The sequence below is a fragment of the Nansenia antarctica genome (assembly GCF_963989245.1).
Source record: "Nansenia antarctica genome assembly, chromosome: 3".
Classification (NCBI taxonomy): Eukaryota; Metazoa; Chordata; class Actinopteri; order Argentiniformes; family Microstomatidae; genus Nansenia; species Nansenia antarctica.
The window spans coordinates 42,778,114-42,846,576 of record NC_137688.1 but is presented as its reverse complement, the minus strand read 5'-3'; the positions used below and the strand labels follow the sequence as shown (position 1 = coordinate 42,846,576).

Genomic DNA, 68,463 nt, shown 5'->3' with positions numbered 1-68,463 from the left:
CCACAGGTAGGATACTGGATAGACTTCCTGCATTTTGCTTTGATCAAGCCATTTCAGATAAGTGCTCTCGAAGAAAGGAGAGAAAGAAATTAGGCTTTTTGATATTATTGGGAAATGGCCTATGTGTTTGGACGGAGCCAAATGTTTGGGCCATGGAATGTTCTGGGGTTCTGGGGGGGGAACCCGAGGGGCCTGGGCGGACGTGACCACTCAGTCCCTCTTTGCGATTGTTCATGTTATTTTTCTGTTTATTTAATTCTGTAGGTTTGAATGTCTTATATTTTATTGACAATGTCAGCTCCTTAACTGTTTAATTTAAGGATAGGTTAGATGACAAAGTCATTTTGGTCGTTTTAAGTAACGCAAATATATTTATGGTATGTTGTTGCATTATGACTTTCTTTGGTTGATCATGATATTAAAGCTTGATTTGGTTTTGATGTACTGTATTTGATTTTCAGGGGTAGGTTTACGATATGTTTTCTTTGATTTAGTACATAAGATTCCCTCTCTCATTCATAACAATTCTCAAGTTAAGTCAAAGTTTAGGCGGTTGTGAAATGTCATTTTTCCAAACTTCAGCTGAGCTCAATTCAGCATTGATACATATGAACAGCCGTTGAATGTTATCCTTTCAACACAGGTCATTCATCTACTGGTTTCAAGCATCTTTGTGTGCATTTTCATTCTATAAAATGTTTAAATTAATTTGTTCATGTAACTACATATTTTGGAGTCAATATGCCAAGCCTAACATTGGGTCTTTCAATTGCTTTGATAATATAAACGTGATATGTAAATGGACCAAATGCTGTACTGATGTACTGAACGATGCATAGTCGATTATTATTCTGCAATAATTCTTACATTTTGATGTAAACTGAAGTAGTAGTGCTAGCATTGATATTATGGGTTTGTGTAATTCGTTTGATTTTAAAAGTTGTCATAGCTTGTACTTCAATGGAATGTTTGTTATTTAAACAAGTTACATTTATCTTTTTGGCAAGCTCGCTTTTTAGCACAGTTTAGCTCTTTAACTTGGATTTCATGCATAACTAAGGGGGAATATTGAGTTTTTGAAATAGTGATGTCAGTGTGATTTCAAAAACTTCAATATCCATGTTGTAACAGTGTATTAAAACTGCATATGCCTGAATACACTGTACACCTACTGAAACTCATAAAATGCAACTGATGCAATAATAGGGTGCGATGTGCAATTATTTATTTATTTATTTTCTTGTGCATTTGATACACGGAAAGTATGTACCATATTTAAAAACTAATTTTGCCCATTTATTTAGTTTCTTTCTGTGCTGCTGCAGTTGCAAATGGTAGGAAAACATGCTTTTTTTTCAGTTTTCGCTCCTGTATATTTTGCTGTTTGGGAACTGTAACAGAGCTTGGTATATATTTTCAGTTGAATTATTTGCAATGTGCAGATCTATATTAGTTTTAAGTAATTCAATTAATTCGTTTTACTTTTAAAATTGTTGGTAAGTATGAAAATAAATAAAGTTTTCTTTCTTCCTGTGACCCTCTTGTTGTCTTATGTCATCTTGTGCAGGTTATATAGCCAATTACCAACCCATTCCTCTTAAGTCTATCATAGGCAAGTCAAAATCACATAAGATCAAATCAAATCAAAGTATATTCCTCATATACACAGGATACAGCGGGATGTAAAAAGGATTATACATTCTAATAAATCATAGAAAAACTGAAACGCTAACAAAACTATGGAATGAAGACCAGGTATTAACACCCCGTTTCTCCAAAGACATGCAAGAATAGAAAGCCTTGGTAAAATCAGTTTGAGTACTTCAACAGGGATATTGATGTCTATACGTGTAATTGAATGAATGAATGTATGAATGAATGGTCTTTATTGTCATTGCTATAGTACCAAACAACGAAATTTGGGAGGGGTGGCTCCCCTGGTGCTAGGAAAGAAAAAAAAACAAGAAGGGAAAGGAGCTGGTTTACATAAATAAAGGCTATGTACACTATCCACTATACTATACTGTACAGATAAAACACTGGCATGAGAGATGGGTCTGATATAAAAACGAGCACAGTTCTATAGAGAGAGAAACATACAATAGGGAAGTCCTAGAGAATTACTAGTTGGGATGCTATATTCCTAGCTATATTAAGACTTTGTTACAAAATGAAAAGGGAGTACTGCACTTGACCATGTGCCATGTCTGAATTCTCATATTGCTCATTGTCACAGTATATGCAATGTGCTCATTGTCACAGTATATGCTGCTAACCGTACCAGACACAAAGTTCTCTTTCAGTCAACTCAGTTTGACATCTCACTATGGGACATTTGGACAGTGCCCCGATTGCCAAACCCCATACAGAAAACTTGACAGAGCACATGGAAATGTACTCGGTCAACCCTACTCAGCTCCAGCACCCAGGACCGTATACGCAACATAGAAGGTGCAGTCTAGGCAGTAGAATCTCAAGACAATGTGTATGGAAGGAGGAAATACCCTCCAACCTTGAGTTATTCTTAGTTAGTCACAATCTAGCATACTACATATTCAGTAATCAAGAAACCAAAGTTAATTCTGAGCTCCTCTCTATCCGCAGGATCTGTAATGGCTGCCTTTAAGACAGCCAGAGTCAAGCCTCTTCTCAAGAAACCAACTCTTGACCTGTCTGCTATCCACAACTACAGACCGATATCCCTTCTCTCCTTCTCATCTAAAACCATTGAATGTGCTGTATCTAACCAACTGTCTCACTATCTCCTTCAGAACAACCTCCTTGACCCTCCTCACCAACCTGGCTTTAAGGCTGGACACTCTACTGAGACTGCTCTCCTTAGCTGTCACGGAGACCCTCCACTCTGCTCAAGCTTCCTCCCTCTCCACCTCTGTCATTCTCCTGGACCTGTCTGCTGCCTTCGACACAGTAAACCACCCGATCCTTCTCTCCACCCTCTCAGAAGCTCTGCACTCTCCTGGTTTGCATCCTACCTGGCTGGTCGCTCTTACCAGGTGATGTGGAGAGGATCACTTTCCTGCCCACAAGCCCTCACCACTGGGGTCCCCTACCTGGAAAAGCCTGCCCTCTCCAAGACTTCTCCATCACAGTAGAGAACTTTACGGTGACCTCCTTCCAGACAGCCAAGAACCTTGGGGTGATCCTAAACAATCACTTATCCTGTGCAGCAAACATCACAGTGACAGCATGCTCCTGCAGATTCTTCCTCTACAACATCAGTCTGTTGCTCCTCAGAGAAGCAGCTCAACTCCTAGTCCAGACACTGTTCATCTCCCGCCTTGCACACTTGGCCGAGCTCTCCGCCTCCTCATGCAGCTCATCCAGAATGCTGCCGCCCATTTGGTGTTCAACCTCCCCAAATTCTTCCATGTTACCCCCCCTCCTCGCACCCTTCACTGGCTTCCAGTAGCAGCTCGCATCAGATTCAACACCCTGGTGCTCGCCTACCCCAAACACCTGCCCGTTCACTTCACTCTTCCACCTCTGCTGGCCGACTGGCACCACCATTTCTACAGGGATGCAGCAGTCGTGCTACCCTGTCACAACTTTTCACCATCCTGGCACCCCACTGTTGGAACGAGCTTCGCACTGCTGTCAGGACTGTAGAGTCACTCCCTATCTTCCGATAAGACCCATCTCTTCAGGCTAAACATTAACTGTCTCTCCTGAAACCTCTCCACCCCCTCTTACCCACTGTAAAAAAAATCTTCCTTCTTCTAGCATTTTGACTGACAATGGCCTCTGGCCTTTGCATAGATGACTTTTTCTTGCGATGACTGCTGGATAGATTATTCACTTACTTGGAAAAATGTATTTGTTGTAAGTCTCTTAGGATAAAGGCATCTGTTAAATGCCAAAAATGTAAATGTAAAATGATCTGGCAGATTGGTGAAGTCTGGACCGGTATTTATGGCAGGGCTAATGATGGGGTGATGGCAAACTGCCATCTACCTGACTCCTCCACACCTGACTCCACTACTGTCATCAGGGAGAGAGAGAGAAAGAGAGAGTGAGAGACCCAGGGAGGAGGGGACTCTCTGTTTATTTTAATGATATATTGTTACGATCTAGTTCTCTAGGGTGAAGAAGAAGTAACAAAATTACAGTTGGTAAGTAATATAAAGAAATTTATTAGGCCAAGACCATTTAAAAGTCTTATAGTAGGCCTAAGGATAAAAACAGAATTGGAACTACAAACAAATGCCTAAAAACGAAACAAACAAACACATCCCGAGGATGGTTCTTTAAAACAATAAACCAAAAAGTCACTAATAACAAATCCTTAAAGTATGACTATTGAATACAAAACACGAAGTATCAACTAAATAATAACTGAACAAAGTCTCAACACAATTATAACCAAATGAAGTATCAACTAAATCATAACAAAAAGATCTCTAACAAAGTATCACTAAACAAGATCACTAAACACAGAACAGAACACAACTAACAAACTAAACCACCAGCAAGGCAATACAAAATGGTGGGAACTGTGTGAATGGATCACACAGCTGCTGCTAGTTTTCTCTCAGGGTCTTTTGTATGGTGTGGCCTCTGATGATTGGTTGTTTTCCGGATGATTGGCTGGTGTTGATTGGCTGGAGTTGATTGGCCACTATTGGAGTTGATTGGCCAATTATCAAGGGGGGTGGATTCCCTGGACTGGACTCATCTCCTATTTATGTTTTAAAGAGACACACACAAACACACAGACACAGACAACCAGAACAGACACTACTACAGACACAAACATATAGACAGACAACCAGGCTACTCATAGCCGTCACATATATATTACAATATATGATATATATATATAAAATATATGTATTTTAATGATGATATCCTCACCTGTGTGCGCTACAGGCTAATGGGAATTAACAATAAATTTGCCAAGCTCATTTGATCATTAAAAACCATATCTCCAGAGCACCCTTAATGTTGCTATTTTTAACTGCAAGCAAATAGTGCTTTTAGGACTTAAAAAACTCCTATATCTGCTCACACCTCACACTGTGTGGGTGTGGGTGGGTGTATTTGTGTTTCAGTGCCATTTTCACTCAATGGCCAATGAGTGAAATATAAATTATACATGGAGATTCGCCTGGAGAGACAAACATGGTTCCTCCCCAATCACACTTGATCAACAACATATAATCTCTTTGTCTAGCATGATCACACTTCAATAAGAACTCCCACTGAGAGAGAAAGGCAGGAATCACTACCACTGTTCATCAAACGACTGTAACGAGTATATTCAGGAGCAATCACAGGTGCATTGAAAATGGTTGCTCAATGGAAAATTAGACTCTGTATTCATCCCTAATAGCCAAAGTCATGCTGTTGGTCCATCCTCTGTTGGTAATTTCCGGTAATCATTGTGTGAGAGGCCTGCCTCCTGAGATGGTTGCCAGAGTGAACTAAAGTGTATTTTGTATTCAAGGTGTGCTCTTCAGCCTCCTATCAACATTATAAGGAGAAAGAGGGAGATGAACATTGCCATACTACATACTAATGCAATCAAATGATAACAATGACACACTCTTATCTGCCACTTTTGCAGCTGCTATCAAACTGTCTCTCTTCACTCTGAAGAGAATTTGGCATATTATAATTACACAATGCTAACTTATGGTCTGTTGGAATCCAGTCTATTGGAGAAGGCGCTACTAACTGTTAGCCTGTGCTATGGTAGCAAAGTGGAAAATGGAGAACTGAAGAAGCTTTCACTACTGGTCTATGAGGACAACTCAGGGTAAGATAATAAATCACCTACATGTGAAAATAGGCTGAACCCTTTAACATAAAAGGCCCTTTCTTAGGATATAATAATGGAAACATCTTGACACACATCCCATATCATAAGTGGGTCTCTTTCTCCTAAGAGATGAATTCTCATCCTATCAACCAGAGGGCTTGTTGGGACAAAGATTAATGTTATTTCCTTCCAGGGTTTTAGAGGAGCAATCAAAATCAACCATGGAATTATTCACTCTTCTCAACACTGAGGTTCCATTTGAATTCAGATATGTAGAAGCACTGCCTGGCATATTTCACAGCACAACACCTGTGCAGGTCTTTGTGTGAGGACGGAATATAGTGGGGAGTACAGTTCATTCAAAGGTCCGTCATCGTTGTGTATGTGACAACCTCAGTATTGAAGCTTTCAGTCTACACTACAGGATTATAAGAACAAAAGGAGTGAGAGCTGCTGCAGAGGTAGCAACCTCAATAGTAGTGGTAACAGAAGTAATAACAATGAGGTCAGGACATTGTCATGAACATCTTTTGGGGCTTTTATTGTGGCACTGAGTGTTCTCTATTATTATTGCATGGGCTTGTGGGTCGAAGGAGATTCTTCCTGAGGTGCCTTGAGATTACCTCTCCCCTCTTTTTATTTATTTTACCCCTTTCTAAAATTATGTAGAAGTCACACCATTAAACTCTGAAGTCACACCATTGATGTCTCATTGTCTGCTGATTCTTATCATATGGAACCTTTGGATAACACATGCCACGGCCTCACATTTATATTTTGGTGACAGTGATGGTTGCCCGCGGACCGCAGAACTCATGGATTTGGACTGTTTGGACTGCACAGCTAAAGGAGGAGATGGTTTGTGAGTCTCTATGGACATTGCATGGATGTTCAGTGGATTTTATTCCAACCCATTTTCTTTGTTATATTGTGTTTTTCTCCCTTGCTATGCAGGCAGCTAAATCCTTGTACCACTAGCTGCCTGTCTCCACCACCAATGCTAGCTAGTTTTAGCAGACGTGTTTCCGGAGGTTTTGTTTTTCTTGTGCATGAGTATAACATTAACTAGACTAAGACAATTCCTGTGGAAATTGTGAAGTGTGCTTGCCCCCCCCCTGCATCCCCTGGTGAAGACCAAGTAACTATGGCTTTACCTAGAGCTGCACAACGGACTGTACATGTTAGCTGACTTCTGTGTCAGTGCTGCTGATTCAGTGGACTGCATTTACATGTACATACTATATAAGGATGTCGCATTACTGTTACAAATGTGGATCACGAGAACCTACTATGTCCGTGGCATTGTGTCATTGAGTCAGGGCATTTTCACTGCATGAGGACATTAGTATTGTGCACATGTTTGTTGGTTGTTGGAGCGTACACAAGGACGAGATGGCAGACTTGCTCAGACCATTATTATTTATTTATTTATTTTACCTTTATTTATATTGTGGAAAAACACTGTGACCAGGGACTCTTTTGTAGGTGCACCCCGTCCACAATATAAATACAATTTCAAAACAACACATTAAATATGCAACACAGCAAAACACCAGATAAAACAAACTGTAATGGGTTTTGTAGAGTGCTCCAGCAGTGAGGCGCACCAAAACTAAAAGAGAGCCGAGGAACCTCAAGAGTTAATCAACTCTGATAACGTAATTTTGTTATTATACTGTATTTCAATAGTAAACCGGGAGTTTATGGAGTTTGTACACAAAAGTCAGTAATGAAGAGATCTACAGGACTTTAATGCGGTTCAGCTGACCTTTTAGTAAAGTATGCAATGATTAGTATTAAGAGACAGAAAAAAGCAGTGCAAGCATTTTTAGGTAGAGAGAATACCCTCTTTCCAGGTTTGTGGTACCGTCAAGACTAAGATTGAAGATGTGGCATACAGAGTGACATCCTCAATAGCTTTCCATCCAGGTTGTCAATACCAGGTGGTTTCTAATTTTTGTTAGATAATTTTTAAAAAAATCACTTCTTCTAAAGTTACTTTACAGAATTCCAAATAGCAATTATTCTCTTTCAATATTGGCGTCTAGTGTATTATGGCTCAGTGTGGTGTTGGCATTTCCTGCCTGAATTTACATACTTTGTCAATAAAGGGATTGTTGAAATAATGGGCAATATCTATCGGTATAGGATAAAGTCTGCATAACAGGATTCAGGGTTACCAGTGTGTCTTATCTATATTTTTCTACTCGCCTGTGCACTCAAACACTTACAATTTGCAGGAGATTAAACCTCTCTACACACTATGCTTGCAGGTTTACATGGCAACCGTCAAACTGTCAAAAGCTGTGGTTGCAAAGAAATGTTACATCTGATCCACCACAGTGCTATATAAAGTCACTTTGTTTCGTTCAATTCCCACTCTTCAATTAGGTGGTGTTCACCTCTAATCCTTTCCCGTGATCTTCAACTGCCAAGGTGGCTTGTTTGCTAGTTATATTTTTCTGTTTGGAGGGAAAGTAATTATATTTCTTGCACCATAATGTAAGAGAGGTATAGTGGATGTATTCCTTTTGTTTCCTTTGTCCCTTTATAAAACTAGGCAACGTTTCCCATAATTATTGTATTCTTTTTCTCTTTTTTTCTATCAATAAATATGAAAATATCAGGAACTCATTCCAGCCATGACTGCTCAGCTAGAATGGACCATGGAACGAAATGGATCCATGGATGGAAATTACGTCCCTCACATAGTGGAGTGTATAATAAGGAAACCCATTGACAGAGTGATACGCCCGACACGCGCTGTCTATTTGGAACAAAACTATAGGAGAAATACTAAACAAGAACGCAAGCGCACAGAAATATGTTTGTAAAGCCATTTGTTCTCACAGCCCTGTAATATCTAAATTAGATGAGTACTTATACTGCAATGCAAGTGAAATAAACGGTGATATCAGCCAGTTAACATGGCTAGTGTATTTCAATTTGAATAGAAATAATCAACCTGGTAGATAAACGCGCAGATGGGAGCGCAGTCTTGCTGATCATTTGAAAAACTGATGAGCGTCTTCCGCAGTTTTACTTAATGCAAATGAGACAATGCATTCGGGAGGTCCAACTGTCCAATCCATGCGCAGACGGCAGAATGGTTTTGAAGTCCTCCTTGGCAACCAGCACAGTGGAGCAGAAGAGAAAAAACGGACTAGGCGATTATATTACAGCAACAAGTGAAGGTGGTACAACAACGCTCGGTTAGATATTGGAGAGGTGAGAGGTGCGCTCAACAGTGCGCTTACATATTAGATATTTGTTGCGAATCTCGTTACACGTTAACTCGTTTTGTTGACAGTTCCGTATAGTTTGCTTTTTCCCCCTTTACAACAACGTTAACTGGAAACGGTTGGTGATGAAAAGATAACGTAAGTCGTACAGTGTTCATTCATACCCTATGTGTTGGAATGGCAAAGCTTGCCTGAAGTTTGTTTTGTGTTAAATTATCGGACGTGGATGTATAGCCTATGCTTCAGCCTACAACATTTGATCCATTAGGTGTTTATTAATACCTGTGTGGTGTTATTTTGAAAATGTTGACATTTTTGAGTTAGTAATTCATAAAATACAAAGGTTCCATCTCACAAAACATAATGGAATGTAAAAACTTTGACGCTCAATATCTCTGAACTACCCTAAACGGAGATAGAACCTTACAATTCTAAGCTCACGATTTGTAGGCTATTGAGTTTGATGGAGGTGGATTTGTATCATCGCCCTATAATGATGAACTTGAAGCTTATATTCATATTCATTACAATATACTCTACTGTACTGTAGGCCTACTCATGGTCATATTGTGCGATTGAGAATGATTGCCAGAGTGTCCTCGTTATCATCATCATCATCATCATCATCATCATCATCATCATCACCATTAGAAGTACCACCACCATAATTGTTATCCTTTCAACCATCATATAAACAGCGAGAATGATAATGTAAAGCAGCTGGGATCCTCACTATGTCGCCACCACCACCAAGGTTCACATCATTCAAACCAGTGAGTCACATTTCAAGTCTTGTTATTTGCTCCTATGGCAGAGCTGGGTAAATTATATATCTATAGAAGTATGTCATGATTATGATCATGCTGACATTTAGGTTGCCCGTTTCCCCACATGGAAACAGCAGAAATAGTGGAAACAGTCAGAGGCTAAGAGCCCCCCAAAATTATTGGGGTACCACAAAGAGCCACATCATACTTGCAAGCTCACAAAAGCACTCCCTCTCACTCACACACACACACACACACACACACACACACACACACACACACACACACACACACACACACACACAATCAATCAATTTCCAACAGGCTACGAGACCTGTGGTGTAATTTCAGCAAAAGCCAAGGTATGTCAAGGTACTGAGTGGGGGGGTTGAGGTGGATCAGCTGTGCAATCAGGTCAATTTTGGTGAGTTGTTTCTATACAATTGACTTATATGATATTACGGTAATGAATAAAGGAGACAACTACAGTATGTAGGTAATCTACATCTTTCCTAGCAGGTGGACCTGGTTCAATCTCCTTAGAAACAAAACATTAGATTTAGCTATTCTCAACTCTAAATTAACTGCACTGTTAAAAACACAGTTTTTCTTAGTATTGTAAGACCACACCTGTGTCCCTCTGTACCAGCTCTAGTAAAAGTGAGATGATTGACAATATAAAAAAATGGGTTTTGCACACACATAACTTACTCACACACAAGTTAGTGTTACTGGCCCCAATTTGGTACAATTATTACTAGCTTGTTAGTAACAGTACTAACTAACAGTATTATGGCATTTATACAGTTTGTTCCTACCTGAATGAATGAGAATCATGGACAAGGTTTTAACATTAACGTTACTCCATGGCTTGTTTATTGAGGAACTGTTGGCTACCAGAGCAGAATCCTTGATGTCCCACTAAACTGGGGTGAGATGGAAGTAATTGAAAATGGAGGATTTTGAGTTACCACTACCTCTGTGAAGTGGATAAAATCACCAAAATTACAAATGTGCCGCACAAAGACAGGCAAAAAGCCGCATGTGGCTCGTGAGCCACTGGTTGGCCACCCCTGAGCTAGAGCCTCTGCTAAAGCAAGAAAGCATTGTTGATGCATCATTGGGTGTTTACGGTCAGTATATGCAATTGTGGGCGGGACAAGGGGGCAGGGCTGGATTAAATGCATAGCAGAGTGTATTTTTCGGTCCCTACATGCACATTTTGATATTTGGCAAACAAACAAGATTACTTTTAACTGCCACATGATTATTATCCTCATTAATTTAGTTACGTTTATATTTTAGCTTATCTATTTATATTTCAGTATTTATACACAATTTGTTTGTTGTTTGTTGTCATTTACAGTACCAGTCAAAAGTCTGGACTCTATTTATTTTTTAATGGGGAAGTCCAAACTTCCAAACTGTCCAAACTTTTGACTGGTACTCTATTTATAGTGGAAAGGTATAGCCCTATATATTTCTCCAATGTCCATTGACTTGGCTTTTGTAAGGAAACCACATTTCTCCTCCACATTATTGTATGCTTCTTTACGTCATTGCAATTCCTGTGACAAGCAGTCACAGATGACATAATGTGTGTCAATCAGGTATGCTTCGAGTCCTGAGAATCGCACCTCTGGACCTGCAGACTCACCAAACATGACTTTCTTCACTCAACTTCTTTGGCTATCTGCCTTGTATCCCTCGGTTGCTGTGAGAGTTTTGACCTCTGCTTCGTAGGCTTCAAAATCGTTTCTGGCCTTGCTTGTACAGAATAGAAATGGTGCATGTAATGTTGGGGCTAAAATCACCTGCCTTTGCCGCTGAGTCCTCGGGTGCAGAGCCTCCTTCCTCCTCCACAGTGGAGGGTCTTGCAGTTGCAGTCGGTAATTGAGGATGGCTTGTGGGCTTTGAAGGGCCCAAGAAAAAGAAAAAAAACTTGTGTAAAGCCCCTCTCTGTCATTTTCTTTCTTCCTCTTCATTTTTTCCCTTTTTATTTTCGCTTTGCTGCACCCGAAAGCATATTGAAAAGTTGCTAACAGTTAGCCTATGTCGCTGCTCTAACATACAGTGATGATCTCCACTGAACCGTCAGAAATATGTTTCACGCACATTGGTGTTAACATAACGTTGTGTTTGTTTTTAAAAGATAAATGAAAAAAAAAAAAATGAACATTGAAATAAAGTTTCAGATCAGATTTTAAAATATTTAAAAAATATGTTTAACATTATTTAGGCAGTTGGTGTTCTTCACTCCTCTCTCTTTGGTCCCCATAGTGGCAAGGAGGCCCTATAGGCATGTGCCTAGAATGCCTATGCGTAGATCCGGCCCTGTGTTCTCCCCTTATGAAAAAAAAGAGAATAATGTAATTTTCTGCATTCTGGCACCTTTTAACAGGTGGTTTGATACGTTTATCTGGCTATACTAGCATGAGAATAATAATGTTTACATTAGTAATTTCATCCAGAGGAAGTGGTTGGCCCCAGATCACATATTACGGTATCAAACCAAGAGATCGTCAGCCCAAAAATAGACCAGTCTACTCTACAGCAACAAATGAAAACTAGCCTCACTTCTCTTTTCACTATTTTGTTTGTTAACAGTCAGCTAACCGAACAGCGAGGTTGCTGTCAGTCAGTATAGAGACTTTGTGACAAAAACAGGAACGTGAACAAAACATCCTAAAGTACACAATGTGTAATTGATTAATAATATGCAAATTAAATACTCTATAAAAAAAAAGAAATCCAAAATTACATGAACTATTATCATTGCATTAAGATGGACTCAATTCAACTTATTGAGTGATTTGTTGATGAAATTTTGTCATTTGAGCTCATTTTAAGAGTGTCATAGCAAAGTCTGAATACTTATGGTATTTCTGTATTTAAATTTTAATACATTTACTGACTGTGTTGATTGCAAAGTCTTTTAATTTAATCCATTTTAAATTTAGTCTATAACACAACAAAATATGGAAAAAGTGAAGGGGTCTGAATACTTTCCGAAGGCACTGTAACTGTGGTTGACTGAAATTGGATTGCCTGTGGGGCTTTATTGTTTAATAGTGTGATAGTCAATTTAGGAGGATTAAAGCCAGCAGGCACCAAGGATTAAATTCAGCAGGCAGCCAGAAAATACACATGGGGATTTTCAAATGGACACAAGCATAACCTGAGGTTTGAGCCCAACCGCGCTCTTAGACGATTTTCAATCTATGATACACACACACCTCTGCTCTCTATCTGCCCCTGGCTTGCAGTGAGGAATATGTTAATACCATAACACAAACACAAAATATGTTAATACCATATTCTCAGCTCACGCCCAAAGAGACGCACATACGCCCATGGAAAAATTGTACCAGGGTAGGATGTGGCGCACCATGCTTTGCATTACTTTGCCGACTGTCTCAATCAACTGCTTGATTAGCTAAGACTTTGTTTTCTACAACATTGTGGTTAGATGTAAGCACAGGTGGGTATACCTGCTGGGCATTGCTGCCTGTCGCACCTCCGACGGTGCCAGTGGGCTGACTGCAGGGTCGTCAGCCGGGAGCCACCCTTCACTGATGTTTCGCTCCTTTAATCCTGGAACATCTCAAGGTGGTGGAGCAGTGACAGGGACGTCTCCCTGCCACTCCCTGCAGCCAGCCCTAGGATCCTCCTTTACCCACGCCTTGTCCTTTCTTCTGAGCCAGAGCCAGAAGCTCCCTTGTTCAGCCTCCTCCGCCAGGTCTTTGAGCGCCTTTCTCAGCTTGGATCCTGTGATCCCCAGCGACCTCAGGAGCCGCTGTGTAGATGTTCCTGTATAGCCTCTGCACCCAACTTCCACAGGATAGGTGACTGCCCTCCACCCTGCTTGCGAGCACGCAGCTGCCAAGTCTGTGTACTTTTCCTTCTTTCTCTCGAAGGCAGCCTCCATCCCCTCTTCCCATGGAACGGTCAGCTCCACCATGATGACTGTCCTCATCGGGGTAGACCAGAGTACGACATCTGGCCGAAGGGAGGTTGATGTGATCTCGTATGGGAACTTCAGCTGTCGATCAAGGTCAGCTCTCATGTTCCACTCTCCTCCAGGAGACAGGAGAGACCACTGCTTCGTGCTGCTGCCCTGACTTTCTCCCCCTTGCCGGACAAACTGGACCCGCTGCTGTGATGTGACTGGGCTGCTCTTGTTTGATTCCAGTCTGCGTGCTTCCAGAATTTCCGCTAGTTTGCGCAGCACCCGGTCGTGCCGCCATCTGTACCGACCCTGCGTCAGTCCCGCCTTGCATCCAGAGAGGATGTGTCGCACGTTTGGGTTGTTGGCGTTGCAGAGTTGGCAGGTCTCCTCTGTGCCGTACCAGAGGTGCAGGTTCCGGGAACTGGGAAGGGTGTCGTAGGTGGCCCTGATCGAGAAGCTCAGCCTTGCTTGGGGCAGCCTCCACATATCCTCCCATGTGATGGCTCTGTTGATCACAGCCTCCCACGTTGTCCACCTTCCTTGCTGTTGTTGGCCCACGGCTCTGATTTTGTAGCACTCCTCTTCGATCTTTACGACTTCGGAGATCACTAGATCTTTCCTTTCCTTCCTCGTTGCCTTGGACCACATCTTGGGTGCTGATCCCCATCCAAAACCAGTCCTGCCTGGCTGCAGCACCCCGACGATCTCCTGGTGTTTCAAGCGATTGATGGCCTGGTCAACTGCCTGCGTGGCATCCCACTTGCGTCCTGTGCGAACCAGGGCCTTGCTGTGTTGGACAAACGGGTCGGGTGAGTCTCTCAGCTCGAACACGAGTCTCACCTTCTCCTGTTTATAGCCCAGGCTGATGGATTTCAGTGGGAGCTTCAGTGTGGTTCTTCCAAACAGCGCTGTATTAGTGAGGCAGCGGGGAAGGCCCAGCCACTTGCGGATGTAGTTGTTGGCTTTTGCGTCCAACTTCAGCACTGTTGTTAAAGTGATGTCACACAACTTCAGGGGCCACATGAGACGTTGGTATAAGGTGAACTGGTAACACCACACCTTGAATTTCCCTGGCAGGGAAATAGCTATCTTTGATGCAGTAACATTTGTTGTTTGGGCAACTGGCAGTGGGGTAGTGGTGGCCTAGTGCATAGTGACTTGGACTAGTGATCAAAAGGTCACAATTCCATTTCAAATCCCACCTAGGAACACCACCACTAGTGTGCCCTTGAGTAAGGCACTTAGCCCTAAATTACTCCAGGGAGACTGTCCCTGTAATCTCTAATTGTAAATCAATTTGGATAAAAGCATCTGCTAAATGGTAAACATGTAAATGGAGCACAGAATGGTTTGGACTCATCATTGGTGTGCTCAGATGGTGAAGGTTAATCTCAGTACAACTTTATGCCTATAAGCAACTAATGGTTAAACAAACAGTCCAAATTAAATTTATATGATGTTTAATGAAAATACCAAACATATTATGGGTGGCTTTTTTGTGTTATCCATATGGATTTTGTGTGCCCCGTCCATACCCATGTCGTCGCTTAGTTCTCAAGTTGTAAAGCCTTTTCCTCGTATTACCGTACTTCAAGGTTCCACTCGCCACAACGGTGCTACTTTCATGGGAAAGTATATCTTTGAATGTTTATATTTAGGTCTTCTTGTTTTAAATCAGCAATCTTTTTAAAATGTTTTTTGATAGGAGATTCAGCATTTATTGGGTTGGAGATTCTTTACCATATTTCCTCTTTTGATGACAAATGTATTTATTTTTGATGACAAATAAAGCATTTAAAATGTGTATGTGTGTGTGCAGGGGTGAGTGCAATTGCCTCTAGAGCAGGTGAGCAGCAGGTCATGACCGGCACCATTTGCTAAACGGTAGTGGAAAGAACAGAGTGTGACTGGGGTGGGTGTGGCCTTTGATCATCTTCTGGACCTTCCTCAGAAACCTCCTGGAGTAGATGTCCTGGCTAGGAGCTTGCTCCCTGTTAAAGCCAGGGAGTGACTGTGGAAAAGCAATTGGCCTTGTGTAAGCCCCGCAGTCCAAGCTGGCTAATGAAGGAACAGCATTCTCACATAGGTTTTCCTTTTGTCCAGGTGAGATAAAGCAGTGTGCAGTGTGATGTCAATTGTGTCATCTGTGGTATGCACATTGGAGTGGGTCCAGCGTGCCAGGTAATGTGAAGTTAATTTGGGCTTGTGAAAAGTAACTGCTTCACAGTGACTCTCTCTAAAAACTGTGTGAGCCTCGCAGGTGCCGACCAACAGTGACACAGTCTCAGACACAGTCTCAGACACAGTCACAGTCTTTTTAAAAAGCTTTTCAATACATAGGAGCATGTGTGAGGAGGACGATGTGCATGTGTACGTCAGCTTTTTAAGTTTCTTTGAAAATCACTAATGCTCTGTTAACATTTTGATAATAAAGATGATGATTCATGATTTCTTTCGTAAAATGATATAGAGACTTATTTTTCCCTAATATCTCAAATTCAAATAACAACCTCATAAAACACTCTGGGAACACTTGTTAGCTAGGCCTCTATGAACCTCCACAGCCTGAATTGGGAGTAACCATCTGGAACTATCAAATTCAATTATATTATTACCAGGGTAATGCATCTTCCCTATTTGTACTGTGTCAGGTGGATGGACTCTCTCTCTCTCTCTCTCTCTCTCTCTCTCTCTCTCTCTCTCTCTCTCTCTCTCTCTCTCTCTCTCTCTCTCTCTCTCTCTCTCTCTCTCTCTCTCTCTGCATTTGGTGTACAAAATAAGATAGCATACTGATTTTTTAAGAGATGTAAAGGAAAACTGGTGTGCTCAGCAGAGGAACACTAGTTCATACACTTCTACTTGTATCAATGTAGATAGCTAGAAATATTTTATTGTGGTTCAATACTATCATCCACTATCTCTTGTACCCATTCTACTCATAAAAACAATACACTTGGCCATTATATTGCATTTACAATTTTACCTTTCTCAGAATTATGTGTTTTCAACACAGGTTACTCAGAATCAGGGGATTTGAAGGCAGAAATAAAGTTGATTGAGGAGATACCGATTTTCCTATTGTTCTGTTTTCCTTAAGTTAAAAGGATATTTATCATGACCCAATTCCAAACGGATCAAACCATAGGCTGTTTTGAAGAGGGGATCATTTATCAGGGATAGAATCGCTATTTTCAAAAAATGTTTTCAAGGCATTTGCAGGCAAAAATCAATAGATATGATATCCTTCTTGATGATTTAAGCACTTGCTTCTCTCACTATTACACTGCAAAAAGTGCAGTTTTTGTGCAGGGGCTTTAAAGTTACAAGGAAATTGATTTAGACCAATAATTGTTAAATAATTAACTAGTTAAAATGCTGGTAACTCTAGAATATTGTTTTCAACTATTAACCAGCTGCTAAATCCAGCCCCAAGCCTCTGTTTTGAAATTGAGGATTACATTTTTTGCTACATCTTTCAACGATAAAATCACAACCATTAAAGGTGGCATTATTTTATTTATTTTTTAATTGTGTTTTTCAGATTTTATCCCTTTTTCACCCAATTTGGTAGCCAATTGAACCCAACCTAGCATCCAATTATCCCCTGCCTATTGTGAAGGATCCGCCGCACGACCCCGTGGCCGGCAGTCCCAGAGGAGGCCGCCAGGCAGACTAGCTGACTGGCTCCTCGAGCCCAGCACCGTTATTCCGGCACCCCGGGGGCGCTGTTGCGCGACGGATCTGTTGTGTTCAATAATGGAGACTGAACTCAGAGCTTCAAGTTGGAACGTGTACTCCATTTAATCAAACACGAGTCTAACACAAAACGTAATACGGCACATGTCGTAAAGCCCAAACTGTCGTAAACACAGACGTAACATTTCCCCCCCCCTCACACAACCTAGGTGTGATACTCAGTCATGTAATCACGCAAGTGCTCCGGCCTGTTGCGTGCTCGAACCAGACGTGGCTCTGGTGCAGCCACAGCCACTGGTGGCGGCTCCACGCCTTGGGGCTGAGCCTGGTAGGCCGGGGTTGCTGCTTCATCCAACCGTGCGGCTGGCAAGACTGTGGAAGAGGCCACACTCAGCGCTGGGCCAGGGGGAGGCTGCACCTTACGCAGGCGGGTAGCATGCCAGCGAGTGCCGTCGGCGAGCCTAAACGAGGCCGGGCCAAGCTGTTTGCTGACCTGGACAGGGTCAGACCAAAACGACTGGAGTTTGTTGTCCCGATGAGGTCGTCGGATCCTGACCCAGTCCGACACAGCGATGACAGGTGGCCTAGCACGTCTGGCCCTGTCGAAACGATCCTTCATCAAGCGCTGGTGTTTGGTGACTGTGGCTTGAACTGGATGGACCGGGGGCTGAGCTAGTATAGGGCGGAGCCTATCGAGAGGCAGCTGGAGCTCCCGCCCCAGCATGAGGGAGGCTGGGGAGACTCCTGTAGTGGCGTGTCGCGTGGCCCGATAATGCAACAGCGTCTGGAGGAGGCTGGTGGTGAGCGTGCACCCTTGTGCCAGGTGGGCCCTGATGCCATTCTTCAGGGTTTGGTTCAGCCGTTCCACCCCCCCGTTCGCAGCAGGGTGGTAGAACGCTGTGCGGATGTGGTGGATCCCTTTACCCACTAGATAGGAGGACAGTTCATGGGAAACCATTTGAGGACCGTTGTCAGTCGTGATCCTCTTGGGCAGGCCCCAACGCGCAAACAGAGCGTCGAGAATGTCGATCAGCACCTTTGCTGTGACCGAGCCCACAGGTGTCACCTCTGGCCACTTAGAGTGGAGGTCGTAGGTCACAACGAGAAAACGCTGGTGATGTGGTACCCCATGCAGCTCGCCGCAGATATCCAGTTGCAGGTGCTCCCAGGGTTGAGATGGCCAGTCCAACGGCTGCATGGGCGGGGGTGGAGCTGGAGCCCTGGTCTTACCACTAAGGAGACAGGCAGTGCAATCCTTGACCAGGGTTTCGAGTTCCCTGTCGATGCCTGGCCACCACACAACCTCACGACAGCGCTGTTTGAGCCTGACTATGCCCAGGTGACCCTCGTGCGCCATAGCAAGGATACGCGCCCGAAGGACACCTGGGACCACAGTGCAGAACCCGCGAGCGACACAGGTGTCATTCCAAACCGACAACTCCTCCCTGATCCTGGAGTAAGTGAGTAGCTCGTCAGGTACTCTTACCGGCCACCCTTGCGTGATGTAGGTTGAGAGTGTAGAGAGGGTGGGGTCATCGGCTGAGGCATCCCGGAGCTCCTTCAGCGACACCGTCTCCTGAAGGGGTGTGTGGAGGAGCTGGACGAGGTCATGCTCAGCCTGGTCCAGTCCGGGGGTCAAGGTTGGGGCTGTGGGTGGGCTGGGGATTGCGCGTGATAGCAAGTCGGCTACCACGTTGTCTCGTCCTGGCGTGAACTGTAGCCGATAGTTGTACTGTTGCAGGCGGTCGGCCCAGCGGTGGAGGCGGAGTGGCTTGTGACCGGTGCCAGACGTGGCCAGGAGGGTGATGAGGGCCTGGTGGTCTGTCCTCAGTGTGAATAGCCGTCCATAGAGGTACATGTGCCAGCGCTCACATGCCCAGAGGCATGCTAGGGCCTCTCGCTCCCCCACCGAGTACTTCTGTTCCGTGGGGCTGAGAGCACGGGAGGCGAAGGCGATCGGTCTCTCCACCCCCCCTTGCAGCTGGGACATCACCGCACCAATGGCTGTGGCAGAGGCGTCGCACGTGACAAGAGTGGGGCTGGCCAGGTCGAAATGCGCCAGGACCGGTGGCGAGGTGAGTTGGGCCTTCAGGAGGCGTACGGCGTCTGAGCAGGCAGACGTCCAGAGCCAGGGCTCGTCATGCTTCAACAGCTTCCGCAGCGGTGTGGTTGTGGCCGAGTACTGTGGCAGGAAACGGAGGTAGTACGCCGTCATGCCTAGAAAGGAGGCCACCTGAGCGGCTGTGGTGGGCTCCGGGACATGATGGATGGCCTCGGTGTTCGAGTGCAGCGGGTACGTGCCATCAGCTGAGAGGCGGAACCCCACAAAGTCGATGGCTGGGGCGGCGAATACACACTTCTCACCATTGAGTGTCAGGTGATGCTTGGCCAATGCACTGAACACACTGTGGAGACGCTCGTCGTGGCTCTCGACGGTGGCCCCGTGAACCACGATGTCATCAAGATAGATGGCCACACCTGGGATCCCAGCGAAAATGGAGGCCATGATCTTTTGGAAGCAGCTGGGGGCGGAGCTTAAACCGAAAGCCATGCGTTTGTAGCGGAAAACCCCTCTGTGAGTGATGAACGCTGTGAGGTTGCGGCTCTCGGGGTGTAGTGGCACTTGGAGGTAACCCTGACGGAGGTCCAGTTTAGAGAACACGCTGGACCCGTAGAACTGGGCGGTGAGCTCCTCTATCGTTGGCAGGGGGTATTTGTCAGGGATGATGGCCTTGTTTACCGCTCTCAGATCCACGCAGATGCGCAGCCCCCCAGACTTCTTCTTCGCCACCACCAGGTTGGAGATCCAAGGCGATGCGTTCACCTGCTCAATGATGTCGCTATCGAGCATGCTCTGTAGTTGAGAGGAGATGTCATCGCAGAGAGCCAGGGGGGAGCGGCGGAGGGGCTGTATAACAGGCATCACTGTAGGATCTAACAGAGGCTGGTGGGCAAAAGTGTCGAGGCAGCCTACACCGCTGAACAGCGCAGGCCACTGTTGCTGCCAGGGGGTGGAAACGGTGTGAATCTCTGAGCCAGCTGTGTCTAGCAGGGTGAAACCGAGGGCGTTGAACAGGTCGAGGCCTAACAAGTTGGTCCCGTGGCGTGCAACGTTGAACCTGAAAGCCGGCAGTGTCCTCTCCCCGTACTTCACAGGCAGCTGAAAAGAGCCCACAATGTCAATCTTAGAGTTGGCATAGCCACGCAGGGTGGTGGAGGGCAACCCCAGGGGCACATGGGAGAAGAACTGTGTATAAGTCGTCAAGTTCACAAGGGACACTGTGGCTCCAGTGTCTAGGAGGAGCGGCAGAGTGACATCACCAACCACCAACGAGCATGTTTTGAATGGCGCTCTTCCTGAGCTGACATTATGGATGACTGTGGTAGGTGACTGGGAAGCTCTAGCTGGGGCAGACCTGCAGACCTTGTGAAAGTGGTTTAGTCTCCCGCAGTTGGAGCAGGTTTTACCACGGGCTGGGCATGTCTGAGCTCTTGAATTGTGTGCAGAAGAGCCGCAATTCCCACACGGCTGGTGTGGCTGGTCGCGTGACCGAGAGGCCAGTAAAATGCTCTCCCCGCCGCTGGTTGCACTCACGTGGAGGAGGGGCACCTGTAGGCTGTGCGCGCCCTCTGCCGGTGAGCTGGGAGAGGCTGAAAAACTAACTGCACATTCTAAAGCTGTTTCAACCTGGACCGCCATGTTCAGAGCTGCTGATAATGTAAGTTCATCATTTTCCAGTAACAGTCTTTCCCTAATCTTGTCACAGTTCGTGTGCAAGATGAGTTGGTCTCTTATCATCTCGTTCTGCAATGCCCCGAACTTGCATAAGCTCGCCAAGCCCCGCAGATCAGCCACATACTGTGTCACTGTCTCACCTGTTCGTTGGTGTCTTCGTCCGAATATGACGCGGCGGAGAAGAGCGCTTTGTGGAGGGGCGAAGTGTTCCTTCAATAGTTCCACAGCGTCTGTGTATCTCGCCGCAGTGCCAAGAGTTCCAAACACGCGCTGACCCTCCGTTCCCAGGCAGTGCCGCAGCAGCGCGCATTTCCTCTTGTCTGATACATCCTCCAAACCGGCGGCTAGGATATATGTTTCGAAAGAGGAAATCCAGCGGCCCCACGGAATCGGTGGTTCTGCCGGGACTGCTAGGAAAGGAGGGGGTGTTGGTAGAGAACAATCAGCCATCGCTCGTCGCCAATGTTGTGTTCAATAATGGAGACTGAACTCAGAGCTTCAAGTTGGAACGTGTACTCCATTTAATCAAACACGAGTCTAACACAAAACGTAATACGGCACATGTCGTAAAGCCCAAACTGTCGTAAACACAGACGTAACAGGATCCTTGTCCGGAAATACTCCTATACCGCCCTCGGGAGCGGCCGCCCAATATGCCGCTCCCCGTGTGTGCCCCAGCCATATCCGGATCTGGCGAGCTGGGATACGATCCCAGTCCCCGGTGGGCAGCTTGCACTAGTGGCCAGTGCTTAGACCGCTACACCACCGCGGGGCAAAGGTGGCATTATTGACAGTGGTTATCCTTATAATAAAACACACAATAGGCGCGTGACAAATTCACAAGCATTTCTGCAACAGAGCTTTACAAGACTGTAGCCGAGAGCAACTCGTACACCTCTCGTCTTGACCCGGTCTCCACTGCATTCCGCGAGCAACAAGAAATCCTCACTGGTGACCCGCTCTACCAAAATAGAAGGTGGAGCAGGAGGTGAAGCCACTGAACATCTCGAAAAACAGCCTGAGGTGGAAACCCTCACCCATGTTTTTGCTAAGCCCAAAGACATCAGTGATTGGTCAAACCAAGTCTGAGGTGATCTGCATGGGAGTTCGGCTATCACCAAGTTACACCGTATACAGAGATAGTGTGAGTAGGCAATATTTGCTCCAATCCATCATTGAAACCAAGGGCCTCATTTATAAAAATGTACTTGAACGTCATCTTTGACTTGCACGTAAGCACATTTTTCTAAATGGACGTAAGAATTATTTATAAAACGGCCTGCGCTTGTTTAAAATTGTGTACGTACTTCGGTCTATAAATAACAAATATACTTGAAATTGAACACAGGTGAATGAGCTGTATTTACGCCCTGTGATAGCGGCTCAATTATAGAGGCTGAATTAAGCCAACCCTTGACGAGTTCACACGATGGTAGACAAACGAAAGAAGAAAAACTTAACTGAGGAGGAGATCGACTGTCTTCTATCAGAAATAGAGGCGCGGTCGCAAACGCTCGCCCCGAATTCCCCCGATCACATCAGGCAGGATGCGGCTGAAGGAGGGCTGGGATATACCCGACCGCCTTTATCACGCCTCAATTTAGAATGATTACACCAGGGGTATTCAATTACAAATTCAGTTGGGCCAGATTTGAAAACCAAGAAATTTTGCTGGGCCAGACATTTTCAGCGACCAGTAGCCTAGGCACCAGGTAATGACACATTTCAAACCAACACAAATGAATGTAGGCCTAATGAAATACAAGCAGTTTATTTATAGTTTTCCTTTTAAATTAGGTAACATCTGACACAGGCACGTCAAAAAGACTTGACTGAACACAATAAAAGAGCTGTAATTGAACAGAACCTAATAGCAATACTTTTTTCACTTTCTAGGTAAAACAACAACATTTTGGTCTCAACTGACCCATGCACATCTCAAAGTGCATAAAAAAGTGTACAGTAGTATACCAATAAAAAAAAAAGTCCTTTTGTAAAATAAACATTTTGGTCATAGCTGAACACAATAAAAGAGCTGTAATTGAACAGAACCTAATATCAATACTTTTTTAATTTTTTAGGTAAAACAACAACATTTTGGTCTCAACTGACCCATGCACATCTCAAAGTGCATAAAAAAGTGTACATATACAAATAAATAAAAAAGTCCTTTTGTAAAATAAACATTTTGGTCATAGCTGACCCAGGCACATCACAAAGTGCTTTTAACTGAATGAAAATAACCATCAATGCCTTGAGTGCACAATTAAACAAGTTACAGTTACAGTTAAACAATAACATTGAATCTAATCTAATCTAATCTTACCCCGCTGACTTTCTTAGTGTGAGAAGTGACATTTTTTATTCTGAACAAGAGCAGTGACATTTGGCTCATAAGATGTCAATGCAATCCGAAGGCATTGGTGAAGAGTACTGTTAGTCAGAGAACAACGAGAGCTGCTTTTTATTGTGTTCATGTGTGAAAAGCTTGCTTCACAGGTGTATGTTGATCCAAACATACTGAGCACATGGATTGCTACTTTCTTAATGTTAGGGAACTGGTGCACGTTGACATCACTCCAAAACTTCGCAGGTCCATTAGTGCGAAGCTCCTGTGCCATGGTTAAGGATGACTGCATGTCAACAAGTTCAAGTACGAATTTCCCCTCGTCGATGGAAGGCACCACTCCCTTTCCTCTGGTGGATAAGTCCCCTTCTATTGCAGCAGTGAACGGGTCTCTGGCAAAGCCCATCACCTCTGCGGGCAGAGCAAGCCCATCCAGTCGACCAGCAAAGTTCTCTTTCAACCTCGCAATGAAATCAGTCATCACATCTGTGATTTGTGCCGGGGATGAGACGCATTTGCGGAGCGTTGGAAAATGCAGCATTCTGCCGGTGCACAAGTCGGCCGCGAAAAGGTCCAGTTTGATTTGAAACGCGCGCGTCTGTTCCACAAGATCAATCACAGTTTTGTCTCTGCCTTGTAGCCCCACATTTAGGTCATTCAGGTGTTTGAACATGTCGCTCAGAAAGCAGACATCAGCCATGAAGTTGTCGTCCAGTATGCGATTCAAGTGTGTTTCTGCCTTCGTTTGCTTGCTGCTGCGGAGGAAAGTTGTAATCTCCTCTCTGAGATCACAGAAACGCTCCAGTGCCTTGCCTTTGGACAGCCACCTGACGTCGTTGTGCAAAAGCAGGTCGTGGTGCTCAGCAGACATTTCTGACAGCAGCTTGCGGAATAAGCGATGTTGGAGGCTCGAAGTGGAGCGAATAAAATTAATTGTAGCCATCACGTTGTCCATTGTTGTTTTAAGCTCCCCGCTGAGTTTTGCGCACAACACCGTCTGATGCACAATGCAGTGTAAGGATGTTATCTGAGGTGCAACAGCGGACCAGCGTGCTGTCAAACCATTTACTCTCCCTGTCATGGATGGAGCCCCATCCGTCACAAGCATTCCCACACGCTTCATATCTAGACCATTGTCTTTGAAAAATTCTGAAATGTTCTTAAAGACTATCTCGCCAGTTGTGTGTCCTTCTAACGGCAGTAAACCGAGCAATTCCTCTCGGAAGCATTTGCCGTCAAAAAAACGGACATATATGCACAATTGTGCGATATCGGTTCTGTCTGTGGACTCGTCTACTGCTATAGACATAACATCAGCTTTCTTCAGTTCTTTTAACAGTGTTTCAAACACATCTGTAGCAAGAATTTCAACCCTGCGAATGTTTGAAGTGTCTGACAGGGGAACGTTTTTAATAGCAGATGACACACTCGTTTTAATTTTGCTGTCAATTATCACTTCATCTATGACGGCCAGCATACAGTCTTTCATGGTTTCAGAATCAGTGAATGGCCTTTTCTTCTTTGCTAAGATCCAGGAAACACGAAGGGATGCTGCTGTACCTCTCTCTTGGGCTGTGCATGTCCGTACCATCGTTGTACAGCTCCGATTGTAGGATGCAATCAAACTCTGCACTTTTGCAGCCCTCTCCTGAGATCCCTCTGGAAAGTTGGCCCGGAAAGTCGGGTGTTTCTCCATGTGGTGCCTCCGAATATTGTAGTCTTTAAGTACCGCAACGCACTCATTGCATATTAAACACATCGGTTTGGCATTTGGACTTTGTGGTAAAATAAACACGTATTTTTCAGTCCAGGCAGGGTTAAACCGACGGTTTTCATCGTCAATTTTGCGTTTCAGGGTGGAGAAAGTCGAAGACATTTTTGGAGTTGATATCGGACTTCTAGCTAGCCTGCCTACAGAACGTGAATATAACGCTCTAGCAACAGTCAACCCAATCAGGGCATTGTTTGTTAAAGTGTGTCTAGCAACGTTATATTAAACAATGCCCTGATTGGGTTGACTGTTCACACGCTCACACGTCACACCTTGCCACGCCCAATGCGTGACATTTGAGAGCCCTGGTGTTATATTCACGTTCTGTAGGCTACTATTGTATGGTAACGATCCTGTATGAGGCCCGTTAACAGCTCCACCAAGGGAGCTAACTATCTTGGTCTAATGGTTAGCGCGGTCGTCGTTTATGCGGGAGATCGGGGTTCGATTCCCGCATGGGGCGAGTTACACTACCAAGTCTCCGTTCGCTACAGTATGAACACTCGCGAAATACGTTTTTCTCTACTTTTATGGCTGGGCCAATCGGGGGTCGCGTCTGGGCCGCATGCGGCCCGTGGGCCGCTAATTGAATAGGCCTGGATTACACTATACAATAGCCTATTGGCATATAAAGGAAGACTGAAATACAATCATAAACAGTAAATCAGTTCCCTTTAAATCTTGAATTAAACTCATTTTCTCGGATGATAACAACATAATTTTATTACGAGCCTTCGCATGAATTACAGTAGGCAGTGCGGCTCACATGCCTGTAATAACTCTGCATAACCAGTAGGTAATGTGCGTACATCAAGTCAATACCTGACGTAGAGCTACGATCGTTTCCATGGTCAAATTGACTTATGTAGAAATGTTATAAATCACTACTTTGACGTGGTTTTCTACGTACGACACGGGTAAGATCAAATTTTATCCAAAGTACTTTCTATAAATGAGGCCCCAAGACTAGCCATATTTTAATTAACAGAAGGTTAATTATGTAGGCCCATATTGTCCTGAATATTTGAACATATTTAGAAGCAACCAGGATTAGACAAGTAACCTACTGTTAACATCCAAGGTGATCTGCACAGGAGTTCTGCAAGCCATGTTTATCACCAAGTTATACCGGTCTACAGAAATAGTGTGAGTAGACAATATGTGCTCAAATCCATAATTGAAACTGAAATTAGTCATATTTTAATTAACAGTAGATTAATTATGTATATCGGCCGGCATTGGCCTGAATATTTGGACATATTTGGAAGTGTGTATGTTTGATTTAAAACTACATGACATGTAGGCTATAAGTAAGGAATCTGACTGCAAAGCAACAACTGTTAAAGGCAGTAGTGGACCACCTGATGTTAGTCTTGACCAGATTATGTATGTTTTTATGTTTTCAATAATCTTTTACTCTTTGATAATATGAACATGTCCTAATATTGTGTTCATTATCTTCATTCATCTTCATCATCATTACTCATTGCTCATAATACTTTACTGTTATATCCTTGTATGTTTTTGTTTTTAATCTGTTCCTTCTTCTTTCTTTTGCACTTTGCTGATGTCTTAGTTTCTCTTTTCTTCTGATATCTGTATTGATTTTATTATTTTATAATTTCTTTCATTGCTTTTGTGAAGAGCTTGTTTATATTTTATGAATTATATTTCATTTGTTGGCTGTTTACTTGCTGTCTTATGCTGTATACTACCAAATGTACTGTGAAACACCACTTCCTGCTGTCTTGATAAGTGATATAGCCCACAAATAAAGTAAAGTAAAAGTAAAGTAATTGTTTTTGTTTTTAGTCTGTTCTTTTGCGCTATATTGTACAGCACTTTGAGCTGCATTCTTATGTATAAAAGGTGCTATATAAACAAAGATTATTATTATTATTATTAATAATAATAATAATAATAATAATAACTAACCTTTGTATCATTGTTTCATTACAAAATAATGCATTAATAGATTTTTTTTTTTTTTTTTTTTACCTGTCTGTCTCTCTCTCCTTATCCATAGCTCCCTCTATTTCAGGTGCCCTGCTTGACTACATCCTCATCTCTAGATCTAAATGACTGGTTCCATATGCCTTTCCCCATCCCTTTCCTTCTGCTTGGATTACACTTCCTAATTATTTTTGGTCAAACTCAATGCGGTCACTTACCGTAAGTGGGCACCAATGGATGATATGAAATAAACAGATTTTTAAGATGACATTGGTTAAGGTCAAAGCAATGTGTACATGTGTAACTTTGTTATCCAGAGGAACAATGAAAACTGCTCTGCAAGTGCAGGGATAATCAAGTCTGCTTATTCCCAAGCTAATGGGGGCCTCTCACACAGACGGGCAAGCCCTGGTCTCTGCTTCCTGTTTAAACTTCTCCTTTGTGAGGACGTTGTGTCTCGTAGTGGCTGTAATGGTCGTCTTGGCAGCAGGTTGCCCCAAGAGCTGCCACTGCTCTGAGAGGAAAGGCATAGTGGTGCAGTGTGTCTCCCGGAACCTGGAAAACATCCCGTCAGATTTACCTGAGGACACTGTCACCCTACTCCTCTCCTACAACCGGATCACCCACATCCCCAACCAGGCATTCAAAGACCTCCGTCGCCTCAAGGAGCTGGACCTCTCTTGGAACGCCATTGAGAGCATAAACGCAGGAGCCTTCCAGGGGGTCTCGGAGGCCCTCCGGGCCCTGGACCTGTCTAACAACCAACTCCGCAGCGTTCCCAAGGACGCCTTTGCCAAGCTGGGTGCACGAATTCGCCTATCCAACAATCCCTGGCACTGTGAGTGTTCCCTGCAGGAGATGCTTAGGGAGCTGAGGCTGGACCCAGAAACTGTCAATGAGGTCACTTGCCACACCTCGGTGCAGGAGGAGTATGCAGGCAGGCCTGTCATCCAGGTGCTAGACTCGGGGATCAACTTTTGTAACTTCCATCACAAGACCACAGATGTTGCAATGTTTGTGACCATGTTCGGCTGGTTCACCATGGTGATAGCGTATGTCATTTACTATGTCAGGCACAATCAGGAAGACGCTAGGAGGCATATGGAGTACCTCAAGTCCCTGCCCAGCACATCCCAGATCAGCAGGGACTTCGACACCGCCAGCACTGTGCTCTAGCATCACACTGTGTGTGTGTGTGTGTGTGTGTGTGTGTGTGTGTGTGTGTGTGTGTGTGTGTGTGTGTGTGTGCGTGTGCATGTGTGTGTGTGTGTGTGTGTGTGTGTGTGTGTGTGTGTGTGTGTGTGTGTGTGTGTGCGTGTGTGTGACTATTGGATAATGTGATTAGGAAGTAGGATTTGAATAGCAAATATAATATTCAACTACATTGATACAGAGGCAATTATGTACAATTTTAACCAGTTCTTTTAAAAAGTTGAGATTTCTCATATATCACAACTCTATATTTCTTGTTAATTGAGACTGGCTGTTAAGTATATGACCATCTCATATCCTGACTGAGATGTCTCAAGTGCCTACAGTATATAACAGTACTGTTAGTCTAAACCATATGGAACTGTGATCATTTTAACATCCACATCCATTTAAATATCTTTAAAATACACTTACAATAACTACAGAACTATAATAAATGTTGGTATAGCTAAGGCCCTGAGACATTCTCAACTTGTTTTATCTGGGGTAGCTCCACCCCCAGCACCAAGAGGACAACATAACAGCCTCTCAAACCATGTGTTAGCCTGGTGTTGACACACAAGTTGCAAACCTGTATATTATAACTGGAACGTATATAATTACGTTAAATGTGTGAAAACAGGAAATCTACACATTTCCCAACTCTGTAGTTAATGTATACATATCCTAGTTAATACATTTCCTGGTGCAACTTAGACTTGTAGCGAAACTACTATGGGGTTGAGCGTGCAACACAACACAATGAGTGAAGCCCATATTATGATAGTTATAGTACATCCAAGAGTGCAGCGATTCTTTAGCTCCAGCCCAAACTCAGTCTATACTTAAAAAACAGTAGTTTGTGTGCCGGCCTAAATGTAGCTATATACAGTATATGATGATGGATCCCTCAACAAACACAACAACTCTGTGTCGGACTGCTGGGCTGTAGATCTTGGTGTAGCTTCCCCACTGCGTCGGGTGTATCCCTCACGGCTGCAGTCATGGGGGGAAAAAAACTAATGGTAAGGGCATATACTCATCAACAACTGGAGTCATACTCACATGTTAAGAAAAAAGCACTTTCCTTTAGTAGTGCTATAGGGTGCATTGTATGAGTTTCTTTGTTGGTAGTGTAATTCTGTAGTCACCGGCTGGTTGTGCCGGCTGTCCTTAACTCAGGGCTGGGTAGGCTGGCTGTAGATCTCAGGGTAGTTTCTCTGCTGCGTCAGGCAGGTCTCTCTAGGCCATAGTGAGAGAAATGTTTGAAGAGCACCAACAAGGAGTTGACGTCCTTCAGTCTAGAGGTTCCCAGTCAGAATGGCGTCCAGAACATGGTGGACATGGTGACGTTGGTCTTGAGCTTTCTGGTTGAACCACGTCCAGCGACGTCAGTCGAGGGCTCCCCATAGGGTCGTGTCCAGCAACAAGGCAGCCCGTCTGTTGGTTGAGTTCTCCCCTGGTCGGATCGCAACAAGGTAAGCGTCCATTTCCTTTTTATCTCCAATCTGGGGGGGGGGGGGGGGGGGCGGGGGGGGAATTGGCAATTGGAATCACGACATAACATGCACAGCAAAACCAGTAGTTCATGCAAATCTATTTCACATGTAAGAGTAAAATGAATATGAACAACACATGCAATTGGAAGGCACTCATAAATAAGGCATGATAGTGTAACAAAACAACCTGTTAAGTAAATATAATAGATGTGCCGATAATAATCACGATGACATGATGGCAGAATAGCAGTCTCTAGTAGCAACGAGTCAGTGTCCGCCACTCCAACTCATCATCGTCCACGCAATGGCTCCCCACCGTCAAAAGAACAGGGTTTCCTACCCAGTACTCAATAGACTCCAGTCTCACTTGCCCACCGCAGTCCAGCGGTAGCAGTCAGTCCGCTTCATCCCTGCACATGAGAATCATTTGCTATCCAGCCTGCCGCACATGAGAATCAGTTGTGTATGTGAAACGAAAAGTCAGGTCTACTTTAATACCTGAGCAGAGATTGCACATGAAATGTGATGCCTGAGATGATATCAATAAGATTAAAAAAAACTAGGCACGTCTAATCTACCAGCTACTTTAGCAAGTCACTCCTTGAGTTTGGTGTGTCCAGTCTATTTAGACTTTTTTGTTGTTTGTTAATGTCTATATCTGTCTAATGTTTAGAATAAATAATTGTGATTCAAGCTTTTATTACTGAAATTAAAGGGCTTTTATATCTGAAATTAAAAGCTTGAACTTCTGTAAGCACATAGTGTAGTCTGTCTGTTTGTCAGCTGGTTGGTTGTAACTTTGTTGAGGAGTTTGGTAATAACTTATTGAGGAGTTTGAATAATTACTGAATACTGTTTTGATCTTGCATATGCAGTACTTCCTATATGGAAGCATACCTGCCATAATGAAATCTTAAATTCAAAGTGGCAAAGGATTTATCAATATTGTGTTTGGAATTCATTTTACCAGATGTGTATGGATTGTTTGTGGCACCATGGTAATTTAAAGGTAATTTTTTTCTGAGTGGGGCAGTCCCACTCATATTTTTCATTTTATTGGATAGAGATTGTGAAGATATTGTGAAGATAGACAGGAATACTTTAATTCAGGAGAAAAGGGCATGTCAGCAGGGCATGGGCCAGATTGAAACCCATGCCAACATAGGCATATGTACACACTATAGCCCGCGGTGCTAGACCACTGGACAACCCCAGGCCACAGTTCAATGGACATTTTAAGCTAAAAATAGATACTACAAACCCCACCCATAGTTTGTGATTGACAGGTGCACACCATGATGAGGACGAAATTCAAAATCCAAATGGGATTGCAATACAACTTTCACTTTGGAAGGGAATGCATGACAATGATGAAATTAAATAGCAAAATGAGGCATTGGTTTATCCAATTTTATTGAGCTTTTACATTTTGACACTTCTAGCTTTTACATTTTGACACTATTTTGTCTACTGAGTATCGAAAATTATTGCCAATTGTATATTGAGTATTAATTTTCTTTTTGTCACAAATCATGCGATCATCACAAAGAAATTAACTGCAAACATGAGAAATCAACCGGTGTGTTTTATGTACTTGTGGGTACCTGTCTGTAGTTGTTAGGGTACTTTTGGTTATCTGTTTGTAGTTGTTTGGGGTTGTTTGGGTGATTAGAAGGACCTCATGGGGGTCTTGTACCGAATAGTACTATGACAATTAAAAGTGATTAACAGATCAGACTGATCTTTTTCAATTTGGCAGACATTATGAGTACTCAATCATGAAAATACTATATAATTTGAATTTTAATATTTAATTATGGCAGGTATGCTTCCTACACCTCATTTTAACAGAATTTATGATGAGGTTGTCCAATCTTCTCTCCCTCTCTGAACACTGTTGTGTGCAGTATGTGCCGTGCCTGATTGAGGTCAAACTGTATGGTGATTTTATTTTCCATTTCATTAGCTGCATGTGGCTACTTTCTACTTTTTCATATCAGATCAATCGTTATGTAGGACTGCTAGGATAAAAGTCTGGGTATAAAATAATGAGTCTGTGGAATACATTAGCTCATAGGAAATCTCGCTGGTGTGATCACATGTGACCCACAAAGACAAAACTCATGGCCATGACTTATGGCTTTCTAATGAGATTTCATATTTATCCCAAGATAATATGTCATTATGAATAATGCAATACACTCTTGACTAGGAACGTTTTTTCACTCCCATTGACCATTGAACCAAGAAATTACAGGATTTGACTTGGCCAAACTACTCTAATATCTAGAGTGGATTCTGACCAACCTTTTTAAGCCTGCAAACTGTGACACTTTAAATAACGTGAAACAATACTATTGTGCAATATGACAACCCTAGTCGTCTATCTGTACAGTTTAGTACAGTGGATTGTGTACATAGCCTTTATTATGTAAACCAGCTCCTTCCCTTCTTGCGATTTTTTTTAAAAAGTGTTTTTTTTCCCCTTTTCCTAACACCAGGGGAGCCACCCCTCCTAAATTTCGTTGTTTGGTACCTGTACTGTAGCAATGACAATAAAGTCCATTCATTCATTATGAGTACTCAATGAGGCCCTGAGACATTTTCAACTTGTTTTATCTCTGGTAGTGCCACCCCCAGCACCAAGAGGACAACATAACAGCCTCCCAAACCACGTGTTCACCTGCTCCACTGAAAGGAAATAATTACATGTTGAAAAAATTGTAATTGATATTTGTAAGACTTCACAATTACATCAAGAAGGTTAATTATAGTACAGAGTATAGGCCTCCATGCCTCGGGGGAAAGGCACAATTACAAATAAATGCATAATTTAATCATTTTTCTGGCATTTTTAAAAATGGTGTTGACATCGGCATTATGTAGCATTTTTGTGACATCGCTGACATTGCAGAGAAACATGCATGAAAGTAGAAGTTCCATCTAATTTGTAACTTCTATTTTGTATTGTACGACATTAGAATTAACATCCATATTGCAAATATTATTGTCTGTAATTACAGTCCAGTAGAAAATTATCTGCATTATTATGGTCATATTAAAAGAGGTCTAATTAAAATGTTGACTAATGATATACTCAGAACTTTAAAGGGATGATTTATAAGCAGTTATGAGACCGTATAGCTGTTTCTGTCACTTAGCTCTTCTGTCTAAGCCCTACTAGTCTTCTTCACTCTTTCCTAGAATCTTTGAGCCATAAAAATACCCAACATAATTATTTACTTACGTTATTAAACCACAAAATCATTAAGGTCCAACACCCAAATACACTTAAATTATAACCTAATCATGCATGTGGAGACTTTTGCGCCCCTCTTTCCAGAGAGGTTTGATACAGTATGTGTGTTGTTTTCTGACCTGTTTTTTTTTGTTTCCTAGTCTCGTCTAGTTCTGGATGGAAAGCTCACAAACAACACACCAGTAGGTGCATTTTGGTAGCATCATCTTGGTAGCATCATTTTGGTAGCATCATCTTGGTAGCATCATTTTGGTAGCATCGAAACAGACCAGCCTGTAAAGGGTTAACTCTGTTCCAGGGAGGAGAGCTGTACTGGGAGGGGAGGAGCATCTCAACGTCAGTTTGCTGAAATGAAACTAAACTGTGTAGAGACATAAAGTGTATCGTGGACAAGGGCAGACTCTCTCAAACTTGTTAGATATCGTCCCCAAACAGGCATCTATCACACATACAGTAGAAAGGACAAAGACACCTATCACACATACAGTAGAAAGGACAGAGACAGCATCCACACTCTCACAGAATCACAGACAGGTGAGTTGAGACACTTACAATGACAAGTCAAGATAAACTATTGTGTTCAGACTCTTTTTATAGACGGTTCAGTATGTAAAACATATTGATTCGGTTGAAGGACTATTTCCTATGTGATGTAGAATAATGTTATCATTATATATATATATATATATATATATATATATATATATAGAGAGAGAGAGAGAGAGAGAGAGAGAGAGAGAGAGAGAGAGAGAGAGAGAGATATTATCCCATAAGACAGTCTTGACAGCTCCATAGCTGAAACTATCGAGATCTGATTGATTCCAGGAAATGCTTTATGGTGTCACCTCTGGTCTCTCTAGATATGGCTTCCTCCAGCAGTCTCCTGTCTGAGGAGCAGTTCCTGTGTTCTGTCTGTCTGGATGTGTTCACTGACCCTGTCTCTATTCAATGTGGACACAACTTCTGCATGGCCTGTATCAGAAAGTACTGGGACAGCAAAGACCTGTGTCAGTGTCCAATGTGTAAAAAAGCATTTGATAAGAGACCAGATCTCTTTGTCAATACTTTCATCTCTGAGATGGCCGCTCAGTTTAGGAAGTCAGTTGAAGTGAAGGCAACCAGCAGCCCAGCCCCAGACACGCCTGTCAAACCTAGAGAAGTGTCTTGTGACATCTGCACTGGGACGAAGCTCAAGGCTCTGAAGTCCTGCCTGGTGTGTCTGACCTCTTACTGTGAGACTCACCTGGAGCCTCATCAGAGAGTCGCAGCCTTAAAGAGACACAAGCTGATCAACCCTGTGGAGAACCTGGAAGACAGGATGTGTAAGAAGCACGACAGACTCCTGGAGCTGTTCTGTAGGAGTGATGAAATGTGTGTGTGTTTGCTGTGCATGAAAACAGACCACAAGACCCATGACACCGTCCCCATAGAGGAGGAGTATGGAGACAGGAAGGCTCAGCTGGGGAAGACAGAGGCAGATGTTCAGCAGATGGTCCAGGAGCGACTGCAGAAGGTTTCAGAGATCAAACACTCTGTAGATCTCAGTAAGAAAGATGCACAGAGAGAGAAATCAGACAGCGTACAGGTCTTCACTGCTCTGGTGGACTCAATGAAGAGAAGCCAGGCTGAGCTCCTTGACGTGATCGAGGAGAAGCAGAAAGCAGCAGAGAGGCGGGCTGAAGGGCTGATTAAAGAGCTGGAGCAGGAAATCACTGAGCTACAGAGGAGAAGCACTGAGCTGGAGCAGCTCTCACACACTGAGGACCACCTCCACCTCCTCCAGAGCTTCCCTTCCCTGTCCACCCCTCCACACACCAAGGACTGGTCTGAGGTCAGCGTCCACAGTGATCTGAATGTCGAGTCTGTGAGGAGAGTTCTGTCTGAGCTGGAGGAGATGCTGAATACAGAGATGGAGAAGCTGAAGTCTGAAGTCAAGCTGAAGAGAAGCCAGCAGTATGCAGTGGACGTGACTCTGGACCCTGATACAGCACATCCCTATCTCATTCTGTCTGAGGATGGGAAACAAGTTAGACTTGGATACACAAGTAAGAATCTCCCTGATAACGCAGAGAGGTTTTCCCAGTCTGCCGGTGTTTTAGGAAAGGAGGGTTTCTCCTCAGGGAGGTTTTACTATGAAGTGGAGGTGAAGGAGAAGACTGGCTGGGATGTAGGAGTGGCCAGAGAGTCCATCAACAGGAAGGGGGCGATCACACTGAGCCCTGAGGATGGATACTGGACTGTCTGGTTGAGGAATGGAAATGAGTACCAGGCTAATGCTATCCCTCCTGTCCCCCTGTCCCTGAGAGAGACGCCCCAGAAGGTGGGGGTGTTTGTGGATTATGAGGAGGGCCAGGTCTCCTTTTATGATGTGGAGGCCAGGTCTCTGATCTACTCTTTCACTGGCTGCACCTTCACTGAGAAACTCTATCCATACTTCTACCCTGGTATTACTGATGGTGGTAAACACTCTGCCCCTCTGATCATCTCTCCTGTCAATCACACTGACTGATTTTTAACCTTCAACTCTGACCAAGAAGGAGTAATTTCTGATCTGGTTATCGTTTGTTATCATAGTTTGTGCTCTCAGTGTATCTGCTAGAGATGGTGAATATGCAGCAGCAATGTCAGATATAGCCCAGCCTCTCCAGTCTCATAAGAAGATAATATGACTCTATGTACATGAGACTGTTTGACTTCTCAGGGTGTTCACATTATTATGAATCAGATGCTCTCAACATACTGTATTTTCATTATTAGCTAGTTATCATTGTAATGTTTAACTATTTGGGGGATTTTGAGTGTAATGAATACTGGGTGTGTACACAGTGAAATTGAGGATGTTCAGACGATTAAATTCACTTGGATTGATCAGATTCATTGATCACATTAATAATCAGTGTAGTCCAGGTCCCAGAGCTTTAGAACGTGATGGTGAGGTAGCAGACTGGCTGTCTGGCTTATTAAAACAAAAACATAAGTTGTCCTTCAGTCTCTGCATGTGTGCGACGTAATTACATTTAACAGAATGTACGTTTGATAATAATGTTATTGATTTAATGGCTTGCAAAGGGAATCGAATATGCTTAAAAACTGTTTAATAAGGGTGACTGTGATGGTAATATGAGAGAGATAGATCTTCTCTATGTGATATTATACGTTTGTCTAATGGTCTGTTTCTGTGGTGGTTTTATCATCACTGCATATCAAACATCAACACCTGATGAATAAAGTCCCTGTTACCTGACACCTGTGAATGAGTGAGTGATTAATTTATCACAGAGGTGAATAAAGTCACCCACTCCTAGACTGCCAAGGGTGACTTTATTCACCAGAAATGCATCAATTATGACACTTCATTTTGTAGCCAATCAAAGTGTTGTTGCTAGGTAGATACCACATAAAACACTGGACACTCTAGTCTTCATTCCGTCCTCGGGCCTGTGTTCAATACCACCCCTAACCCTGTAGCCAATCAGAGTGTTGTTGCTAGGTAGAAACCACATAAAACGCTTGACACTCTTTGTGGCACTCAAGTTGACTTGTATCTATTAGTTTAGTCTATCCACAAACGTATCGGCCTCACACCTCAATGAATGAATGAATGAAAGCTTTATTTCGAACATGTGAAAAAAGAAATAGTTATAACAACAAAAAACAAAAACAAAAACAAGAAAAAACAAAACAAAACAAAAAACACTATTTACTTAACATGTCCGAAAAGGAGTAGGAAGAAGCATAAGCTTATTTAATCCTACCCCTTCTCCAATACTCAGAGATTAATAATTAATAATCTACAGTTAATCTACAGTTAATCTTTTTTAAATTAAATCAAATGTATTTACGTATTTACATATTTACCAACAATAGAAAACAGATAATGTAATTAAACAAATAATCTGTGAAAACAGGTAGATACCACATAAAACGCTTGGCACTCTAATGTGGTGAGTGTAAAGTTGACTTGTATCTATTTACCCCTTGCTTGTTTTAGATGCCATACCTGGATACAGAGTGGCATTCTTTATTGCCTCTTTCTGCATTTGTTTAAAACCAAACAATTGTACCCACCCGACCATTCAGGAACCATTGGGGCGACAACATTCTGGGAGAAAACATTCTTGGGACAGGTCTCTTGAGACAAAACGCCTGTGCCCGGGAAGAGTGTGAATGTGATGTGTGAATGTAATGTGTTTGGGAAAACTGGGGAAATTTGCTGTGGTAATGTTTAGAGAACCTTTTAGAGACCGAAGCGAGCGAGGCGCATGGAAGGTTTTGTAGGAATTAACAGATAAGATTTCTTTAGACCACAGAATAAGCTTTGGGGACACATGCAAGCTTTGAGGACGATTGACATACTGTATCCTCTGCTTCTGCACCATAAGCCTATTCCTAAAATGGAAGCACACACAGATTGAAATGTATGAAGGCACCAGAGTGGATATAGTGCTTTGTTGTCAGTGAAATATGGAAACTTGCCCATTTGATTTATTTTCTTGTGTAACATAATTTACCAGAGAAATCTGTCATGGGCCAGTACAAGGTCATGATTAGATAGAAATAGTAACAGAAAACTGGTCATTGTGAGTACAAATAATTATAAAGCTTGGAAATGGGAAAGATAGACTCAGCCTAATTTGATGCTGTAGGTTGTGCCTATCTTTCCCATTCATGTGTCATGATCAGAGAAGTGGACTCATCTCAACATAAAACCACATTAGATCTGAAAACATTTGACAAATCTTTATGTAGAAATGAACTATCCCTGGCATGTCAAAGGTATGGTTTTATTTTTTTAAATATGTTTTGCATTTCAGTTTTTTGGGGATAGAGTCAGTAATTGACAGGAAGGATGGGTGAGAGAAAAGAGGGATGACATGCAGGATAGGCTGGCCAGAATCAAACCAGGGACCTTGCAATTACATGGCACTTAGTAAGCTACGCCACCCAGGCACCATGATTCACTATGTCACGTTTTAGATACAATACATCTCCCATGTTGTTGATCAATCCAGGTAATTGTTTGTGTATCTTGTTTTTTAGTAATGTCCAACAGCCTCCTAGCTCAACTCTGCGATATAGAGGAAGCAAACTGAGCAAGTAGCTACTGTACATACTCTAAAAAAGCCTTAGCAAGTCATTTTGGACACACTCAAAGTGATCACGTCCTGCTGATCAAACTTTACAGAAACACCATTATCAGATCCCAAAATGGCAATACTCTTTGGGGTGACTTTGAGTGGTTCTAATGACTTTCAGTAGAACATATAATAAGGAACTCAGCCAAAAGGGGTGCAACAGATGCATCTGAACTTATGGCCCTCCTCTTTATCACAGTTTTATTTCTGGGCTCGTTCTCAAATACTTGTCCTACAAGCAAATACATGTCCTACAAGCCCTAAGGATCACGGAGCACACCATAATTAATGGGATGTTATTAAACATCCTGATATACAGTAGCTGAGGTCGTTGTGTCTCTCCCCTCACGGCTCACAGAGATGAATGGCCTGTCATCCTTTCATGATGTCATCGTTACATGAGCACTAAAACTGTGCTGTGGCTCCATCACAGGAAGCAGGGAGCTCAAATCCATATCTCAGCTTAGTTCTGCAGTTTGGCCACATTCCAATCCAATTCTATACCTTCCTCCTTTCACTCTGACCTTGTCGAGAGGCCTCCCTGACTGATCTCAAAGGGCAATATTTAGTTGGCTAGGTGGACATTTCAAATTGCTTTCACTTAGCCAAAGTGAAAAAGCGTATTTGTGTTGCGGCTATTTATTTTTTCATTATTATTTGTTTCATTATTTCGTGTCGTTAGAATTATACGGTTCTATTTTCTATTGTCAAAATTTAGTTTTTTACATACCGGTAATCTGATCCATTAGGTGTTTATTCATGCCTGTGTGGTGTTATTTTTAAAATGTTGACATTTTTGAGTTAGTAATTCATAAAATACAAAGGTTCCATCTCACAAAACATAATGGAATGAAAAAACTTTGACGCTCAATATCTCTGAACTATCCTAAACAGAGATAGAACCTTATAATTCTAAGCTCACGATTTGTCACCCTGTAAACAACCATCCTCCATTTGGGATGTCCGACTGCAGAGTCTCTTTGGAACTTGCCCCTGATCCTGGTAAGTAGCTAATTACCTCCCCAGGTATCCTTATATCCAACACAACATACTATTACTACCAAGATGGACCTCTTGTAACCAAGAGGGACACAAGTTATCAGACTAGAAACCAGCGTTTGTGTATATAAATCACCTCTGCAGTCATAGTGCTAGCCAATTTATGCTCATCAGTCGCATCATCAGTTGCATAAAATAGAACCACCTTTCTAAAATTATAAGACTTATGTGATTCGAGGCCGGGCACATCACAATTAGGGCATTGTGAGCCCCCATGAGCCTATGTAGAACTGCTCAAACAGACCACACACACATTAGGACAGGTTTAGAGGTGTAGAGGGAAGGGGACAAGGGGAGGTTTCTGTTGTAAACAATGGATTGCTAATTCACTCAATGTTCCAATCCTGGTTTGGGGCTTGATTCAACCAATACACATTATCTGCATGTTTGCAGCATGGTGTCATGCACAGCCACAATCACAGACGGTCTTCCCAAGACATGTCAATATGTGTTGGGGCTGATCGAATCGAGTTATATTGAGGTGAAACAGTAATGTGCATGGACAGTATATTGGTGCAAAGATAATTATTCTCACAGCTCTGAGATTCTTAGATTTCTCTACAACATCAGAAGGATATTATTATTATTATTATTATTATTATTATTATTATTATTATACAAAGCCTACTAGCCATCCACATGTTAATACTACTCTCACTACTCTCACTAGTCTAGAGAGCTAAGGCTGCCTACTACTTTGGTAAACTAGTCTGAATATAAAGTATGTTTTGTGTGAGTAGTAAGAGTATGCACTCTGTATCAAATCAAATCAAATCAAGTTGTATTTGTATAGCCCATTTCTCACGAGATGTGATTCAATGCACTTCACATGATGACAGAACACGCAAGCAGGCAAAGGTAAAAACCTGTACACTGTGCATCCAGGAAAATTCCCTTGCAGCCCTCTGCTCATAGAGCGACTACTACCAGTTTGCCTACCAGTGCACAGCAGCGGCCCCCAGACCCCCCCCCCCGGGGGACCCCAGCCGGCCCCACACACCCGACCCGCCCCACCACGTAGGTTTTGAGGTCTCGCTTAAAGTAGGTTTTGAGGTCTCGCTTAAATATTTTCAGAGTTTTGGACAATCTCAGGCTCTCAGGTAGGGTGTTCATCAGCCATTTCAATCATCTGGATATTTTTTTTATTTTTCCTTTTTTTAAAAACCTTTTTGGCCATCCCATATTAGCCATTAGGGTCTTATTCTTCCAAAGTTCCCTATGGATTTCCTCTTGTGACCATGGTGATCATGTGCACCTTTGTCAAAGAAATGTTCATGTCACATGGAATAAACCATGAAAAGAAAACAGGAACATGTTTTTAGACACAAACATTAAGTTAGATTGCTACACCAAAGCTTGTGTAGAGAACGATGCAAATATAACACTAAATTTATGGACAGTGTGTACGCCGATAATATGCAAGGAATTTTTCCTGGATACATGGTGTACAGGTTTTTGCCCTTGCTTGCTTGCTTTGTGCCGGTGGTCCTTGGCCTCCCCTTGGGGACCGCTGGGTACTGGTAAGCAAACTGGCTAGTAGTCGCTCTATTGGTAGAGGGCTGCAAGGGAATTTTTCCTGGCTACATAGTATACAGGTTTTTACTTTTGCCTGCTCGCGGCTCTGTCAGTATTGATTGATTGATTGACTGATTGACTGAACATTTTCATTGTGTGAAGCGCATTGAGTTGCATCTTGTAAGAAATGCGCTATACAAATACAATTTGATTTGATTTGATTTTAGAAGTGTCCTGTGTTGGGTATTTTGTGTTAGGGGAACCGACTTTTGTAATATTGTGCACACAATTCTAATGCTTCTCATATCCATTCGTTTTGACAGCCGTGACCATCATGATTTTGTGCTTGATGAGATGGTTGTCACACCAATTATGGATATATGCAGATAGGCCTAAAGAGTACATATTCATGATGTATTTGCCTGCCACAAATCTGTATACTATTTGATTTGATTTGAAGTTATTAGGATCCCCATTAGTTTATGCAAACCATCAGCTCCTGAGGTCCACACAAAACATATACAAGAAATCATCACAAAAACACATAGCAAAGAAGAATAACATCAACATGCATACAGTACATAACATCACAAAACATATAACAAAGGAGAAAAAAGCATCAACATACATAACAATAAATGACAAAAATAAATAAAAATGAAATAAATAAATAAAAGACAGCAATGCTCACGGCCTCAGCTTTTGGTGAGCATCACAAAAACACATAACCAAGAACATTTACATTTACATTCTTACATTCATTTTACATTCTTCCAAGAAGAATCATCCACACACAAAGATAAATTAAATAAACGCGTATGATGCATTGCTTCACCTCTTTTTTAAAACTGATTTTATTCTGTGTTTTTTTAGATATGTCCTGGTAGGACGTTCCATTCAGCCATAGCTCTATATAGCACTGCACATTGTTTTGCATTTGTTTTAGTTTTTGGAATTGTGTAATTATAGCAGCATTGTTCATTACCAGAGTCAGCTGTGGTTTATGGCTTAATGAGTGTTTTGATCCAAATCCAATGCTCTTAGTCTTAGATATGTTCAGGACACATTTGTTTTCAGTGATCCAGTGAAATACTATCTGCAGCACCAACCGAATGTAAAAAGACAGGAAATAAATGTGCTTTTCATAATCTATCACCTTTTAATAGTTGTATGTTTTACCTTTGGGATACAAATGATTCATTATTAGCCTAAAAGGGTAGAGAACTCTGGAAGTCGCCCTACCTTCTGCCTTTTGGTAACCTCTGCTTTGAATGGTACACCGTTCAAGCAGAACCCACTCATTACATATTTTGGCGAGGTTCACACACCACTATAGCTCCCAGGTCAGTCACTTAAGTCTTTCACACTCCTCTTCTTCTCCCTTCACATGCAGAACAGCACTGTTGGCATAGTGTTCCTCAGCAACAGTGTCTGCACCTCCTGTACACTCTACTGGGAATAGTGAGTTGTGTGTACCCTGTCTTCATCAGACCCAATTATTTTTCAAAGCTTTCTGCTGGATGTTTTTGATATTGTGGTCTGTCAATAGGCTGAGCATTGAGCGACAAATAAGGTCAGTTTGGTTTCAGTAGTATCTCCATGACAACACACAGGCTCTTTTCATCCTTTGTTCAACAATAACAGAACAATGACTGTCATACCATCACTGACGTTATTCTGTTCATACCATCACTGCACTCTTACACCGATAACCTGACCACTTTCTTCCCCTCTCTCTCTCTCTCTCTCTCTCTCTCTCTCTCTCTCTCTCTCTCTCTCTCTCTCTCTCTCTCTCTCTCTCTCTCTCTCTCTCTCTTTATCCAACAGAGCTATTCTACATGTATGGAGCCATCTCTGTCACTCTTTGTCTTTCTCTCTCTCAATTAAATTCCAGGCTGGTCACCTATAGTATTTGTGATTGGTCCAATTTTTCTTCTTGTTTTGTCTCTGCTTTTGTTGTTTCTTTGAGTAGAGCTACCAGAGTACCAGTGTGTGTTTATGGTCAGTCCCTGCTGAGATAGGTCTATATAAGGGCTCTTCATGCTTAGCTCTGGTGCTAAGGCAACGCAATGTTGAAACCCTTATAGAGTACAATATGTACTGTAGACCTGTTGTATATATCTTGCATCTTGTACACCATAGTGATTACCGACTAAACAAGGGAGCATTTACGTATCAGGCTTTTCTAGGAGGTAGGTTAGGGGTGGGGGTTATAACCAAAACATGCACCCCAAGATTCCAGGTTTGAGATGGCTTTGGGGCAATTTTCACAAAAATGCATTTAAAAAGTGAGTTTTTTTACAGTACTTTGTTGAAGCTTTTACAATGGCAGAAACCTATTATCTGTGTGACATTTTCAATCAACATTCTATCAACATTCAGGTTATGTGTCTGTACCTCTGTAAATGGCGATTCAGATTCTTGGCACACAAGAGGACTGCCCACAGCGAGCCATTAAAACCAGTGGTGAGGAAGGTAATCAGAGTTGGCCAAAAAGAGACAGCCTGCATCTGTTGAATTGTTATAAAGCAGGAGGCAAGGGGGGAATATTATGTCTGAGATAATCCAAGATTATGTTTGGATGAGCATGATGGCTAAAATATATGCTCCTCATTGGCATTTCAGAAAATCAATGGTTGTATCATTGTATATCGATCATGATGGAAAATGGTATGGTGTAGCAATATCTAAAATCTAATGTTGTATAAACATATTTAAAAGGAGGGTGATTCACTGTCTTGTGCCAACTATAGAGTGTTGATGGAAAATAACTTTGGGACAACGTTAAAACCATGTTCCTCAGTAGAATGTGGTAACACCATCATGCCATGTTTCTTTATGGTTGTCATCGATGGTCATCAAACATTTTTAACAGTTTAACATGTACTGAAAATGCAAGTTTTCTTAACACTGACAGTTGACGGACAGCATCAAACCTTCTAAAATAATCTGTGGCCAGATGGGAGTAGTGGGAAGTGTTGGTTGAGAACAGAGAGTTAACACCCTGTTAACAGCATGTATGGATGTCGGTGGTGTGTTGATTGAAACTGAGTTTATTGTCCGCGGTTATTCCGAGGTAATTGATGGCCTCTACCAGTTCCACTGTTTCACCATTGATTTCATAATGATGGGGGTGTGTGCTAAGGGCCTGTAGTGGTTCAGTATAGAGGAGAATAGTTGCTTTGGTATGGGTATGATGATGGATGTTTTCCATAGGACAGGGATTGTGGCAGTATGGAGGGACTTCAGGAACAGGGAGCCGTAGGGAAGAGTTTCATGGCACAGATTTTTAAGACCTGCCCTGGGATACCATCAGGACCAGTGGCCTTGTTAGGTTTGCACCTAGCTACCGGTGAAAAAGGAGGTAGGGTCAATGACTAACAAGGTGCTGCGTTTGATTGCATGTCCTGTCAGTGTTTTAACCCTCTGCAAAGCCTACTTAATGTTCATGTTGTTGAAGGCCTGTTCAAGTCTGTCTTTGTATTTGAGGTTGGCTTTTTCAATATTTTTTATAGATATAATATATATATAAATATACATTTTCGTAATGGGTGGGTAAAATTAACAAGTATACTTAAGAAATCCTCAGTATGTAATATAACGGAAGTATTCAGTTAACCTTAGACAACTATGCAGAAAACAGCTATGCAGCTGTTAAAATATATCTGTAGAAGTCAATTATTGATCATTCTCTCCACATGCATGTTAAAGGACAGTTAATGATCAACCCAGATACCCAGGTATTTATAATGAGGGACAATCAGGCTCCCTTAAAGCTCCAAATATGCAGATCAATGTAATCAATATTAAAGGATCTAGAAAAAAACAGCATCAGCTTAATATCAACAAGTGATATTTGTATAGAACCAAAACCATGCTGAAGGCCAAGAATGGCCTACTGAACTGAGGGGGCAAAGGAGTAGACAGCAGTATCATCAGTATCAGCATAATGATGTTATATACAATTGTTCATGGACAAACCAACAATATTCATGTAAATTGTAGTATAATTACTAATACAGTACACTCCCTCTATCTATGCCGTGCTTTCAAATACATTCACTTCCATACATTCATCATTGAGGTCGGAAAAGCAATTGATTTATGTAGCCCTTTCAAAGCAATTTGCAACTTGGAGAGACAGCACTAACACTAATCATCGAGCCATTTGGAGAGGCAATTTACTCTGTAATTAATAAATGACGCCTGTTTAAAGGTTCTCTTCTTTGATTAGGCATGTGTTCAGGATGGTCGCGTCTCTCCCTAAGCATCAGAGCATGTGTGCCAGGGGAGATAAAGAGGACAATAACAAACTGAAAGAGCACCTAGCTAATTCCCTCAGTTCACACCTTATTCTACATAGTGCATCAAATACTGTAATTATTAAGCTCTTAATAAGTTGAATCCAGTGTGTGTTTGTGCTGGGCTGTAACAAATATGTGCAATCCTGAGTTCCCAGTGCTATAGTTTGAAACCCTACCGTGTTTTAACGAGGGGATTGATATCACCAGATGGATCGGATGAAGGCTAACCATGTTCTGTGTATGAGGAGATGATGAAAGTGGCAATAGTTCTGAAATATATTATTTTAGGTTTGTGCTTAATAAGCACAGAGAAAAGCATAATATACACTCACTGAACACTTTTAGGAGCACTATACTAATACTGGGTAGGGCTTCCCTTTGCTCTCAAAACAGCATAAATTCTTCATTGCATTGATTCCACAAGATATTGGAAACATTCCTTTGAGACTCTGGTCCATGATGACATGATTGCATCACACAATGCATGCTGATTTTTCAGGTGCACTTTCAAGCTGTGATTCCTGTGATTACCATTCTATGACATCCCAAAGGTGTTCCATTGGATTCAGAGCGGTGACTGGGAAGGCCACTGAAGAACACAGACCTCATTGTCATGTTCACGTAAACAGTTTGAGACGACTTTTGCTTCATGGTGCATTATCATGTTGGAAGTAGCCATTAGAAGATGGGTACATTGTGGCGAGGAAGTGATGCACATGGTCAGCAACAATACTCAAATACGCTGTGGCATTCAAGCGATGATTGATAAATAAACATTCCCCACACCATTACACCACCTCCAACAGCTAGGACTGTTGACATGTGTACAGTTGTTCCTAATAAAGTGTTCGCGTCCACTTCATTAGGTACACCTTGTTCGTACCAGGTTGGACCCCTTTTTGCCTTCAGAACTGCCTTAATTATTTGAATGAATGGTCTTTATTGTCATTGATATAGTACAGGTACCAAACAACGAAATTTGGGAGGGGGGGGGGGCTCCCCTGGTGCTAGGAAAAAAAAACTAAAAAACAAGATGGGAAAGGAGCTGGTTTACATAAATAAAGGCTATGTACACTATCCACTATACTATACTATACAAATAAAACACTGTGCTGTACTCTATGCTATGCTATACCTATTCTAACATTTCCTATTCTCTGAACCTTATGTACCCTAGGGTTGTCATATTGCACATAGTGTTATTGCACATTCATTTAAAGTGTCTTAGTTTGCAGGCTTGAAATGTACACATTTGTGCCTCAGCACTACACCTGATTTCAATCCAGCAGCTACCATCAATCCGTCCAGACTGTCCAGGGCCCAGAACCTAGGTCTTTGCTGTGTTCAGGGCCTGAATGGCCCTGGGGTAGAAGCTGAGCTTCAGTCTGTTTGTCCTTGCGAACATGGTCCTGAACCTCCTGTTCGAGGGCAGCCGAGCAAAGTGCGGCGGAATTGTGGCATAGAATTGTGGCATAGAATTGTGGCATAATTGTGGCGGAATTGTGGCATAGATTCAACAAAGTGCTGGAAACAAACAAACAGATTTTGGTCCATATTGACATTATAGCATCATGCAGTAGCTGCAGATTTGTCGGCTGCACATCCGTGATGCAAATCTCCTGTTCCACCACATCCCAAAGGTGCTCTATTGGATTGAGATCTGGTGACTGTGGAGGCTATTTGATTACAGTGAATGTATTGTCATGTTCAAAGAAACCAGTTTGAGATGATGTGAGCTTTGTGACTCAATTGGTGCTAAGTATTAGCAAAGTATGCCAAGAAAATATCCCCCACACCATCACACCACCACCACCAACCTGAACCGTTGATACAAGGCAGAATGGATCGCTGCTTTCATGTTATTTACACCAAATTCTGACCCTACCATCTGAATATCGCAACAGAAATCGAGACTCATCAGACTAGGCATCTTTTTTTCCAATCTTCTATTGTCCAATTTCAGTGGACCTGTGCAAACTGTAACCTTAGTTATTTGGGGTAGTGGTGGTCTAGTGGATAGTGAGTTGGACTTGTGATCAGAAGGTTGTGAGTTCAAATCCCGCCTGAAACCACACCACTACTAGTGTTCCCTTGAGTAAGGCACTTAGCCCTCAGTTACTCCAGGGGGAATGTCCCTGTAATTCACAATTGTAAGTCGCTTTGGATTAAAAGCGTCTGCTAAATGGCTAAATTAATTAAATTAATTAATAGTTTCCTGTTCTTAGCTGACAGGAGTGACACCCGGTATGGTCTTCTACTGTTGTAGCCCATCTGCATCAAGGTTTGACGTGTTGTGCATTCAGAGACGCTCTTCTGCATACCTTGGGTGGTTATTTAAGTTACTGTTGCCATTCTATCAGCTCGAACCAGTCTGGGCATTCTCCTCTGACCTCTGCCATCAACAAGGCATTTTCACCCAGAGTTATTGTTTACAAAAGAATGACCGTTTTTAAATACTGCTTTTTCTTGCCAAGCATGACTTTGTTACCTTTTGAGGATGCAAAATGTATAAACTCTACTTTCATCAACTTTCTGATTTTAGTATTTGAAGATGATACAATGTCGCCACTTGGTGGTCAATACCTAAAGCTACCTGAATTATGTGGAGGTGGTTTGGAACCACGCTCATGTGATGTACAGTAGCCTACAGGACTAAGTCCCATTCAAAACAATGGAAGCGAATTAATTTTTTCTGTCGCACGACCAAAAGAATTCCGTCGCACGACAAAATCGCACGCCGTGTGCATTGGCCTTAAGAGGTAGGTGGCATGAAGTCAGAGCACTGGTGTATGATAAGAGAGATCAGCCCAGAAGATCATCGGCGCCCCCCTCCCCTCTCTGGGCAACACACGCTGCCTCAGGAAGGCCTCCAAGATCTCCAGAGACCCATCCCACCCCGGGAACGAACACTTTGTTCGGCTGCCCTCAGGCAGGCGGTTCAGGACCATGTCCGCAAGGACAAATAGACTGAAGCTCAGCTTCTACCCTAGGGCCATTCAGGCCCTGAACACAGCAAAGACCTAGGTTCTAGGCCCTGGACAATCTAGACAATTTGATGGCAGCTATTAGATTGTAATCAAGTGCAATACTGAAATACAACTGTGAACATTTCAAACCTGCAAACTGCGACACTTTAAATGAATGTGCAATAATACTATGTGCAATATGACAACCCTCGTGTACAGAAGGTTCAGAGATAGGAAATGTTAGGATATGTATAGCATAGCATAGAGTACAGCACAGTGTTTTATTTGTCTAGTATAGTAGTATAGTATAGTGGATAGTGTATATAGCCTTTATTTATGTAAACCAGCTCTTTTCCCTTCTTGTTTTTAGTATTTTTTACCTAGCACCAGGGGAGCCCCCCCTCCTAAATGTCGTTGTATGGTACCTGTACTGTATCAATGACAATAAAGACCATTCATTCATTCATTCATTCATTCATTCATTCACACGACTCAGCTATTGAGCTAAACTCTTCTAACTAGAGTATGAACTATTATTCAATAATGCATGAATAACCACGAATAAAGTAAATCCTCCTCAGGGACTTTGATTGTCTATTGTGCATTTAATTTTCTACTGTCCTACTATACTTTTCTTATTTCTTTATATTCAACATATCACCAACAGAGGGCGTGGTAGAGCTCTGTGATGTAACAGCACCATCTTCCGTCTTGTCTGTTGTTGTGTAGTAGGCTATACGTGCACTGCACGCCCACGAACACTCAGCATCAGCACCAGCCAGTCACCAGCCTGCCGCTTTCTGCATCGCATCTAGGCTAACGGTAACCTGCGTCTGTTCAACCATGCCGTTTACATGACAAAGGAAGAGACGGCGAGACTCCATTCTTCCTCCCACCCCGTCTCGTTTCGCGCAGTTATGTCTTTGGGTCGCAGCTCCCTCTCGCCATGCCTGCGGAACGTCTGTGCCTCCTGCTCCTGTCGGTGTTGGTGATCTCCTGCGGGGATGGTGTGGTGAGGGCCACGGAGGGGGAGGGTGGTGCCCTGGCTGCCCACACCACCGGCCTCCCCTCGCCGGCCGACGACCATGCCATCACCGCCCCTCTCTCAGACGGGTCCGTGACTGGCCACCAGACGATCTTACAACAGGGTGAGAATGAGAAACAGTCTTCCTTCACAGCAGGTAGGGCCTACATGACACATTGTCTAGGGTTGGGCTGTGAATGTGACGGCCTGTCCATGGATGGAGAAACAAATATGGTCGGGTATTGGAGACGTACTCCATTGCACAAAGGGAACACAATGCTAGAACTGAATACAAATATTATCGATCGCTTTAATGATTATAGTCCACTGAACACAGGCTTATTAAGAAATAAGAAGATAAGAACATTAGAAGTCCATTGTAAATCTAAACAAAGAGTCATATTTTGAAGTATATTGTAAATAAATTGGACACATAGTACTAGGCCTGTAGGCTAATATATGTTTTCCACTTTTATCATCAGAGTTGATTGTACATCTCATATTCTTATCCAATAATGCAATAAATACACATTTATAATGCCACTACATAATCTGTACGGTACACGTACTGTATGCACTATGAACTGTATTTATACTGTCCAAGATTTATGAGTAGCCTATGTCTTTGCCAGGCAGCTGCTGGCCCCATCTATACATTTTGCTGCCAAACTAATTGCATTAAGTATTATCATTATTATCATTTCAAGGTATTGGGGATTCTCATATACCATATTCCATTTATTATTCCATTATTGAACTACTCCAATTTCTTCATATTAATTTCAAGGTAGCATCAGTAAACATGATCAGATTTGTAAATATATTGTAAAGATCTCTCTCACTGATTCAGTGCTCCCTTCCCTCATCACTTTTTCATGTTGAGTTAAAGGTTACAGAGGGAATTGATAGTCTCCACCAAATGTGGGGAGAGACACCTTAATGGCATTGCTTCATCCAGAGTCACGTTCCTGCATGCACGTTTAGATGCTGTGGAAATGCTAAAATATCCACAATATTCATATTCACGCCACTTCCATATTGTAACTTGTTTTTAGGGGTCTTTATGATCACTTATAGTAGAAATGTGTAGTTAGCATAATCACCACAACAACAACATTATAGATGGACACCTCAGGTCACCAATTGCCTTAAATCGAAACCATGTGCACATGTTTCTCTCTGATAATTGAGGCAACTGGTTTTGTTATGCACTACTAGTATTTGTGTGATTCTGTTAGAGTGGAACTGTAGATCTTGTATGTTGTTGTGGACTGATCTACTTCAGAAGATTCTTTCTGAGATAACCCCCTCTTCTCGCCCCATAGTATCTACTGCAGCTGCTAACTATACTTTGTTTTTATGTTGTTTTTTTCTCCCTCCAGAGCCCCCCTTTGCTCTGAAGGTGGTGGTGAAGGACATGGTGACACGTCGGCCATTGGGCGGGGCGTCCGTGGAGGTGTATGTTAACCACAGCCTGAGTAGCTCCGCCCTGACCGGGGAGACAGGAGAGGTCCATCTGAGAGTGCCCTACAGACTGGGCATCAGCCTCATCATCGTAGCCAGCATGAAGGGCTATGTTCCCACCCCGCTGCCCTGGAGGACCAACAAACGACCCTGTGAGTTCTAGTCTTCAAACATTTCTAGGCTTTGGGCCCCAATTTGCTTCCTCTAAAGAGCACTGCGCAACACTGAGTTTTATTGGCCATGGCCGCTAAATTGGTCATTTTCGTTCAGCAAAGTTTAAGTTAGCGCTGAGGCGGAGGGCAGGTCTCTGGCAATGAGTGGATTGAGATAATTGAATATGAGAAGCAGATATTTATGATATTGTCCTATTTGATTTTATACCCTATCAAAGGCATGTACGGTTGCATGATTTCATTAGTAATTGGCATAGAGTGTGGAGGCGATCAATGCAACATTGGTCATTCTATGTTTTCGGAATATAGCGGAATATAGAATTTCATGTGAAAAAAGATATACACTAGGCCTACTTCCATATATTTTGTAGAAGATGTACTGGTGGTACAGTATGAGGGATTATCAACTGTTGTGTCCGTTATGATTTGACACCTATTGGTAATTATTGAACATGGAATGGATAATTGTCCCACTCCCTTTGCTAACCCTCTGAACACTCTAATTTACTGCTCTGCCTATATTGGTGAAAAGTTTGTGTTGGTCTTTGAACATGAATAATAATAATAATAATAATAATACTTCATTTGTATAGCGCCTTTCTAAACAAGGTTAGTGTAGATCAGCCTACCAAGGGTGGGGCTGCTACTGGGGGAAGGAGGATTGAAGACCTGGTATTGGGAGGTCTGAAGCTGAGATGGAGGTGCCTGTTCTGGCCTGGTATTGGGGCTGACGATGCTGTGGATGGGGTATCCTGGAGATCCTGTGTGGTGTGGGATTGTAGTGTCTTAGCGGTCTGCAGGGTCTGGGGTTGAGGGCAACGTCTTATATGGTCCTAGCAAAGATAGGGACGGTCTCTTTGTAGAGGTGGACATTGCCATAGAGGCAGTTTCAAGGCCGGAGAGACTGGCATTCACCTTCTGGATCGTGAGACGGTGGAAGGGTGGAAGTCCCTCCTCAACAGAGACGATTATCACGACGAGTCAGGAAGGTAGTGGATGCCCTCTCTATCACTCTGCTGAGAGAGCCAAAAACCATCTCCTCTGCCCTCAGGTCATTGGTATATATTTACATGATGATGTGGCTGGGGGAGCCAAGCTCTGCCACAGTCAGAGGCAGGGTGCTCCAGGGCACCCTATCTTTGCCACTCTATGATGAGGGAAAGTGAATGTTGGTCTATACATTTCCAGTTGAAATCCATGAGCAGCACAATGTCCACACCTTCTGTGAGAGTGTGTTCTCTGTCTGGTTATGTTTGCACCAGTATATGAAGAAAAAGAAAAAAAATGCAGGCTACTACTATGCTCTTTGGAGAGCAAAGCAAATATAATGTTGTACACTACATTATTGTTATTGATTTCCCCCCTTTATGTGTAGCCAAGCAGTGTGTGTAGCCAAGGAGTCTGAGACGCATTTTGTCTTGAAATGTAACACCACCACCTATATCTTGTATCTAAGTGCAGCCATATTGAATCACATGGTGGGGGTTGACTCTCTGACCATATTGCTGTTATGTATTTGGTAAGAGGAGCCTATTCCTGCTGGGTCTGCAGCCTCTGTTGTTTTCTTTTCTCCTTTGTCTTACTGTGCTTTACCAGAGACTGTGTGTGTGTGTGTGTGTGTGTGTGTGTGTGTGTGTGTGTGTGTGTGTGTGTGTGTGTGTGTGTGTGTGTGTGTGTGTGTGTGTGTGTGTGTGTGTGTGTGTGTGTGGGGGGGGGGGGGGGGTACAAAAGAAAGATGGGGAGATAGAGGGTAGAGAGGCAGGGGGAGGGTGTCAGAGGGAAGAACCAGAGAGGGGCGGGTGGTAGCAGATGGGTTGCCTTGCATCACACCATCAGAGGCACCTCCCTGCTCGGTTATCTAATACGCAGAGCCATAAAAAAAAGAAAAGAAGTATGAGACAATCTCGCCATCTGCTGGCAGCTATATAGAAACACAGGAAAAGATGCACTTCCTCTCGTCTCCTTTCCTTCTCCTTCACTGTTCTGTAGCAATAAAAAAAAAACTTGAACGGTGCCTACTGGGAATTAGCTTTCATAGGAGGGCAGATGAAGGTGATGAGGAGAGGAAGGCTCTCTATGAGGATGCACCCATTGGATTCCGCATTGGAAGGTTCATTCCAATTACAAAAGTATGCTAATAAGTGGTTCTTTACCAAGTTAGATGTTAGAGCAAGTTGATCAGTAATAAGCGACAACAGATTATGATTTGTTTGTTTATTTAATCATAAAAATAAACCAAAAATAGTTCCGCAACTGAACTTCAAATGGACTGTTGCCTTGTAACCTGAACACAAACATGTAGTCTAATTAACGGTCATTTAGTAGAACATCTGTGTGGCGGAGTGATACATAGTTAAAGGTCCCAGTGCTGTTATACTGTATATCAGACCTCATGGAATGCCTCTTGTCCAATCAAATTACTTGGTCGGAACTAGGCCTAACTGTTGTATAACATGCTTTAAGAGACATTTCTGTACCTGACACCAAAAGTTTGTGGCAGTATTAGAAAAGATGATCTATTGTTTCAGCTTCTTCTCCACACAACCTGCATAGAGGTTTTGGGGGCAACACATCTCTTCCCAACTATCCTGATATGTGGGTTAGGGTTTGTATATGTGTATATCCTACCCTATATGTTGTAACCTACTTCTAGTACAGTCTCTTTCCCCACCCACAATGGGTTGTCCTATGGCCACTGGGAGCACAATGTGTTCCGTACTGTGAAAGCATCCAACCTGACTATGTATTGCCTAGATAGCTGTCTCTCTTGTGCAAAGTTATCATACATTTTATCTAAAGATTAGATGACGTTTTAAAAGTGACTCATCACTGACCATATCTATTGCAGTATTCTCTGCTGTGACCTTATCGCTACTCCCTCAAAACCAAGGCAACATTTGGCTGTTCGAGGACTCTGTGGTGATCACTGGAAAGTTACCTGGTATGTACACACCTCTGGAAATGTTGTTCATTTGTCAAGTTAGAGACAGAAGTTGCAAACAAGGTTGTGTTTCAGGTTGTATACATTGCAGTCTTGGTGTGCAGTGCAATCGATTGCTATATCATACTGATGGGCTTCCAGAGTTGTTGAATAAATCTCCAGATATTGTGAGATCTGGTGTCCTGTGCAGCGCAACTGCAAACTAGGTATCCTGGATCTAAACATCTGCCTTTAGTGTCACTGGTTACTCAAGCTTGGCCTCTTGGGTGTGTTATCCACAGATATCTCCTCCCAGCCCAGTGTGCAGTTTCCCAAGAGCCTCCTCATGCTCACAGACAACAGTAACATCTCCACAGTGACGGCCTACCTGACCGCGCCGCAGCGCCACCTAGCCAAGGACTGCGTGAACTGCACCCCAGGCATCGTCAGCAACAAATCGTCAGGTGAGCTCAGCAGAAATATAGTAACTACAATGGATGTGGTTTGTTGTCTGTTTTACATACTTTCTGTCATGGAGTGCACCAACCAATTTAATTCTCTCTACCATGTGGTTCAATGTGTCCTCAGCGTACAGTAGTGTTGAGTTGAGGGCTGTGGCAGCGGTTAGTGCTCTGCTGTACTCTGGTGGTCAGGAAGTCCAGATTAGAGGACCCATCCAGATCTCCCTGCCCCTGGCAGACACACATGGCCTAAAGCACTTGGACACTGTCCCCGCCTGGGCCTTGGACTCCAATACAGGTGGGTGATGTCAAGAAATATGTTCCTATGTAAAGGTGCCTCTCATTTTTGTGGTGCCTTTCTTTATTGTCATTATTGAACTTATGTGCCTTTCGGATGGCAATACTATACTCTACATCTACTGTACATTTAATATCCATTCATTGCTGCAAATAGCCATTATACATGCTCCCCTTCAGAGAACAATGCGTCTGTGAATTGTTCTCCACCTTATTCTGTACATACTTTCTTCAATAGTTAAAATGGTTATCTTCATTCCCATCCTCAGGTGCCTGGGAGAATCAGGGTTTGGGAATAGTCAAGAGGGTTGGAGATCACCTGGTCTGGACCTATGTGGCATCTCATTTGGGCTACTGGATCGCTGCACCTTTACCCTCCCACAATGGTACGACTGCATTTGTCTTTTATTTTCAAATAGGATTGCAAAATTCCCGTTTGGGAATGGAAACTTACGGAACTGGAAATTATCTGAAAGTTTCCCAAACTTATGGGAATTTTACAACCCTATTTTCAAATGTTCTACTGGAGAATACTGAGAATAGATGATCGATAAATGAATCACTGTGTGTGCCCATCCAGGTTACATGGGACATGCCAGCTCTATGGATTTCATCTCGTACCATACCTACCTGCTCATAGGAATATTTGGAGGAACTCTCGCTATTGTGATTGGGTTTCTGTCTGTGCTGCTGTGCCACTGTGGGTAAGTGATCAGTCACAATGTCAATTCAACTGAGAATATCATAGAAGTCAAGTGAATGTTGTGTGACATCATAATTACAGTACCTTATTAGACCTGTCTCATAGTAGAAAAGGTGGTGATTTCAACCTAAGATAAAGACCTTAATAGAACAGCCGTGCCTATTATTATTTATTTATTTTACATTTGTTTTTCAGATTTTATCCCTTTTTCACCCAATTTGGTATCCAATTGAACCCAACCTAGCTTCCAATTATCCCCTGCCTATTGCGTAGGATCCGCCGCACGACCCCGTGGCCGGCAGCCCCAGAGGAGATCGCCAGGCAGACTAGCTGACTGGCTCCTCGAGCCCAGCACCGTTATTCCGGCACCCCGGGGGCGCTGTTGCGCGACGGATCCTTGTCCGGAAATAGTCCTATACCGCCCTCTGGAGCGGCCGCTCAATATGCCGCTCCCTGTGTGCCTCAGCCATATCCGGGTCTGGCGAGACCGGGATTCGATCCCAGTCCCCGGTGGGCAGCTTGCACTAGTGGCTAGTGCTTAGACCGCTACGCCACCGCGGGGCACGCAGCCGTGCCTATTTTACCTACTAGGTACACACAAAGATCACTAGTTGGCACGTCTTGTAAATTAGCCTGCCTCCTACACAGAAAAACTACTAAATAGCTTTATACTAGCTTATCCTGATGTGATTGTGAAAATCTAAGGATACTGGGTGGTAAAAACGCACATATCTAGGAAAAGTAATGAAAGGAGCCCCATCACGGCTCTTCTAGTGTAAAATTCACTTCAGTAACTTGTTTTGTCTCTCATCTTCAGAGAATCCTCTCGTGTGCCGAGAAGGAGACGAGCACGCTTCACCAAACTGTCTGTTCTGAAGAAAGACCAGACCACCTCCACCCACATGGAGGAGGGTCATGCCCTCTCCTTCCACCCCAGTGACAGGGTGCATGGCCTGGCCTCACAAAGCGTCCAGTGTGACCCCTCTTCCACCCCCAGACACAAAGCCAACTACAACATCTACGTGGAGGACCCCGGGGCCCGCCCCTCTGCTCTCCTGTATGAGAATGTGGGTCCCCAGCCTTCTCACTACGTCAACAGTGAGGAGGTAGCCAGACTAAGGGACCAGAACAGGGCCCATCATGGTGTGGGTCAGGACATGTTTTTCCAAGACAAGATGGTCCACCTCTACAATCAGGCCATCATCCATGCCCCAGAGTTTTTCAGCGTCCAGGAGCAGCAAGGGTCCGGCTGCAAGTCGGCCACATTTCCCCGGAATGGTGGTGACTACGACCCCCACTCGGAGTCGGGCAGTAAGGACAACTACACCCAGACACTCCCTAAGATCCCCCACCACTCCCAGGGTGCCAACAACCCCCAACAGAGTGACCAAAACCAGCCCCAGGCCCTGGAGACCCCTCCCCAGGGTCTGGGCTCCAACTCTGGAGTGTGGGGTCGCTACAGCAGCGTCTTGGAGTCTTCAGTATCCGTCCCTGGAACCCTGAACGAGGCAGCCGGCATGGGGGCCTTCAGTGGCGGGGTGGGAGGGCCCAGCGAGCTGCAGGGGATATCAGAGCGCACCTTACTAGAGTTGACCCGCGGCAAGACTTCCTCACCTCACCCTAGGGCTTGGTTCGTGTCCCTGGACGGGAAACCGGCTGCATCGGTCCGCCACTCCATCATCGAGCTACATGGCCGACATCGGCCCCCCAGCAGCAACGACACCAGCCTGGACTCCGGGGTGGACATGAATGAGCCGCAGCAGAACGTCCGCGAGTCAGAGCGCGAGAGGCCCTCAATCAGGGGGTCCTTCCCCCACCACAGCAGGGCACGCTACAGCGAGGAGCAGGACCTGAGCAGCAGTGAGAGTGGGACCACCACCACCTGCACTCCCGAGGACCCCTATCTGAGGAACATTCTGGATGGGAGCAGCGGGGCCATTCCCAATATCCCAGAGGAGAGGGACGGGGTGGATACGTCCAGCGCACAGGAGGACAGCGAGTCGAGGGGAACACCACCCCCACGCAGGCTGAGGAAGGTGAGAGAGAAGGGGAGGTCGGAGAAGAGGGGCACCAGGCATGTCAGAGAGGAGAGGCACCCCACCAAGAGGAGTTAAAGCACTGCCCAACAGAGACAGAGGCCTGGAATTCATTTTAAACCAGCCATTTCCGGAATTGAATCGACATTTCAGGCATATGGTGCATTTTTGAATTCCAGTTTCATGTTGAGTGCTATTTCTGAATTGGCTGAGATAAAAATGTATTTGACTATAGTTATTGTGTTGACATTGCATAGTGGCCAAAGCGTGGCGGCACCACCTTGCCTACTAATAAGCTACAGCAAAGAAATGGGATGTACAGTATGTCAAAGGTTGTTTTTTTATGTGGCTTGATGGCACCAGTTTTGTGTGGCTTGATGCACTCACCAATTGCAGGCTCTTCTAAATGGAGTTATTAAATCACCAGCTGGATGCTACACTGCAAAATTGTCCATGTAAGCACCTATATGGTTAAACTTATAACTCCAGATATTGGCATCAGAGAGAGCCTTCTCTCTGTCATAATGGATGTTTGGAGATAATATAAGGTGATGGGAAAGGATATAGTACTCTAATAGGCAGTGTGTATTGACATTCTGTTGAGTTGATGCGCTGGCAGCGGAGAGTGATACAGTTCCTGTATAGTACACTTAACCAACCATAATTGCCTGCCTTTAAAGCAAATCAATATTGACACATTATCTGTTCAAAGTGCTTACAGTATGTCGGGTTCTAGTCAGCCGGCCTGTACCATCTGTGTCTCTCTTCAACTGGGAATGTAGGTCTAATATGTGATATAGGATATACTGAAGGCATATATTGGGGATAGCAGGAACATCGAACCAGACACACAGTAAAGCTGCCATTTTTGAAGTCAGAAAAGCGATATTGAGGAGGAAAGACCCACTTTATTTGAGGATGCATGAAAGGTATGTCTATGTCCCACTGTATGTATGATAACAAAGAAATGACTTTTACTTGTAGTGTTCAGACAATGCGAATATTGTCTCTTGATTGATTCAACTCAACATTTGTCTTACTTTCATGTAGCTTTCAAGTAGTTCAATAGATCAAATGCCTCCTATTCACAAGCCAACCTTACATGAACAACATGGTCTTACAACCTAATTGATTGCTGAGGTGGCCATTGTTATTTCATGGTACAGACCAACAAAGCACAGAACACTTTACTTACCTGTTTGTCATGTATTGGAGCACAATTAGGCACAAGACATACAAAAAACATTTTGAATGTTTGGAAACCACAAATATAATATGAACATACAGTACAACATACAGCACTGGAATAGATGAAAGCACTTACAACTGATGTATTTTAAGTCAAAGTCAAAGTGTTAATTCAAATGAACACAAACGATATAACTGTGCTTAAATCTGGTGAAGCACACACCATTTACTACAGTCTATTCTGAAAATGATCTGTCCAGCAATATTAGTCCTGCTGCTTCATCAATGTTTTGGCTGTACTTAGTCTTCCCCCATTATGTAGTGTAGTGACATCACACATGGGTCCATGAAACGTCCTTCAGTATGTACAGTATGGAGTTAAAACTGTACATGAATCGCATTTTTGTATGTACATACTCAAGCATAATGATGTAGGCTAGTATGTGATTGTGTATTATGTTGAAATGTGCATAGTCTATCCCTTTTTCAGCAAAGAGAATTGAGAGAATGCATCTCAGCGTGGAATAGGATGACAAGCTTTTGAGCCATCACATCACTGTTCAGAACACACACTATACTGTATGTGGTTTATGACTGAGGAGAAAAGACGTTTAAATGAGAACTTAAGTGTAAAAAAGCTTGAAGATGTAGCAACTTGTACCTTATTCTAAATGTAGCAACACAAGTTGTACACAAGTCAATTTATGAGGCTTTACAAGATTGAATGATTCCCTCCCCCCACTGTTGTCACTGATAAACGTTACAAAAACAAGTGATTTAAACTACTGGGAATTGTATGTAAAGGACAATACAGTATGTGATGATATTTCTCGAAGACCCTACTGGCCAGTTCATTTTTAAGTGGCCTCCACTGAATGTCCTTCCTTTTATTTATTTCAATGTAATGTAGTGTATTTATAATGTATGTACTAATTTAAAGTTAGACTTTCAGGCTTTCCAAATTGGCATTTCTTGTGTTTAATTATGTCAGTAAATTACAGTAGTGTTATTAGTCTGCCTTTTTGTGCACTAATCAATGCCTCTTTAATAAACTCACTTGATACCAATACCATAAATCTATACGATGTCTCTCTTTCAAAATGTTAATGTAGTTTATTCAGGTCAAATTATATAAAGATGTAAAGAAGATACAAAACAGTCAACAAAATCGACAGATAAGGGGGGATTTGTGAATGAGTAAGTGAATGAAGATGTTGTTTACAAATTGGTCATTCTTTTTTCCCCTGATGTTGCGTGTTGATGAGTGTTGATGAGCACCCCTGTCATTCTCAGGTCTAGGGTCTGCCTGTCCCCTGTGCCGGGTCTGGGTATCCTGGCTTTCAGTTTCCGCTTCGGCCTGCTTCTCCATAGGCCAACAACAGCTGCTCTTGAGTGAGTGACAGTAGCAGGCCTGTGTCTATCAGACTTGTTGAAACCTACAAACAGATGCTGCTGCTGGCTCCCTCCAGCCTCTCTGTAGACAGCTGCCAGCCTGTTAGTTGAGGTTGCAGTGTGTTGCTCCAGCCTCTTGGTAGAGCAGTGTGGCCTGGATGCATCTCTACTAAGTCGGTCTGTGGAATGGTTCTTCTTACGAAAGACAGATTTGACAGGAGTTCTACCCTCCTCTGCTTCCCCCTTTCCAGTCACATTCTCTATGCTCATGTTATTGATGCATAGGCCTTGTAAGCCCTTAACCACTGGATCGTGTAGGAGAGGAACTAGGGCACCAGCTAAGACCTCAGAGCTGACCATACTCAGAGAGGGAGCAACCCTGACTGTTTGATCCAGCATACCCACACCGGGGACAAACAGCTCCAGTCTGTGCTGCTCTGTGAGCTTAGCCTGTGTATGGGCAGCATTTGAGGCCAGCTTGGACAAGCTCTTGCCCCCAGTGCTGCTCCACGTCAGGGGGTTGTAGATGACGTAGCCGTCCAGGGGACATGAATTGGACCTCCGGAGCAATGAGTCAATACAATCTGTGTGGAACTGTGTGAAGGAGAGATAAAAGTGCTCCAATTTAGTTGGGATAAAAAAATCTAAAACCAAATTATGGGCAGGGCTGTCTTCACCTCTTTACCTTGTGGTGGCAGGGCAGGGTTCTGGCATACTGGCCCAGATGAAAGCTCTTGAGGCAGATCCTGCACTGCTGCCCAGGGTCCAGCAGGAGACTGCCCTTCCTCACACTAACTGTAGGAAGGCTCTTCAACACGTGCTCTGGTACAGGGTCGTTCTCAATGGGAATCATACTGAGAAGGAGAGGAGAGCAGGGATTCAGTGGATTCAGGCAACATTTCAATGTTCAATGAGGCAACAAAAAAAACAACGGCACGATTGTCAAAAGAAAGGGCAACAACAACTTGTTCACAGTATAATAATAATAATAATAATAATACATTTATTTTATAAGGCGCCTTTCATGGCAATCAAGGTCGCCGTACAACAACACATTTAAAAACAGTTACAAAATTCAAAATACAAAATACATAGAAATATACAGTATAAAACATAGCTATTTGTTACCCAGTATGTATGGGATGCATTTCCAATCATGATTATAGTATTATGAATTAAGAACTGAGCTTTATGACTATAGTATTATGAATTAAGTGTTGTGCAGAGTATTACATAATTATGGGGAAAAAACTGGGGAAAATATATGCACATAGATATCTTAAATATCATTTGTTATGATATATATTAAATTGAACATATAGTTGGTATATCTCCCTTTTTGCAGTATGTGTTCACCATGTCACCTTGAATGTTCAGACATTTAACATGGTCTTGTCCAGGTTATTGAGGGGTTCCTGTATGACATGAGAGGAGCTGTAAACACTTGCCTGTCATCCACTGACAGAGTGGTTGTCTCCCGTAGTTCACCCAGTGTGTGGAACACACGCCGCCCCATGGGAAACCACTTCTGATTCCTTCTCTGAGGGAGAAAATAGGTAATATTAGAGTGGGTGAATGCAAATGTGTTCACAACTGAGAAACATCTTTTCTAACAGCAGAAACAAAATCTTACTTTGAGTGAAGAGACTCTGAATAGGGGCTGAATAGTTACTCTTAAATCACAGTTATACTTGCAGATCTCAAATTAACTGGCCCAATGAGTTTCTACCTACGAAAAAAACATGTATTGATAAGATGCAAAGTTTCAGTCACATACGCCTTAATAGATTCCTGATGGAGGGAAATAAATGCCTGAGGGAAACATTTGCATACGCATATGCATACATTTTCACAGTATTCAACTGAAGTTTCTTACCATTCGCATGGCAAATTGGTGCCGTGGGTGGCAGCTCCTCTTTATACAGTCCTCACACAGGTGATAGTAGCTGCAGACTGTGCATCTAGAGACATTATAAATTATTCTAAAAACTCTGCATCGAGAGAGAAGGGACAAGGTTGATCTCAAGATTCAAGAAGTGTGGCGCGTGATTACTTAAGTAACAAACATCTGACGATGAACCATGGAAGTAACTTACTTGAAGCACTTGCCAGTGATCGGGCATACTCTACAGTTGTTACAGAGCACCCCCAGGTGCCTGTCAGCCCTCTCTCTCTCTGCAGCCGTGTGGAGCCTGGCTGCGTTCTCCACCTGCTTCTGCAACAGCTTCACAGGCCCAAAGTCCTCCCTGCACAACGGGCACTTCACTGTGGCCTCCTGCTCTGAACCCGTCTGGTGGTCCGCCCACACCTTCATACAAGAGATGTGGACATTGTTGCCGCAGCCAAACCTGAATAGGATAACAATATGTTTTCTACACGTTCCCTTGATGCAGTAAAACAACACACAATCTTAAATACTTTATAAGTAATTGAACACTAACATTAGTGCTGTTATGTATAGGAGCTTAGGTATTTCAATCAGGTGCATTCCAGTTTCAGTGTTTTTGCCAGATCATAGAATAGAAATTCAATTGAATTGATCACAACCCTGAGCAGACTGCAGGTTTATAAAATAAGTGCTTTGAAGCATTACAGGGCAGCAGTGCAAACAGGAAACTAATGTTCTCTGTCTTCTGTCATTAAAGATACAGACGTACAAATGGCACACTTTTGCTGAATAAACACAGAGAAGCTGAGGAATCACTAGCCTACCTGACTATTCAAATAAGCGTAGATAATTATTATAATGTTAGGTTACACATGTCATTGTTTGTTTTAAGTCAAGGCGGACGCAAACAGTGTGATGCTGTATCAGAAAACTTCTGACCTGCAATAAGACACAGGCAGACGTTTCAAAAGCAGCTCTTCTTGGCAGATGGGACACACATCCTCTGCTTGGAGCTTCTTCTGGAGGACACCCCCTTGCTCCTGACCTGGGTCCGTTTTGGGGGTCTCCGAGACAGATGTGTCAGCTGGCCGGGGGGTTTTGGGCTTGTGAAAACCCTGTAGCACCTCCAGAATCTGTCTTTCCACCAAGCCCTGCTGAAAGCAATCTGAAAGAGGATATACTGTACCACTGAACCAATAGTTTTCATTAAAAACATGTATGTGCAGTCCATTATGCCATTTGGAAAGAAGGGTATTTCATTATAGAATAATAGGCCCCTAATCCCAATGTAACTTTATGTGGGTTAGAGGCTGGGGGCTCTGTGAAAATGTTATAATCCTTTCAGATCGTAGGCCAATTAGGCTGGGGGTTGGTTTGGGGCATAGTCCTACAGTTTGATGTTACAATATAAAGCAATAAATGTAATTCAGGGAGGTGTTAACTTACATTCATGTTCTCTCGGCAGTCTGAATTTACGCATTAACACCCTGTAATGAAAGTACAATCATCATGTCATGACAGTTATTGTTGTATGAATAATTTAGACTATGTTATTTATTATTACCAGCAGATATGTTTGCAGGGTTCCCTCTCTTTGAGGAATGTTGGACAAATACAAGTATGAGGGTCTCCCAAGTACACCTGTGGAATAAGATCATTGGCTGAGTGAATAGAGTCCAAGAACATGAAAGTGAATGTAAACCACTTTGAGTAATTAGCTATAGTCTGTTAGGCTACTTAATTAAAACTGTCTATCCATTGCATAATAACAATGCACATCTGTGTGACTGCAGATTGTGTGAAATTGCTGTGAGCATTAGCTACTATTAGCATTACTGTTTTCCCTAACTATGCCTACTTTGAAGTGTTTGGGTTCCCCCTCTTCTTTGAGTAGGAATCCGGTCGGACCGTACTCTTTCAGGATGAATATGGTCGTGTTCAGCGCCTGATCCTGCCGCCAGCTCAGAGCATCACTGACAGTATTCTTCCAGACTGTTTTCCTGAACATAGCGCTTCCCAGTCGAGGGGGGGGGGGGGTCGTCAAGTCTTAACAGAGAGAGGGGTACTATGCAGCCTTTGGTGTAACTTCTGCTGTTTAGATGTAGCGTAGCCTATCGTCAAAGAAGACACAATAGTGATAGAATTACTAGTTGTGAAATCCCATGTTACCGGCCGTTAACGGTAGATGGCTGACGATCCTTGACCAAGGTTACACACTGAAAGTGACAGCTCGGCCTTCGCGATACAACTGTTTGCGGTAGTCATGGTAATTGATAAATAACCTGTAACTGTCCCGGCCTACCCCTAGAGGGAGCTCTTGCCACTTGTTTTAAATTGAGGGCTGGGGCTGCGGAAATGGGACCACACTCAAATGCATAGGCAGTTAAGAGTTAGAGTCCACGATATTTCAGTCTATTTTGAAAAGTTATTTTTGAGTGTGTCTGACTGGGTTCTCAAAGAGATGACTGGGATAACTGTTAAGTGTGAAAACCAAGCCTTAGCCAGGGTATGTCTATCCCGCTCTATGTTGCTCTCCAGCTAGTACTTCATCTACGGACATTAAACTGTTTCCTTTTCATCGCAGAATTGGGAAAAAGCATCCACAGCGACTGATTGGAATCACATGTGCTGGCAGGGTCCTACTCTCCACTGTTTCAAATTAAACCCATGATGGGAGGTCGTAAACAGGGAAAGGACTCACACACACACACACACACACACACACACACACACACACACACACACACACACACACACAAGTGCACATGCACGCACGTACACACATACACACACGCACACACACACACACACACACACACACACACACGCACACACACACACACACACACACACACACACACACACACACACACACACACACACACACACACACACACACACACACACACACACACACACAGAGGTGTCAGGAACATGTCCCCTGATACGGAGACAGGAGAGAGTAAAATACAAGTTACACTGACATCACTGAATTTGGCTAGATGACATAGACAGATAATATACATAAATATCAAGATTATGAAGTAAATGTCTCTCTCAAACTGCTAAGTTAAACTATCCTAGATAAGTGGATGATAAACAGTGTTACTGTGTAGACCTCTTCAACAGTGCATAACAAGGTACTTTCTGCAGCATTGTATTGCAACTCCCTACTCTAACTCCCTACTCTAACTCCCTACTCTAACTTGCACAATAGAAATCCCAGGAGTGTCTGTGTATTACCTTGCATGGCTGTTGCTGATGTGGCAGATGTGTAAAGGTAATGAGTGTGGCTGTACCATCATGCGATGACGTCACTCCCAGGAAACTTAACAGCCCCATGTCATTCATGGAATGGGAAAGTATACTATAGATTTTTGTTCTGTTTCATAAGATGGTGGGTTGGAGAGCAGGAGTTATGAGATGAGAATCCTTGTGGTTACAGTGCAAGACCCAACATTAATTCCTGTCAAAGTCACACTATTTAAGGGCACAATATCTAAGAGAGAGAGAGAGAGAGAGAGAGAGAGAGAGAGAGAGAGAGAGAGAGAGAGAGAGAGAGAGAGATGTTCTGTCAACATTTATTTAGTAAGTTCTTAGTTTGCTTTGGCAGTGTAAGATTATGTCTTATTGTGCCAATAAAGCTCATTGAATTGAGAGAGAGAAAAAGGTATCAAAGTTATTGTGACAAAAATAAATACATGCTGTTTATGCCACAAATTCTCCAGGGTTGACTGAATGGAGACTGAATACCAAAGGGGACTGCCAAACATAGTAATAATAAAAAAGAATCTCATCTCCACATCATTTTATCAAAATATATGATCAGTGCTTGTTCTGCCGTAACTTGTCATTCTAACCCCAAGCCAATAAACCATTCCATTATAAGCCTCCAAAATAAAAGAAGAGTGGTGGCTTTTCCTTACAGGATCATAATACACAAACTTCCCTGTTTAGAAAACCCAGAGATCATAAGCCCCTAGAGCCCACCTACAGACAATGGGAAGCCTGGTGTGTGTGTCTGTAGAGGGGTGGCGGAGGCAATGAAGCGATTGATGTGCTTTAGTAGCGGTACTTCACAGCTCAGAAACCTAAACATTTTGCTCCATGGACTCAATGTTTGTTGAGCTGCCAAAAATGTGTTGATGCTAGTCCTCTGGTCTCACTAAAAAGCTACAATCCTTTATTTTCTACTCAATGAAGCTGAAATAAATATGCTGACGTGAAGTGTCATCAGTTTAGTTTAGAGAGCAATCTAGTTAAAATATTCTATGTGGAGCATTTAGATATTTATGTTCTTTTGTTACTTTAAAATGTGTTTATATATATTTTGAGAGTTACAGAGACTAGAGAAAATTCCACTTTCACTTAACAACTACAGTATAGTAGAGTTAAAATAGCATGATAGCATGGTGTCAACTGTGAACACGTTAATAAAAAATGGAGTAGTGTGTCATGTTACTGTTAGGTTGAAAGTTGGTTTTACTTTAAATGTCACAGTGATCCATGTCTGCCAGCATAATACTGTAACCGTCACAAAGAGGCCACACTCCTCCCCTCTGTTGAGTTGGAGCCAAGGTCTGAAGTTATGCGTCTGTTTTTCCCCAACCTTTCATTGCCAGTATTTTGTGTGTCTCTTAGTCAGAGAGAAAGGGGCATCCTTACAGGAAGAAAAAGAGTTAAAGTTCAGCGAGCACATGTTGAAGGGTCGCCCTCTCATCTCTGGCTGTGCTGAAAAATGTGACACTCACAGTTTCACGCAGAGTAGGCTATGACCCGCATCTGTTGAGACGTTCATTTTTAGACAAGGTTCTATTTTCATTTTGGCAGAGAAAGAATCAGGGAGAAAACACTGTAATACTCTACATTGTATACAACACAACAACATAGGGACAATCAGATCAATCAAAGGATTATGATTGATGATTCATATCAAAAGAGCATTATTCCCCTCCATTGATCAATGCACAGACCCATGCACATGCATCTCCAAGGACGTTCATACTGATTGTTGACTGTTTGTGTGTGTGTTCTGTTTGTTTCCTGTGTTTCTCCCATGTGATTGTTCTTCCTCCCTACCTATTGCCATGGTGATGGCCTGATTGGGCACACCTGTGCTCAATCCTCAATCAAGGTGGAGGTGGAAGATAAAAGGCTGGGAGAGACACTCAGATGGGGCCAGTGGGCCATTCCATAACTTGAGTGTTGTGTGTGCGGTTACAAATGTAAGTCTGTTACTATAGTCTGCTACTGTGTGTTCAGCTGTAGTATCTTCCTGTGTGTTTTGGGTTAAAGTTCTAGTTTGTCACTTTGTGTTGTACTATAGTTTGCTACTGTGTGTTCTTCTATAGTATAGTTCTGTGTGTTTGTTTCTAGTTAGCGCAAGCTACCACCATAGTGTGCTACGGTGTGTTGCTTGCTTGCTAGCTTACACTACAACAGCCGTGCATATTTTACCTACTAGTAGAGCCGCGTTGGGGGTCAAATAGACCCCCTTTTTAGAATGTAAATCTGCTATTTACACACAGAGGCCACTAGAGGGCGCTTCTTTTTTGTTGCCTGCCTCCTACACCGAAAAACTGCAAAACAGCTTTATACTATCTTATCCTGAAGTGATTTTGAAAATGTAAGGATACTGGGTGGTAGAACGCACATATCTCGAAAAAGTCATGAAAGGAGGGTCCTGAAATATGATCGAGTGCAGTAAAAATATTTTTTTACTCACAGGGGTCACCGTGACCCCTCACGGCTCTTCTAGTGTTAAGCTACTGGTATCGTTTTTATCTAATTGTCACACCCATATCCCTAGACCTTATATGGGGTCGTAACAGTGCCACATGTAGAGAATTGTATTTAGTGTTTTGTTAACTGTGTGGATTAGAGTGGCAAAATGAGTGATAAGCAAGCAATGTTTCGCAAGCAACTCGAGATTTTGAGGGAAAAGCAGAGGACCTATCAGAAGGTGGTAAAGACTGAAAGGGCTAAGTACTTTGCCACTCTCATCTCCAACAACTCACACAACCCCAGAGTGTTATTCAGGACAATCAACACCGTTGTTCACCCCCCCCCTACCGTCATCCAGGATCCATCCCCGGCTAAGTGCGAGGAATTTTTATCCTTTTTTTCTGACAAAGTCACCAACATCAGAAAAAACATCCCGCACTCCACCAAGGACTTAGCCGTCACACTGGGATGTTCATCCACTTTCTCCAGCTTCTGTCCTTTCACTCTACAGCCCTCTCCAAGTTGGCCGCTGCACTGAAGCCGGCCTCATCGTCTCTGGACCCCATCCCTACCCCCCTACTCAAAGAGGTGTTCGACACGATAGGGCCACACATCCTCTCAATAATCAATAGCTCGCTGGCCACTGGCATTGTTCCGCCCAGCCTCAAACAAGCTGTGGTCCAGCCTCTCCTCAAGAAACCTAACCTGGACCCCTCCAACCCCAGTAACTACAGACCTATTTCCAAGCTCCCAGTCGTGTCCAAGCTCCTGGAAAAGGCTGTCCTCAGTCAGCTGTGGCCCTACCTCCAACAGAACAACATCCTGGAGAAGTTTCAGTCTGGCTTCAGACCTGGCCATAGCACTGAGTCGGCACTTTTAAAGGTTTGGAACGACCTCCTCCTCATCGCAGACTCCAGGAAATGTGCTGCCCTGGTCCTCCTGGACCTCAGCGCAGCTTTTGACACTACCACCGACACCGCTTTGTCGTGGTTCAAGTCCTACCCCAGCAATAGAACCTACGCCGT

General features: G+C 43.1%; 4 protein-coding genes across 4 annotated transcripts; 3 read left to right on the top strand and 1 right to left on the bottom strand.

Moving 5' to 3' along the window:
* Positions 1–27,618: 27,618 nt before the first annotated feature.
* lrrc3 (leucine rich repeat containing 3) lies at positions 27,619–28,416 on the top strand (the record flags this gene model as incomplete). The annotated part of the gene is made up of 1 exon (XM_080527281.1): positions 27,619–28,416. The coding sequence occupies one exon, from the start codon at positions 27,619–27,621 to the stop codon at positions 28,414–28,416; it is 798 nt and encodes a 265-aa protein (XP_080383407.1).
* A 5,635-nt stretch (positions 28,417–34,051) lies between these two features.
* Positions 34,052–35,698, top strand: LOC308152346 (E3 ubiquitin-protein ligase TRIM21-like; the record flags this gene model as incomplete). The annotated part of the gene is made up of 1 exon (XM_080525309.1): positions 34,052–35,698. The coding sequence occupies one exon, from the start codon at positions 34,052–34,054 to the stop codon at positions 35,696–35,698; it is 1,647 nt and encodes a 548-aa protein (XP_080381435.1).
* Positions 35,699–49,114: 13,416 nt separating this feature from the next.
* fam171b (family with sequence similarity 171 member B) lies at positions 49,115–57,324 on the top strand (the record flags this gene model as incomplete). The annotated part of the gene is made up of 8 exons (XM_080527280.1): positions 49,115–49,349; positions 50,575–50,808; positions 53,678–53,770; positions 54,052–54,213; positions 54,338–54,508; positions 54,777–54,893; positions 55,088–55,211; positions 56,028–57,324. 8 exons carry the CDS (start codon positions 49,115–49,117, stop codon positions 57,322–57,324), a joined length of 2,433 nt encoding a protein of 810 aa, XP_080383406.1.
* A 1,698-nt stretch (positions 57,325–59,022) lies between these two features.
* Positions 59,023–63,722, bottom strand: zswim2 (zinc finger, SWIM-type containing 2; the record flags this gene model as incomplete). The annotated part of the gene is made up of 10 exons (XM_080527279.1): positions 59,023–59,028; positions 59,875–60,420; positions 60,512–60,680; positions 61,275–61,366; positions 61,703–61,787; positions 61,923–62,174; positions 62,654–62,879; positions 63,161–63,201; positions 63,279–63,355; positions 63,573–63,722. The coding sequence occupies 10 exons, from the start codon at positions 63,720–63,722 to the stop codon at positions 59,023–59,025; spliced, it is 1,644 nt and encodes a 547-aa protein (XP_080383405.1).
* Between the last annotated feature and the right edge of the window lie 4,741 nt (positions 63,723–68,463).